General features: G+C 43.4%; 2 protein-coding genes across 4 annotated transcripts in view; both read right to left on the reverse strand.

Moving 5' to 3' along the window:
• Nucleotides 1-19,446: 19,446 nt before the first annotated feature.
• Nucleotides 19,447-27,145, reverse strand: AQP4 (aquaporin 4). Its single transcript, XM_024202685.2, has 4 exons — nt 26,693-27,145; nt 25,682-25,846; nt 24,283-24,363; nt 19,447-22,458 (listed from the first exon to the last, which is right to left on the reverse strand). The coding sequence occupies exons 1-4, from the start codon at nt 27,071-27,073 to the stop codon at nt 22,183-22,185; spliced, it is 903 nt and encodes a 300-aa protein (XP_024058453.1). The 5' UTR covers nt 27,074-27,145; the 3' UTR covers nt 19,447-22,182.
• A 39,364-nt stretch (nt 27,146-66,509) lies between these two features.
• The window catches only part of CHST9 (carbohydrate sulfotransferase 9), a 255,515-nt gene continuing 249,935 nt past the window's right edge, over nt 66,510-72,089 (reverse strand). For all 3 annotated transcript variants that reach the window (XM_026647334.2, XM_026647332.2, XM_026647333.2), the window contains one exon: nt 66,510-68,046. In XM_026647334.2, the coding sequence (XP_026503119.1) occupies nt 66,955-68,046 (1,092 nt within the window). In that variant the 3' untranslated portion in view covers nt 66,510-66,954. The remainder of the gene's footprint in view (nt 68,047-72,089) is intronic.

The raw sequence follows: 72,089 nt of genomic DNA on the forward strand, positions 1-72,089 counted from the left end.
GGGTAGTGTGGACGGAATTCGACGTTATTGGTCTCCGGGAGCTATCCCACAGTGCTTCATTGTGACCGCTCTGGACAGCACTCTCAACTCAGATGCACTGACCAGGTAGACAGGAAAAGCCCCACGAACTTTTGAATTTCATTTCCTGTTTGCCCAGCATGGAGAGCACAGATGACCATGCAGAGCTCATCAGCACAGGTAACCATGATGGAGTCCCAGGATCACAAAAGAGCTCCAGCATGGACAGAACGGGAGGTACGGGATCTGCTCGCCATATGGGGAGACGAATCAGTGCTAGCTGAACTCCGTAGCAGTAAATGAAATGGCAAAATATTAGAAAAAGTCTCAAAGGCCATGAAGGACAGAGGCCATAACAGGGACGCACAGCAGTGCCGTGTGAAAATTAAGGAGCTAAGGCAAGCCTACCACAAAGCCAGAGAGGCAAACGGAAGGTCCGGGGCAGAGCCGCAAACATGCCGCTTCTACGCTGAGCTGCATGCCATGCTAGGGGGTGCAGCCACCACTACCCCAACCGTGTGCTTTGACTCCATCAATGGAGAATCACGCAACAGGGAAGCGGGTTCAGGGTACGAGGAAGATGATGATGAAGACAATGAAGATAGCTCACAGCAAGGAAGCGGAGAAACCGGTTTCCCCAACAGCCAGGATATGTTTATCACCCTGGACCTGGAACTAGTAACCCCCGAACTCACCCAAGGCGTGCTCCCAGACTCTGAGGGCACACAAGGGACCTCTGGTGAGTGTACCTTTGTAAATATTACACATGGTTTAAAAGCAAGCATGTTTAATGATTAATGATTAATTTGCCCTGGCAATCACGGCCAGTACAGCTACTGGAAAAGTCTGTTAACGTGTATGGGGATGAAGTGGAAATCCTCCAGGGACATCTCCAGAAAGCTCTCCTTGATGTACTCCCAAAGCCTTTGCAAAAGGTTTCTGGGGAGGGCTGCCTTATCCCGTCCGTCATGGTAGGACACTTTACCACGCCAGGCCAGTAGCACGTAGTCTGGAATCATTGCATAACAAAGCATGGCAGCGTATGGTCCCGGTGTTTGCTGGCATGCAGACAACTTCCATTCCTTATCTCTCTTTGTTATCCTCAGGAGAGTGATATCATTCACGGTCAGCTGGTTGAAATGGGGTGATTTTATTAAGGGGACATTCAGAGGTGCTCGTTCCTGCTCGGCTGAACAGAAATGTTCCCCGCTGTTAGCCACGCGGTAGGGGGGAGGGGTGAAGTGATCATCCCGGAGAATTGGATGTGTGTGTGGGGGGGTAGTTGGGTTTGTGCTGCATGTTAACCCGGAAACTGCAGCCCCTCCTTTTACATTGCAAACCCATTTTAAATGGCCAACCCAATGGGTGCTTGATATGGGAAATGAGGGCGCTACTGTTTGAAACCATTCCCACATGTTAAGAAGGTTAAAAAAGCCAAAAGACTGTGGCTTACCATGGCTGCCTGCAAGCCGAAATCTGTTGCCTGGCAATGCGTGAGTGATCTCTCACACCAAACCAGCAGGCCCTCAATATAAGAGGAAAAATGCGACCTTGTAACGAAAGCACATGTGCTGTGTAATGTGAACAGCAAAATTTAACGTGAAAGACTGTACCCATTCTTCACTAAAATGTGTCTTTTTTTTTAAACCACCTCTCCTTTCTCCTCCACCAGCTGCAAATGTTTCTCTTTCACAGAGGCTAGTGAAGATTAGAAGGAGAAAACGGCGGACTCGGGATGATATGTTCTCGGAGCTCCAGATGTCCTCCCACGCTGACAGAGCACAGCAGAATGCGTGGAGGCAGACAATGTCAGAGTGCAAAAAAGCACAATATGAACAAGAGGAGAGGTGGTGGGCTGAATCGTGGGCTGAAGAGAGCAAGTGGCGGGCTGAAGAGGATAGGTGGCGTCAGCTTGCTGACAAAAGGCAAGAGTCGATGCTCAGGCTGCTGGAGCATCAAACTGATATGCTCCAGCGTATGGTTGAGCTGCAGGAAAGGCATCAGGAGCAGAGACAGCCGCTACAGCCCCTGTGTAACCAACAGCCCTCCTCCCCAAGTGCCATAGCCTCCTCACCCAGACGCCCAAGAACGCGGTGAGGGGGACCTCTGGCCACCCAGTCAGTCCACCCCAGATGATTGCCTGAGCATCAGAAGGCTGGCCTTCAATAAATGTTAAAGTTTTAAACTGCAGTGTGTCCTTTTCCCTCCCTCCTCCCCCACCCCTCCTGGGCTACCTTGGCAGTTATCCCCCTAGTTGTGTGATGAATTAATAAAGAATGCATGAATGTGAAGTAACAATGACTTTATTGCCTCTGCAAGTGGTGCTCGAAGGGGGGAGGGGAGGGTGGTTAGTTTACAGGGAAGTAGAGTGAACCGGGGGGGGGTGGAGGATTCATCAAGGAGAAACAAACAGAAGTTTCACACCGTAGCCTGGCCAGTCGCAAAACTGGTTTTCAAAGCTTCTCTGATGCGCACCATGCCCTGCTGTACTCTTCTAACCGCCCTGGTGTCTGGCTGCACGTAATCAGCAGCCAGGTGATTTGCCTCAACCTCCCACCCCGCCATAAATGTCTCCCCCTTACTGTCACAGATATTGTGGAGCACACAGCAAGCAGCAATAACAATTGGAATATTGGCTTCGCTGAGGTCTATCCAAGTCAGTAAACTGCGCCAGCGTGCTTTTAAACGTCCAAATGCACATTCCACCACCATTCGGCACTTGCTCAGCCTATAGTTGAACAGGTCCTGACTACTGTCCAGGCTGCCTGTGTACGGCTTCATGAGCCATGGCATTAAGGGGTAGGCTGGGTCCCCAAGGATAACTATAGGCATTTCAACATCCCCAACTGTTATTTTCTGGTCCAGGAAGAAAGTCCCTTCCTCCAGCTTTTGAAACAGACCAGAGTTCCTGAAGATGCAAGCATCATGTACCTTTCCCGGCCATCCCACGTTGATGTTAGTGAAACGCCCCTTGTGATCCACCAGGGCTTGCAGCAGCATTGAAGAGTATCCCTTGCGGTTTATGTACTCGGTGGCTTGGTGCTCCGGTGACAAGATCGGGATATGGGTTCCGTCTATGGCCCCACCACAGTTTGGGAATCCCATTGCAGCAAAGCCATTCACTATGACCTGCACATTTCCCAGTGTTGTTTCACAAACTTATACAGGATCGTTTTAGGGGTCAAGGCAAAGATGCCACATTTATTATTAATCTGTAACTATTAGCAAATACCTTAATGCTTATACACATACACTCACACACACACACACACACACACCAAAATGTTCTGCAGCTGCTGGATAGTTACCAGTCCTGATTGTAGTTTGAGTTCGCAGCTTGGGATCGTAGCTCGTGGCAGCTAACTGGCCAGGAAAGCTGAGCACGAGGAGGAGCCGGGTCTCTGTCGGGCGCGCACCGATGCTCCTTGATGTTGATAGCAGAACGTTACCCAAAGTCTCTCATCTCACCCTTCCTTTTTTATAGGAGTTTAGTTTGGATTCAAAGTTCCTAGGTCTCGCTGTGTCACGCCGCCTCTGGGTTTGCTTGATCACCCGTCAATTGCAGGCGTGACTGTCAGCCTGGGACCTGGCTTTGATCTTCCTTCTGTTGTTTCTTTTTAGGGTGGATGTTTCTTGCTTGAGTTAGGGCTGTTGTCTAGTTCTTCAGCTGTTGGTATTTGAACTTTATCTCATCAGGACTGGCTGGTGCTGGAGGTTGATTCTATCACCCATGCATCCCTCATTCACACATCTTAACTAGACTAATAAAATTACAGCAGGGTTTGCAACAATGAAGGTTGCAGCAAGCCCTTACAAAATGGAGTAAGCGTTTTAAAATGGGGTTTGAATTACAATATGGCACAGAAGTTACAATGTAGGCAAAATGGCAAGTGTTATGAAATGGTGAACAGAAGTTACAATGGTACAGGATAACTAAAAACAATTTTATTCATGAGTCCTACACCAGAGTCACTACCCTTGATATCAGCAGGTCTTTGATTGCGTTGGCTACTTGGATCACAGCAGCCCCCACAGTAGATTTGCCCACTCCAAATTGATTCCCGACTGACCAGTAGCTGTCTGGCATTGCAAGCTTCCACAGGGCTATCGCCACTCGCTTCTCAACTGTGAGGGCTGCTCTCATCCTGGTATTCTGGCGCTTCAGGGCAGGGGAAAGCAAGTAACAGAGTTCCATGAAAGTGCCCTTACGCATGCGAAAGTTTCGCAGCCACTGGGAATCGTCCCACACCTGCAACACGATGTGGTCCCACCAGTCTGTGCTTGTTTCCCGAGCCCAGAATCGGCGTTCCACAGCATGAACTTGCCCCAGTAACACCATGATTTGCACATTGCTGGGGCCCGTACTTTGTGAGAGGTCTATGTCCATGTCAATTTCCTCATCACTCTCGACGCCGCGCTGCAATTGCTGCAATCGCCTCCTCGTCTGGTTTTGCTTTGGCATGTTCTGGCTCTGCATATACTCCAGGACAATGCACGTGGTGTTCATAGTGCTCATAATTGCCGCGGTGATCTGAGCGGGCTCCATGATCCCAGTGCTGTGGCGTCTGGGCTGAAAAAAGGCGTGAAACTATTGTCTGATGGAGGGAGGGAGGGGCGAGTGACGACATGGCTTACAGGTACAGGGAATTAAAATCAACAAAGGTGGCTGTGCATCAGGGAGAAACACAAACAACTGTCACACAGAATGGCCCTCCCCAAAGATTGAACTCAAAACCCTGGGAAGCAAACGAATACAGAACAAATCTGGTCCATCTATTTTTTACATCTTAAGCTGGCAGCAGACGGTGCAGCATGACCGATAGCCATCGGCATCTTCTGGGTGCTTGGCAGAAGATGCTGTACTACGACTGCTAGCCATCATCGTCAAGATGGTTCAATAGGACTGCCAGCAGGACTGAGTCTCCAGGAAACAAAACATGTCTGCCCAGGTGCCTCTGATCGAACTCACTGAGGAATACGACGATGATGGATACCAGTCGTAATACACCATCTACTGCCAAAAGGCAAGGAGCTGCTGCTGTATAGCAATGCAGCCCCACGTCTGCCAGCACCCAGATAGCCGATGATGGCTACCAGTCATACTGCACCGTCTACTGCCAAAAGGCAATTAGCTGCTGCTGTGTAGCAATGCAGTACCATGTCTGCCGGCACCCAGATGACATATGGTGACGGCGAGCTGAGCGGGCTCCATGCTTGCCGTGGTATGTTGTCTGCACAGGTAACCCAGGTAAAAAGACGCGAATCGATTGTCTGCCATTGCTCTGACGGAGGGGGAGGGGCCTGACGACATGTACCCAGAACCCCCCGCAACACCGTTTTCGCATCATTCAGGCATTGGGATCTCAACCCAGAATTCCAATGGGCGGCGGAGACTGCGGGAACTGTGGGATAGCTACCCACAGTGCAACGCTCTGGAAGTCGACGCTAGCCTCGGTACTGTGGACGCGGTCCGCCGACTTAATGCACTTAGAGCATTTTATGTGGGGACACACACAATCGACTGTATAGAACAGATTTCTATAAAACCGGCTTCTATAAATTCAACCTAATTTCATAGTGTAGACATACCCTTAGAAAGGGTTTTGGTGAAAGAAACATGAAGGTCTTGAAGCTAATGACCCATGTAAACAGCATTTAATATATTTAGCAAATGATGCTAACAGTGAGCAAAACCAAAAAATTGAAGAGGGAGGAGGGGCAAATACATTCTTTGACCGGGAAGTTATTGAATATTTATAGTCAGAGTACAGATGGTTAAAGGGAGGAAAAAGGAGAAAAGTATTGTGGCAAATGTCCTGGCTCTGACACAAACATTGTTCACCTCATTACTCACGGTCACTACCATATTAGCCCAATCCTATTCCCTTTGAAGTAAACAAGAGAAGGATCAGACATTGTGAATGAAGAGTTGCATTCCACAAGCAGCAGGAACAACTAACCTATGGTACAGGAGAGGGCGTGCTCAGCTGCCACATTTCAGGTCAGATTTCTTTACAGACCTCTCCTGGAGGCACCCCCTCCCCCGTCCATCCCCAATGACAGTGTACCACCACACTGCCCCCGACTATCGACTCCACCTTAAAAGCATGATCTCTAGAGCTCGTTGAGCTATTTACAGTATATTAATCAGAGCTGGGGGGGGGGGTTGTTTAATTTTTAACAGTATGATCTTTCGATACACAAATACAAGGCATAAGAGAAATAAACAAACAAGTTGAACTAAATGACGTAGCATGTGACCTTCGGTGTAAGCTTAGTGAGGGCTACAGTCTGATACCCTGACTCCCATTGAGACACCCATTACTTGGATTCTGGGACAGCTTGTGGTGTAAAGCACTGCAATAAGGGTGGCAGAACTTGACCCAATTGCAATGTGCCCATTGTCTGTCTCAGGTCTTTTGATCCCTCCACTGCCAACCAAAATCAAGAAGTGCAAAGACAACTGAAGTCGTTTTAATTAATCTTATCAGAGATCTTTACAAATCTCACTAAAAGCCTAGGCTCAGTTAAAATTTGGTTCTTATTTTATCCAAACTAGTTTGCCTTTCTCTAGTGAAGATAATCTGTCTTTACATTACTAACCAGAGGTACTGGAACGGAATGCTTTTTACATCATTGGAATTAAGGACAGATTTGACTTAGACTGGAAATCAAAGATCAAAGCCCTGCGCCATTGCTGATGCTGCCATATCAACAGAAAAAAATATTAGCCTGTTTTGTTTGCTTTTTCAGTCAGATGACACAGGTGAGCAGGCCCAGTGGAGTGAATTTTGAAGGCTGTGTGCCAGAGGTAAAGTATATACACAAATGAATTCCAGTAAGAAATACCAGGGTGTGTGCTTCTGGGCACCATTACCCTAGTATGACAGGTCATTCTGGGAACAATCTATACTTGGAGTATGCAGCATATACTATCAAGACAATCTTGCCATCATTTAGTAATAGGTTTTATTTTGATAGTAACAGGTATAAAGGAGAGGAAGGGTATGTGAACTGCTGATCACTGCATTGTCGTCTTAGCTGTAGTTTATGACAAAGTTCTTCACCTCTACAAGTTCTGCCCCACTCTGGAACTGTAAATCTGGAGTACACAGAGGACATCAAATTTCCTGGGGGCAGGTAAAATATCTGGCATAGTGGAATATTGGGGACAGATGTGTCCAATTTAATGACGGAGGATGTCCCATAGAGTGCAAAGAGTTGAAATATCCAGTGAGAGCAAAAATAATGTGTGTCAAGTCACATGTGAAAAACTGTTGTAAACGGGGAAATAAAGAAGAAAAAAGTAAAAGGGAAGGAGAGGAGAGGAAATGAGAGACAATAGGTGAAGAGGGCTTGTGGAGAGAAGTGCTATGGGAATGTGTGTAAGCCTGAAAGCTTGTCTTTTTCACCATCAGAAATTGGTCCAGTAAAAGGTATTACCTCATTCACCTTGTCTCAGCTAAAACAAGTCATATGGGTGTCACTGGAAGGGTGTTTTCAATTGAAAGACTTATCTTTAAGTATACATAACAAGTCCCTAACTATAATATTTGACTGACTCCACTACTCTAAATACTATACTGCTGCAAGAGAATATGGAAGGGATGTATTCTGTAAAGGATTCAGGACATAAAGCATTAAATCCAGGTACATGCAATTTACTTGATGCAGTTGTTAAAAGGTGATTTATTTTTTTAAATAGATATAGAAACGGGGGAAGGGATAGCCCAGTGGTTTGAGCATTGGCCTGCTAAACCCAGGGTTATGAGTTCAATCCTTAAGGGGGCCACTTAGGGATCTGGGGCAAAAATCAGTACTTGGTCCTGCTAGTGCAGGCAAAGGGCTGGACTCAATGACCTTTCAGGGTCCCTTCCAGCTCTATGAGATAGGTATATCTCCATATATATATATATATAAACAAACAAGGTTGTTTAGGTGCGAGTGCCAGACAAGTCAGCAGTGTAGATCAAGTATGACAACATTTAGCCTATATTTTAAAATTTCTTCAACTCTTTCAGTGCATGTGACATGAGATTTATAGCCATGCCGCAGTTTCTTGGCACCTTAGAAAAGACGTTGGATTCTCTGTCTTAGTATATCATATTAAACAGAATTATTCTCTTTTCAAATCATTTTCAAAATAATGAAAGATAAAAAGCTTGCCTCATCACTGTATGAAGCTAAAGCTAAAAGAAACTGGTGTTACCATAAGGTGGCACAATGTGGCTGTAATTTAAAACAGAGCAGGCAAAGCTATCTCACCAATGAGAAGTGCTGAGTTCCTCCTATCCGAGATTGTACAATGTGCATGTAAAGAAGCAAGTGCAGAAGGCTCTGATGAAGCTTGACAAATGCTTCTTGTTTTTACCTTATGGTTGCACTGATTTTTTTCCCCCTCCTGCTTCTTGGCCATCTCATTGCTTCTGCTTGTTTCTTCCCTCTCCCATCTCACCAGTTCAGACCTCTTTGGTTGCTACAAAGTGAAAGTTTCAAAGCTGGCAGCTCTGTTGAAGAAAAGTTAATATTTTTGCCTATAGTTTTAATGACTCAGGGATGTTGGGATTTCCTAGGTTTGATGTATTCTAGTCAGGAACGATAGCAGGATATGACTGATAGTCTCTCACCAGCAGCAAGTAGGCGAGCCGAAAAACTGCCTGGCATGCCCTTTGCTTTTAGGATGCTGTTGGCTAGGTCAGGATGCCAGAAAGGTTTGTGACAAGTTCAATGAAATGTAGCAGGCAACCCTAACCAGCACCTGGATCAATCAGTTGGGGGCAAGCCACAGTACTTAGCTAGCAAATTGTGCTCCTTGTGGGAATGGTGCATGAGCTGGCAGGAGAGTTGAACCTCCCTAGCACCTAGAGCATTGACATGGATTCCTGCCCTGATGCAGAACAGAGGCAGGACAAAGGAGGAGGTAATGCTGGTCAGGATTAGGCTTGGTGCCTCGTTATGTTTGTGGAGTTTCAAATTGCCCCCACCCCAGCATTTTAAAATTGTAATTTTCATAGTCAGCGAGATTCAAATTGGAAAAACAATCTGAAAAATACAGTTAATCAATTGGAAGGAAAGAACCAGCAAATGGTAATGTTAAAAGAGCGCTAGAGGTGACTTTAGGCAGCAAAGTGGATATGATAAGCTACTTATGAGTGGAAGGCTAGGCCAATAGTTAGGGCACTAGCTTAGAATTTAGGACACCTGGAGTCAATTCCCTGCTCTGCCACAGACTTCCTCTGTGACTTTGGACAAGTCCCTTAACCTCTCTGTGCCTCAGGTCCTCATCTGGAAAAATGGAGAAAATAGCACTTCCCTACCGCACAAGGGTGCTGTGAGGATAAATACGTTAAAAAGATTGTGAAGCTCTTTGAGAGCTACTGAGGAAAAAGCATATTAACACCTCCTAGTCTGTCAATGGTGTGGAACTGCACAGGTAATAAATCAGAGCAGAACTTGGCCTGTTGAGTTTATAATGCAGCATGGCAGCAAGCAAAGGCAATTTTGAGTTTCATATTCAGAGGCATCCTAGAGCTGGGAGGTTTTAATCTTTCTCCCACATCAGTAATACTGCAATGAGTTCCAGGTGTCACACAACCACAAAGACATTGACAAATCCAGGGGAGTTCAGAGATGGGCAAGAAAAATGATCAGAGAGCTGGCAGGATTGATTTATAAAGAGAGTTCATGCATTAAGTACATGTAGTTTGCGTTACAGATTATCAAAGAAAGACATGGATGGTTGTTTCTTATCAGGCTCCAGCTTACTTAATAATTACAATACCAATAATAATAGCTAGCTCTTATATCACACTTTTCATCATTAGAGCTCAAAGTGCTTTACAAAGGAGACGATTATCATTGTTCCCACTTTACAGATGAGGAAACTGAGGCATGGGGCAGTAAAGTGACTTGCCCAAAGTCACCTAGCAGGTCAGTGGCACTGCTGGAAATAGAACCCAGGTCTCTGGAGTCCTAGTGCTGTATCCACTATGCAACCTGGCTTAGTTTCAGCTGCCATTATACAGTATGGTATGCTGGCTCTTAATTGTTATCCCAGCTAGGACAGAAGTGCTCTCCACAATAGTGTACATAAAGGGAAAATGTTTAAAACAAATCAGAAGTCCATGCATAAGTGCACACAATGTATTTGGACTTGCGTGCATATTTACCACAAGTGTGCATGCCGATCAGAAAAATGTGCCCACTGACAACTCTGTAGGTTCCTAAGAACCCATCTGAATGCTCATGGTCCCAGTTTTCAAGAGCAAAGATGCTAAGTGCATGCACATTTCTGGAACCAGACACTCTGATCTCTAGATTTAAAAGTACATCCCAAAGGGCTTAGCTTCTTTACTATTAATTAGGACACTTGTGCATTTCAGACTTGTAATTTTAATATATTTTTCTGGACAGTACTGAATTTTCCTTCTAATAGAAAATTAAAACTCTGTTACAGTGTATTGATACGAATGGCCATCATAAATCAGGTGACATTTTGCAGAGATGATAGCTCATTCCCCAAAGAGATTAGAACAAATAATATCTGCCCCTGAGACCATGAGCTCATCTTCAACTCAGACTTGCTAATTAACAGCACAAACACCTTCCCCACCAGGCTACACTTGCAACTGTATTTTGACAAAGCTTTGTAGATGACACAGAAAATATTTTGATGGAACACTGAGTTCGGTGAACAAGCAACACAACAATATATAGCAACTCTAATACTGTTACTCCAGTTGTTTGGACTCTCAAAAGAGTCAACTTCGAGGCCAGACAGGGTCTATGCAAGAAATCTGTAAAGAGAGTCTTTTGGTATCTATAGGTTTCTCCCAAATACTCTACCATACTTAACAGGGGTCAAAAATCTAGTATATGGCAACCTGGAAGGAAGTTTTGACCAATTGTAATTATGGTGAGGGCTCCTTCTCTGGTAGGTTTTACCAAACTCCCACCCCTTGCCTTGGGGTGAAGAACACTCCTACAGCCTTTGGGGTGACAGCATTTTGCCCAGGAATCATTCCAATGCACATCTCTTTAGTCCAGCACCTTTATCACAGAAGCCCAGTGTCACTGAAAGGGAGAGTTAATGCAAACAAGACAGTATTGCCAGCACTTGTGATTTTATCACCCACCAGTCTCACAACAGAAGGTGTATTTCCCAAACCCCAGATACGGGGGTCACATACATACGTGAGAATCCCACCTTTTATTTATTATTAAAAAATAAGTTTTCAGCCCTCATGATTGCAGAGGAAATTGTAAAACTATGACTTGACTGCACACAGGTTCAAAATCCAGAAGGTAAATAAAAAGAAGCCAACTTTTTTTTTTTTTTTTTTTTTTTAAATCTCATGACCTTAAAGCCAATTGTATGATTTTTGGGGGAGCCTAACTCATTAGTTTTGAATAGCTGGGTCTGGCCTTACTGGTCTAATGGAGCCAATACTTCAAAGGTAACTCAAATGCTACCAGTAAGCACACCGTTCAAACTGCCCCTCCACAGTTGTCCCACACTCAACAGTCAGGTCACCTCTGTTCCTTTTGATGATGACTGAATCTTGACTAATGCAAGCTCATAGTAGTCATGCATTCTAGCTTCTCCCTAGGCCTGCCTTCCAGCTCTGAGCTTACACTATGGGCCTGAAGCATGATAGACAGCAGCCCATGAAGTCGTTTCTCCAGTGGCATCCCTAACCTTCATTGGAAGAACTGGCAGCAAACAGTCGGGGTGGGATTTCCCGCCAGTTCTCTAACCAACCAGGGCTCTGGGTGGATGGAGAGGACCATCCCCTGAACAATTAGGGTAGCCCTTCCTGCTGCTGCTGCTATGTGGAGTGGGGTTCCACAGTAATCACGATACTCTTGAATAAGGTTTTCAAGATGACTTTGCCTTCCAGTTCGCTGGTGGGTTAGTTGGGGAAAAATACCTGCCTTAAAGGCTGTGGGGCCTGGAACATACGCTTCTGCTAGGCACCCACCCTCACCATGTATATCACCAATACTTGATATATTCTGAATAATTCTGGTTGTGTTGTTATAAAAATGGAGATTAACAATGTTCTCATTGTTATTTGCATTGTATTTTTAAGGGGGGGGGGGTGTGACACTACCAGGGAAATTTAGGAGTAAAAGAAATCCCTTTTTGGTTGATTTATTGTTGCTCTGAGCAAGAGTTATACCTAGGTTTTATTTCCATTCAAGGTCTGTTACTAACTTATTGGGACACAATGATAGATCACAACCTCCCTTGTACCTCGTGTTTAGCCATCTGTAAAACAACATAGCACTTAGCTACTTCACAACAGAGCTGTGGGATTCAGTGTTTTCAAGCTGCTTTCAGATTCTTCGATGAACAGTGTAGTATGTATTAAGAGATCATGAGCAGAAAGACATCAGACTTCAAGTACTTAGAGAGCAATCTTCTATCTAGAAGTCCCTACTTTATTAAGGTCCTCGTACAACTGGGGTGGGCAAACTTTTTGACCTGAGGGCCACATCTGGGTATGAAAATTGTATGGCGGGCCATGAATGCTCACAAAATTGGGGGTTGGGTTATGGGAGGGGGTGAGGGTTCCAGTTGGGGGTGCAGGCTCTGGGATGGGGCCAGAAATTAGGCATTCAGGGTGTGGGAGGAGGCTCCGGGCTGGGGGTGCAGGTTCTGGGTAGGGCTGGGGATGAGGGATTGGGGGTGCAGGAGGGTGCTCCAGACTGGGACCGAGGAATTTGGAGGGTGGGAGGGGGATCAGGGCTGGGGCAGGGGGTCGGGGCATGGGAGGGGGTCAGAGGTGCAGGCTCTGGGTGGCGCTTACCTCAAGCAGCTCCCGGAAGCAGGGCATGTCCCCCTTCCGGCTCCTACATGGAGGCATGGCCGGGCAGCTCTGCGCACTGTCCCATCTGCAGGCACTGCCCCTGCAGCTCCCATTGGCCTTGGTTCCCAGCCAATGGGAGCTGCAGAGGTAGTGCTTGGGGTGGGGGCAACATGCGGAGCCCCCTGGTTGCCCCTATGTGTAGGAGCCAGAGGGGGTACATGCCGCTGCTTCCAGGAGCCTTGCGGAGCTGCAGCACGCACAGAGCGGGGCAAGCCCCTGACCCCGCTCCCTGGCTGGAGCGGGGAAAGCCCTGGACCCTGGTCCCCAGCAGGAGCTCAAGGGCCGGATTAAGATGTCTAAAGGGCTGGATGCAGCCCCTGGGCCGTAGTTTGCCCACCCCTATCGTACATGTCCTGGTCCTTTCTGGGGTTTGGCAGATCAACAACTTTATGAATTCAACTCAACTACACAATCAATACTACATAAATACAAACCAATTATTATTAGTGCTCTAAGAATTCTGCATTTCTATGGCTGAGAAATAGGTCATGGAATCCACCCCTTGCTACCAAATTGACTCCGGAATCTAGGCTTTCATTAAGCCCTCATGTGAAATTTACGTTTGGTTCACATTTTCCAGGTTAACAAATGCAGTGTTATTTTCATTCATCTGCAGACAGCCTGAAACAATAACTTAGGGAGGTGTGAACTGCCGTATTCTTCTCAATGGGTTGTAAACTCTGAAACCTAAAGACAGGAGTTTCCCAATGTTAGCTATTTATTTGATCATCTTAGAACAAACATCTAGGGATACAAAATGACTGTGCTTATCTCAAATGTCTCCCATGCGCTCTCAGATGTCAAAAGACCCAACTATGTCTTCACCCCTGCTAAAACCTCCAGTTTGCCTCTACCTGACTCTGTCTATGATGGAGTTATGTGCTGGGGACAACATACACTAAATTGATTTTAGTACATAACAATGCAGGGCTTGTATTATTCTGCTTTCATGTTTGCTTTAAAAATGGAGGGGATTTTAATTTAAATTATGCTTCCACACAATTTCCAGTCTGCTACACCAAAGTCACAGAATCCCAGAACTTAAAGGCAAAATTTCAGTCCAGCTGGTAGTGAAGTTCATGGTGTCTTGATTATTAATATGGAAAATTATCAGCAAAATCAAAAACAAAGTTCAAAAGTTTCTATCAGAAACTCAGGCATTTGCAACTTCATTGTTAAATGCCAAGCTCTGCTCAAACCGCTTAGAAAGAACTTCTCTCTATGGAGGAAAGATGTAGAAATGGAGAACATATAGCAAAGGATGTAAACAGATACTGCAACATGAGGATACTAATCATTAAAAAAAAAAGTTCAAGCATCCTCAATCCATATTCCTGGGTGAATAAGGAGAGTAAGAGACATCACTGTGATAAACTGTAAACTAATTGTGCTGTTTCAGGGTATGTCTACACTACAGGATTAATCCGAATTTAGATAATTCGAATTTGGGAAACAGGTTGTATAAATTCGATTGTGCGCGGCCACACTAAGCACCTTAATTCGGTTTTAAACCACATTAATTCGGTGGTGTGCGGCCACACTACCCCATTAACTTAAACACAGTAATTCGGTGGTGTGCGTCCACACTAACCCTAATTCGAATTAACAAAATCGATTTAGGCTCTACTCCGTTCGTCGAGGTGGAGTACAGAAATCGATTTAAAGGGCCCTTTAATTCGAATTAACTGGCTCTGTAGTGTGGACGGGTGAAGGGTTAATTCGGATTAAGGCAGCTAAATCCGAATTAAAGTCCTAGTGTAGACCAGGCCTCAGTCTCTAAAGCATTTCAGGATGCAGCATGTTGGAAAGATGGTATATAAAATAAAGTTGTGATGTACAGAAAGGAAAATAGATATGTAAGAGGGAAAAAATCCTACATATACACAAAACCATGCTCCTCTGGCTGGAGAAAGAAAAAGATCATTTTGCTTTGGCCTTTTCTCCAGTACTCAGATAAAATGGCAATAGGTGTTATATTGAAAACCTTAGATGCTATAAATTTGTATCCAAGGATAAAGGAAAGTGGTATTAAATGAAGTTAGATGGAAGTTATTTACACTCAGTGTAATTAATCTATGAAATTTTCAAGAATAGCTCTAGGAGTGGACCTGGATGGCAGACAGATCCAGAGGGACTCTGACCCTCTATATTAAGACTGCCTATGTTTTATTTTCTAGGATTTTTCAAAGATAAAAGGTTGCAGGACACACAGCATTATACTCACATTTCACTCTTGAGGCTACAGGAGCTTCTGCATTGTACCCTAGCAATGTATGCCCTCCCCCCTGTAGACTTCAACTGCTCTGGACAGCTGTGAAAAGGGCAGGGGGTGGGGAAACTGCATTTGAAACATTTGTGTTTGATTGTGTGCAACCTACCCAGTGCAGCTGGTCTGAGTTAGCTCTGAGAGGATGCTGTGCAGCTGTTTCTCTGGAGCAACACCAGTGGGCAAACAACAGCACAGCCAAACATCTCTGTACATCTGCCTGGTCTTTGGAGTTCATTTTGTCCTTACTCTGTCATGTTTAATCATTACACGTTAGTCTTTATCTTACTATATATTCCTGGGTATATGCTCAGAAGGCACAGGGACAGCATACTGCTGTACTGGATTTCTCCTCAATTTTTCATTGTCAAATCAGAGCCCTGGAAGTTGCCACAGAAACACATTAGTCTTTTCAAAATGTATTATTGGACCTCTGGGCTATTGCTGATTCTATCCCCATTCTAAAAACACCAGGGCCAGATCTTCAGCTTGTTTAAATCAACATAGATCCAGTGAAATTGAAGAATTTGGCCCCTGATCATTGGCGAGCCCATTCAGTTAGAATTTATTTGCACAGAATAAATAACATGGCAGCATGTCAATCTAAAGAGATCCTTGTTAAGTAGCTAGGCTTACAGATACCATGGAGATGGGAGTGGTAATGAGAACCTGAATAGAATAGACTCATCCTCAGAATTACAAAGGCTCAGGCGTTTGGGGGGGGGGGAAGAAAGAAAGAAAAAAGAAAAACAAAAAAACAAATGAATGCTGAGTCAGCCTGACCCCACATTAACTAATGAGATGCAGTTACAAAGCAAATAATCAATTGACACAACATAACATACAGAATAGCTGGACTTAATCATGATGTAAAAGGGAACAGTCCCCGGTTGCCTAATATTGGGAGAGTAGTACAGTACTTTACAGTGCTAGAACCTCAAGTTCTCAAACACAGTAAACAACCACGTTGCCTTTAAATGGCTCAAGTGAAAAAAAATCTACATGACTCTTTAAAGGCAATAATGGACTTCAGCAACACAGAGAGGAACATGTCAAGGTTCTAGCACCTTAAGATACTGTACTACTGTACCATTTCCTTTTATGATGGTGGAAGCATGGGAAAGATTAAGTCCTGCAGCTATGTCCAGTTGTACATTCACACACACAAGCCTATTATGCTTTATATGATATAATCTTCTAAAAAAATGAATTGCATAGCTTTTTTGAGCATTCATAGCAAAAGAGAATTGGAGATGAAAAGTTTGACAGGCAGCTACCATATCTACTTACAGGATACAGGTTATGAACCATGTTTGCTATGAGTGGAATAGTGAGCCCCATAGAAGGTGCCTGTTTTTTTCTCTCTCATAAATGACAAGGTTAGAGATTAATAACAAAAGATTTGTTGCTCCATTCAAGAGTATCTTGTGATTTTAAGTGAGGTTATTTTTACAGTCTTTGTACTTGTATCAGTTGTTTTTCTAATTGGTAAAGGACAAAAAAGAAAGAAAAAGCATTAATAACCAAGATAGTCCTATCAGACTGATAAAAGTTAAGAGGGGTTAAAATACATGAAACACTCTACAATCTACTCTTGATAAGAGTCCAAAAGAAAGTTTGATTATGAGGAAGTTGATGTGAGGAGTATTTTGATTTTGAGGAAATGAGGTAATTTTTATCAGTAGACTCCCTGTATTACCATTGATGAGGATACAGTTGCCGTTGATCTGACACACTTTCCACATTTGCTGGCCTTTCTGTTAGCTCCTCAGCAAGTTTACCAATCATCTTCCAAGGTCTTGAGTAAAATTCTCAAAAGTGCGCATGTGACTTACGAGCCAAATTCTCATTTTCTGACATGTCTTAGGCACTTAGTGCTCAGGGAAAGACAGACAATATGACTTAGGCACTTAAGAGCCTATGTCACTTCTGACAAATAAAAATTTGAGAAATGTTACCCCTTGGCTCTACAAGAAAAGTGGAACTACTCTAACTCAATTTTAAATTGATTTACCTAAATGGGCGCAAACTCCTGATGTCGATGCACTTAAACCAGTTTAACCCCTTGCCTAAATTTGTTTAGCTTGTGTCAGTAAACTTGTGGAGTCTTTCCAGAAACACACCCATCTGTTCACTGATGGGAGACGCTCTCTCTCACACAGTCATTCATTCTTTACAGCACAAATTTGTTCATTTGAAGGTCTCAGACACCCGCTGTTTGTTTGTATTACTATGTACTTTAGCTATAGTTGTAAAATATTTTCCAGTGACCAAATATATTTTTTTAAACAGACAATAGTTTATTTACAATAGCTCAACACTATGAGATACAGCAATGAAGGGAAATGCACCAGACAAGCACCTATTTATTTTATAGCATATATTTAAGTAGATTATTCCAAATGTTACATGTTGGAAGTTTAAAATACTATTACATTAGCTTTGATATTGTGGTGACTAATGTTTCAATAATACATAACTTTGAGGAAACATCCCTGTATTCAGTTTGTTTTACACAATTTATCCTGAATTACAGTAACTTGTACAATTATGACTTGGTTCATACAAGAGAATAATAAATACTTGAGTGTATATTTTCATGCCTGTTTATTTAATGAGTCCTTGCACAACTCAGATGCACATGCCTTGATGGTGAGTTATATAAATTTGATAACTAGTTTGCATCTCTGATCTTAGAATAAAATATCCAGATTGTAATTTCTCTTATATAGTCAACATTGTCGAGTGTAAAATATCTGGCATACATTTTCATAAGCTGCAGACTAAACATTGCAAAGCACAAATGTTACATCTTTGTAACCAAACATTTAAAAGATGGAAATATGTAAGATTATTTTAAAGGATGTTTTTAACTAGCTGCTGTAGCAGAGTACTGATAACCAGAAACAAAATATATTGCAGCAAGTTTGTGTACTAACATATATACCAGATATAAGCACAGCATGCGATACGAGACTTTTGGCCTACTCCTACTCCCATCGTAGTCAATGATACAGCTTCTAGTACTTCAATGGGTTAAGAATTACAATATATCAGATGCTTCAGGAATCACATTTTTTGCTGAGATCAGTAATCATTTGGGTGATAGATTACTTAAGGTATTTGCAAACTGAAAGTATTTGCTTAAGTTCACCCCACCTTCAATGTTCATCTTTTTCTTTTGGTTTACAGTAGTTAAAAATAAATATTTTGAACACAGTAGCCATGATGTACATCTACTGTAAGAAACAATCCTATACTGACAGAGCGGATACAAGAAGTCTTCTCCATCTCTAGTTTCTGGGATTATGATGACACACCTGGTGTATTTATTGCAGTGACCATCTGCCATCATAAACAAAATAAGTTTTAAGCTTTAAACCTCCCACATATCACTTAATAGGTCATTGGTTACATTACCAGCTGCAACAAACTAATAGCTGAAAAAATGTAGAGCATAAGTGAACATGAAAGAATACTAAAATACAAATAAATATGTTTTAAAAATTAAGGCAATCACACATACAAACAGTTAAAAAGATCATGTAAGTCTATATTGTTTAACCCAAATATTGTATGTTAATGATACCACCATAAAACAATTTAGAAGCAACATAAAAATCAATACATCAGGCTAAATCAATTTCATAGAGAGATCAAACTGTGGCTTGGATAAATGGTGATCTCTCCTTGTGGTGCTGAAGAACAGATGATAAAGAGGAGTACGGCTGGAATTTATTTTAGGGTTGGGTCATAAAACTCAAATCCAATTCATCTACTTTCAAAATGAAACAGCATACCTGACGGCTCTCTTGACCTCTGATTTTGCAAAACAGATCATAGAATATCAGGGTTGGAAGGGACCTCAGGAGATCATTTAGTCCAGGGGTGGACAACCTACGTCACGCATGCCAAAGGTGGCATGCGAGCTGATTTTCAGTGGCACTCACACTGCCCAGGTCCTGGCCACCAGTCTGGGGGGCTCTGCATTTTAATTTAATTTTAAATGAAGCTTCTTAAACATTTTAAAAACCGTATTTACTTTACATACAACAATAGTTTAGTTATATATTATAGACTTATAGAAAGAGACCGTCTAAAAACGTTAAAATGTATTACTGGCACGCAAAACCTTCAATTAGAGTGAATAAATGAAGACTCGGCACACCACTTCTGAAAGGTTGCCGACCCCTGATCTAGTCCAACCCCCTGCTCAAAGTAGGACCAATCCCCAGACAGATTTTTGCCCCCAATCCCTAAATGGCCCCCTCAAGGATTGAACTCATAATCCTAGGTTTAGCAGACCAATGCTCAAACCGCTGAGCTATCCCTAGTGAAGTGTATTGTGTGGCAGAGAACAGGAGAAAGCCCTAAAAATGTACTCAATGAAAACATACTTAGGCCTTGATCCTGTTTCCATTGCAGTCAATGGCAAACTTGTTAATGATTCTAATTCATATGGAGTAGGAGCAGAGCCACTGTATCTCACTTTCTGACTCTTCCTTCCTAAGTCTATCGAGAGCAGGTGGCAATATTCTATATGTTTGTCCTATTTGTTCTGGCTGCCTCCTTTTTTCCCTTCTTTGTTGAACATTCTGTATCTTATGGTTGTTTCTTTCCTTGTGTGAGGCGCTCTCCTGGGACTGACCCTGAGTGTTTGCCACGCTTCATTAATAAAGAGTGTTACAAGGGGGAAAAAAGTCTCTGTATTGACTTGGCTGGTTTCATGCTCACCTCAGCCACAGAATCTGGCTTTTGTCTAGACAAGCCATGAGTGCAAAACCCACAGCCTTGTATTTAAAGAACGTGAGGCTGTACAAACTTCACAAGTGATGAGTCACTATATACTACGCTTCTTAAAACAGTGAAATGCAAGAAACAAAGTCTATCTAACAGTCCACGAATGTTGTACAACTTGTCCCTTTTAGTTAGCCTGTTGAAATCATGCATTTATTAAATGTTTAGCAAAATCTCTCTGGTAAGCATATGTAGCGATCTTGCACTGTTCTCTGCACAGAGATGGATTTCATCCTTAGCACATAACAACATTCATCAGTACAATTTGAAATTATCTTGCATGTTCTTATTTATGTTTGTATTCTTGAATTTTGATGCGGCACTTGTATCAGATATATACAATTCATGAAAAACATTCCCCTTTCCTACAGAGATAGGCGCTATCAAAGAGAGGAAGAAATCAGGAATATGAATATAACATGATAATGCCTGGACTACTGGTTGAAATAAGCTGGTGATAGACATGCCCTTATGCAATGATGCACAGATTTGAACTTAGCAGTGGTCTGTTATCCCATTACTATATATACATACATACACCCCCCCTTACTCATTTTAATGAGTTACACACTTGCACATATTGTAAATCAAAGGACAGACAAGTCTATTACATACAATCCACTTTTTTTTTTACTGTAGTTAAATAATCATGAACAGATTTCAAGTTTTAGATACAACCTATACAACTAGGGTGACAGAAAATGGTGTTCCAACGAGCACTGTAATAGCATATTGCCAAAATCACAAAAAAAAAAAAACCCTAAAAAACAAAAAATCCAACGCAACTAGTTAGGAACAAAGCCATGAGCTAGTTAAAAAGATTCTATAAAGGTTTTATGTTGGGTTAGCTACCTCTGTTGAAACACTTCTATAAAGGAAGGATTGGTCACTTAAGCACTTTTGCATGTAATATCATTGGGACATCCCTTTCCCTGTTTCTCTAAAAAGCATCACATGCTTGCATTTCTTATTGTCAAATTTAATTAACAGAGAAAACTTTGCCACAGAAATGACAGAATAAGATTATATGAACAGTGCCACAATCATTGATGCTGTTCAACTAACTAGAGACCAGTTTGCAAAAAAAATGTCAAAACCAAAAGCAATCATATCAATATAACCTGTTATTACAAATATTTTCCAGTCAGTGCTTCAATATAGTTAAACGTTTTTTAAAAATCCACCTTTCTTTTGCTAATAAATAAAAATAAGATTGTCAGCAAAGTGGGTAAGTAATTTAAATGTTTAGTTATATAAATTAGCACAGTGATATTTGTTTGAATAAGTGCACTGAAAACAGACAACACCTTCCTTTCTTCTGATACCTGAACATTTATTTCCTTTTGCTTGAGTTACTGAGTAACATGTGGGCCTTCAGGTTCCCTGCATAACCTATAGTCAGCTAATACTAAATGGTCAATAGCTGAATCTCAAGACAATGTTTCACCAGATAGACAACTATGCTAACCTGCACACAATACATTGAAAGGTTTTACAGCATTATTGCAGTAGATTAGAGCCTTTGGCTTCAATATTTTTAGTTGTGGGGAACGGGAGGAAGGCAGTATTTTTTACCAGAACATGGATATGTAATGGATGAAAATTGGTAGGATGACTGACAGGAACCAATTTTTGCCTATGAAAATATAGTTTTTTCAGAGTTTGTAAAGAAATAATGATAGGATATACAAGAACAAAAAATACTACCTTAAATTTGGATGAATCTGTTACATGCTGTACTTTGGCATTATTGTCACTGAACCTTGCAAAGAACACTTAATGGATAAGACATTCTAATCAGGGTTGACAACAGCCAATTAAGTGTCAGAAGAATAATCTGATAAATACGTCTGCATGCTATAGGCATTTGCAGATAAGTCTTAACTGTCAATCTGAATGTTAAACATCTCTATTTCCATCTTGCTTTTGATGGCCTTATTAAAAAGGGAATGCTATCAGCTCTTTCAAATTGACTTTGGGAATGCTCTCTCCCAAAAAAGGATATTTCTGAATTTGGAAGAATCTATGGGGACTCTTAAATATAGTAAATTTCTAATCAAACTGAGCAGGTGTATTGCTTGGTGAAGCAACTACATAGCTGCTGTCATCTCCATACATTTTCAGATATTGCAGGTGTCTGGTTTACAGTAGATCTGTCTCTTTAATGGGTGGAAGGATATCTGTGGACATTCTAATAGGCCGTTCTCTGCTTTCAGTGCTCCTTGCTAGTCATACAGAAGATAACACCTCATTGGTTGGATCACTCCCCTTCTTGTCTTCACTCTCAATGTCAATCACATGAACCATGCCAGGCTTCAGGATCAAGTCGTCAGTCTCTATTTGACTCCTGCTATCATCCACCTCCACGTATTTCCCTTTAGACTGATGGGTAGCCTTCCCGAAGACACCTTTAAAATGTCGCTTGAACTCAGTATCTGGGCAATATACATACTCATAAAGGGCACCTGCAAGGACTGCTCCTATTATTGGTCCCACCCAATAGACCTACAAGAGAGGGAAGAAACCCCACAAGGGTACATGATGGAAAGGAAAATGTTTCAGAGAAAAGCAATTTAGTGAAGACTTTAAATGGATGACTGTCCACAAAAGCCCCTTGAGTAGAGAGCTTAACCGACCTCTCTTGCTCAGAAGTGCACATGATCTGAGCAATGAGGCTGTGTCTGTCTAGGTACTCCTGTGGCCTCTAACGCCATAGTATCTGAACATTTCATAAACGCTGATGAATTTGTCCTCACAACACGCTTATGAGATGGGTAAGTGCTATCATCCCAGTTTTGTAGAAGGGAAATCTGAAGTACAGGGAGATTAACACCTCATTTTTTGGTGTATAAATGCAGAAAACAAATCAAAGTGCATAAACACATATTTCTACTTCTATTTTTAGGACCACATTTTCAAAAGAATCCAAACCTGGTCTCTGAAATTGCAGACAGCTCTGCATACCTGATTTCTGTTCACCCAGAAGAGGCAGTTAGACTTCTAATTATCCTATTTGCACACAAATCCATGGTGTGCCAATTTGCTTCAACATAATCCCCAATAGTCCTGCAATACTAGTTAGCCATGTACTGTTACAGGTTCCACCTGCCTTTGCTAAGGGCAGGTGACTGTCTCATATTTCAGGAGCAGAAGAGATCTTTCAAGCAGCTAGGACAGCAGTTCTGCTTCCTCTGGGCTGTTGTTACAATAAATACTATACACATATTTACAGCTTTGGTTATGTATTAGACGGCTTTAGATAATTAATTAATCTTGTGAATAATTACAGTTGTTTTAAAAGCTGAATAAACCATTTGGTGGTAAGAGTAAATCCACTTCTGTACGTTGACTAATGGAGGAAAAGTTACGCATGGTGTAAGCGTTTGCAGGATCAGAGCCTACGGGCCTGATCCTACTCCAGTTGAAGGCAATGAAAGTTTTGCTATGAACTGCAGGGGCAATAAGATGGGCCCATTGTTTCAAATTAGGAAATATAGATAAACACGAAAGTATGTGGCCTTCTTAAAAATAACATTGGAAGTGTCTCTAAAAATGCCTGTCATGGCTTTAATTAGAGGAAAGTAAGACATTACCCCTCTCGCCTATCACACGTGAATTTGTTTTTAACAATTATTTTATCCAGAACGCTTTAATAAACTATTGCATTGTCAGCACTGCAAAATCTATTAATCAAAAAAGCTTCCTACACATGTACTCTTAGTTGGGCTGATGCTTGCTCATCAAAGCAGGAAATATCTATGCTTTTAGCTACGGTCTTACTCTTACAAGGCCAGATACTGATCCCATTATCTCACATTGGTGAGAAGTTACTCATGTATGACCACTGACGCCAGATCAAAATGGAGAAATTCTCATGTTGTATATCTGGCCCGCTTTTTTTAGAAGCATTTAAAAAATGTGAAGCCAGTGGATTACCTGAGTAACTACTCACCAGCTTGACTGAGGGGTTTGCAGTCAAGCTCAAAGTATCTTTCTTTCCAATAACAACAATTCTTTTGATCACACTGCGTTTTTTGTTTTTAACATGTCCTGATTCTCTCTCCATGCTTGCAGCCTCCTCAAAAACCCAACCTCCAAATACACAATAGGCAATTATAATTCATCCCACACAGGACAGAGTATAACTTTAAGACTTGTACTTTAGGCAAAGAATAGATAAATATGGTAAAGTTTGTGGCAGGTCAGTGGCCATCTTTCTCAGTGATTGTCTTTATGGAACATTATGAAGAATAAGAAGAGCAAATGAAGAAAAAAATATAATTTGGTAGCTGGTCATTGCTATTGTAAATGAAGCATAAAAGCAGTTACCCAGTGGTTTTCCCATTTCCCCATGATAACTGCAGGTCCAAATGATCGAGCAGGGTTCATACTGGCACCAGTGTAGTTGATCTACAGTAAAAATAAAATGTTAACTATTGCTATTATTAGAACATTATTATTCAACCATTTACTATCACCATTTGCTGTAATGCAGTACAGTAACTCCTCACTTAAAGTCGTCCCAGTTAACGTTGTTTCATTGTTACGTTGCTGATCAATTAGGGAACATGCTCATTTAAAGTTGTGCAATGCTCCCTTCTAACATTGTTTGGCAGCCGCCTGCTTTGTCTACTGCTTGCAGGAAGAGCAGCCCGTTGCAGCTAGCTGGTGGGGGCTTGGAACCAGGGTGGACCGGCAGCCCCCTATCAGCTCCCGCTCCCCTAAGTTCCCTGTGCTGCAGCTTCCCAGCAGGCTAGCAATTGCAGCTGTCCCTCCCCCCACTGTCATGTGCTGCACCTGCCCTCTGCCTTGGAGCTGCTCCCCGAGACTCCTGCTTGCTGTGCAGGGGAGAGGGAAGGAAGAGGGGGGCTAATGTCAGGGTGTCCCCCTCCTTCCTGCACCCCGCTTACCCCATCTTCCATAGAGCAGGGGGGACACACCAGGGCTCAGGAGGGAGGGAGCTTGCAGCAGCTGCGGTCTCAGCAAGCTGATCTAATTAACAAGGCAGTGTACTTAAAGGGGAAATGCGCATATCTCCCACCATTCCTGCTGCCTTGTAGAGTGAGAGACTTAACCCTTGAGGGCTCAGCCAATTGCTAGTTCATCATTTAGCAGTAAGGGAAATATCCCACCCTCTGACTCCTCCACCTCAACCAAGCTTCACAATCATCATCACTGTGTACCAGTATTAAATTGTTTGTTTAAAACTTATACTGTGTGTGTGTGTGTGTGTGTGTATATATATATATATATATATATAGTCTTTTGTCTGGTGAAAATTTTTCCCCTGGAACCTAACCCCCTCATTTACATTAATTCTTATGGGGAAATTGGATTCGCTTAACATCGTTTCGCTTAAAGTTGCATTTTTCAGGAACATAACTACAACGTTAAGTGAGGAGTTACTGTACTGTCACCCAAACCACTTTGAGCCATTTCTGATTTTGTATTCCTGCCCACCTTTGTAGTATCAGACTATATTATCATTCTCCAGATCACCCTTCTAGTGACAGAATTAATAAAATTAACATCTACATAGACAGATAAAGGCCTGATCCAATGCCCTATAAATAGAAAGCCTCCCATTGACTTCAATGGGCTTTGCAATGGATCCCCAACAGGCTACTAAAGAATTACACCTCTAAAGGCTCCTGGAGCTCCCACCTAGTTCTGGAGTAGGGACAGTGGAAGAAGAGCTCTATTATTTAAACAGAAGTCATTAACTTACAGCAAATAAATGTCCAATTGCAACAGAAAATCCAATTGCTAAAGCCACTGAACCAGTGACATCACTTCGTTTTGAATCACAGCTGGCAAAAATAGTAAAAACCAGCTGGAATGTAATTATCAACTCCACCAGGAGTCCATGGCCAGCGGAAAGATCTCCGTGTACCTGGAAAAAGAAACAACCACCGAAGATGAAGCAAAGGTGAGTTTGCAGTTCAAAAAGCTACTACAAATGTTAATTGTTTTGTGATTTAAAATGTTTAGTCATGCACAGTGATGAAACGGCACTGTACTTTGGAAAGGTATGGATTCATTTCCTACCCTTTTTTTTTTTTGACAGCCATGGAAAATTACTGATGGACTGACAAAGAAAGTTCTTACTGGATTTTAATGTAGAACTTCAAAGCTAGACTGCATTTATTACATATCGAATTTGCAAATGCTGCACTTAAACTTGCACAACTTTTTTTCTTGGGAGCACTGTAATTTACTATTCAATTATAAATTCATTAATTAGCCCTGACTTAATTAATTGAAATTTCAATTAAAAATTAAGCAGCGTGTGGCTCAAGTGCATTTTTAATAAGTCCTGCAACAGGGCTAACTGATGGCATTCCTTATTAGTTTAGAACAAAGTGGAAATCTAAGGCACAATCTATTTCAGAAGTGTGTCATTTTAAATAGATGTTTTTTCAATCACCATCATAATGGCATAGAATTAATTTCAGAATTCTTCTTGAAATTGTATTTCATGCATGTATATTTAAACTGTGAACGTAGATTAGCATTACCTGCTGTTACCAGATTTGGGGGAATTCTAGAAGAGAAATCTTCTGTAAAAGAATTGCTGTAAATATTGCTCAGCATAAACCCATCCTAATGAGAGATCTAAGTCACATATAGGAGTTGTAAATAAACCAGCAATGCACTTAAACCATCACTTCTACTTTCTGGGTTTAAATCTGACACTAAAAAGTTATTCTACTTTAAGAGTAGGAGCAAAAGTTGTTACCGTAGTAACTCCCAAGCCTCCCACCAAACTTGGGGGTGTGACAAGGTAGAGAATTCCTGCCCCCACTATGGCACCCAGGCATTGGGCAACAATATAGAAGACAGACTTGGCAAGGCTGATCTTCCTAGTGCAGACCATAGCAACAGTCACAGCAGGATTAATATGGCCACCACTGATGTGTCCAAAGCACTGCACCATGGTTGCAATGCTCAGTCCAAAGCAGAGAGCGATAAGGACCATGTCTACAGGCAGAGGCTTTTCAGATCCACCCCAGTTGATTGTAGAGCCAAGGCTGAGGAGGACAAAAATTAGCATGGCCAAAAATTCTGCTGAAACAGCTTTCCAGAAAGGCTGAGTCCAGACGCCTTTAAATGCCACCATGATGGTCTCACACTTACACAGATGTCCACACTTACTGAAAAAGAAAACAAATCTGCATCAGAAGTCACCAAGTCAGCCTTAGATTTTGCTGTAGAGGATTATTATCTGGCTGACCTTCTGGGGATGGCAGCAACACTGGACACCCTATGGTGGGGCTAATAATAAAGATGTGCATTGCTAGAGAGACTAAAGAAACATCACTCATGCTCAGGAGGTCCTGTTCTTAGTATACCGCAGTCTAAAGGACACAGGGCAACTAGTCATTGTGTTTGCTAAGGAAAGTCTCTCTGAACAGATGGAGTTTCAGGTAAAGAAGCCTATAGTTTTTTAAAAATAAGTAGGTTTGTCCTTCTAGTTGCATCAAAATCTGCATTGAACTTGCATACTGTAAAACCCCATTAACTTCAGTGGCCCCTTTGTCCCTTGTGTTTATTCTATGGATAGCTTCCCTTTCTATGCAAATTTGTACTTTTATAGCACATATACAATATTTCAATAAAAGGCCAAGAGTCCAATCAAAATCATAATTTCCCAAACTGCAACACTGATGTTGCAGTTTTGGAAGTTGCCGTAGAAGGGTTTATAAGGGAGCCTCTTTTTGAAATATTATTTTGTGTCAATAAGAAACAACATATTTATGCATAGAGGACACATTCTTCAGGATGGACATTGGGTAAAATTAATTCAGCCAGGAGAATACAAGAAATCCTAAATTCTGTCCCCTGAATCAAACATTCAATTTCTTTTGGGCTATGTTTGTAGGATGAGGAGCGAATTGTAGTAATATTTATTGTATAAGTAGTGTGGAGAACTGTGGGTGGGGGGAGAAAGTACCACATTGGTTTCAATTGTGCACCAGCACCGATATTTACTAGGCTACATTGCCTTCATGATGAGTTACATTTTTGTTACATGTCCAGAGACCTATGAAAGTGGGTTACTGAAGAAGAGTTATTTGTAGTATTAATAAATTGAGAATAAACCAAAAAGGGAGCATTTTATGAGTTTCCAAGGAATGCAAACAAGATTTTCTTTTTCTTTATTTAAACAAAGGAAAATAAAAATGTCGAACTGCTACAACTCAGAGCAGAATTTCAAGTGGAAGGATGGAGGAATTTAATAACTGGTTACCTAAGGTAATTTGAGCCATAGTACATACCTAACAACACTTACACTTGAAAGAATGCATTATGTATCTTCATAAGCACTAGAGGCACACATGACCGTGAATTTCTCAGCAGTGCAATTTTGATGCTCTCAAGGGAGGTGTGGCAGGGCCCACTCACTTCACGTGAGCACCCGTACTGGCTGAGTGTGTGTCTATACCTGCACTCCCTCTGCGTTGCTCTGCTTGTGGTGATCCCTGCTGGCAGTTAAACTTCTTAGGCAGATTTCAGTGACTCAGCCCTTTGTTATTGTGAAACAACAAACAGATCCCTTCTGGACACAAGTCCAACAGGGCCTATCAAGTACCTACAGTTGGTCTGTTCCTGCAGCCCTCCTTGGGCTCAGTCTTAAACTGTCCTTGCTCTGGTACGGAGCAGTGCCCCCAGGGCTTCCTCCTTGGAGATTGTTCACCTATTGTCCCAGCTGAATCACTCTGTACAGTTCAGTCCCCTTTGGGGTGGGTATGGGTGTGTTGTAACAGAAGTCCCACAAATGCGGCCCCTCTTTCTAGGTCTTCAGCCCCTTCCCTGGGCCAGTTTAATCTCCCCTTCTTCAGGGAATTGGTGTGTGTGTGTGTACACGTACCCAGCATGCCCACTACTCCAAGTCCCAACCCAGGGACCTTATAAGTAGCAGCCACCTGCTGCTTCCCTTTAACTATTTACTGCTGCATTTCCCTGGAACAATTACCCACTGAAGCAATGAAGCAGATGAAGAGATGAAGCAAACCTGGAACCTTAAACCCCTTTAAAATGTTGGCTACACAGATATGAACCAGCACCTATAGTTTTGGTTTCAGTCAGGGCCCGAACAAGAATGGGACAAATTTTTTCTTTTTTTTGACCCAGAGGAGATTGTTTTCACAAGATTTCAACCACAGTGTGAAGAATTTACCTCTTGAGCACCTCCTTGGGGCTGGATGCAGTACTGCAGTCCTTCTCTCAGGTGCTTCCTGCAGACTGACTTTGGTGGGTGTTCAGTGGCTTAGCCCTCTATCCAAGTCACAAAGTCTGAGGCTAGGTCTACACTACAGCGGGGGGTCGACCTAAGATACGCAACTTCAGCTACGTGAATAGCATAGCTGAAGTGGCGTATTTTAGGTCGACTTACCTGGCTGTGAGGACGGCGGCGAGTCGATCGCTGCCGCGCCGCCGTCGACTCCGCTACCGCCTCTTGCTGCGGTGGATTTCCGGAGTCGACGGTAGAGCCATCAGGGATCGATTTTATCGCGTCTTCACTAGACGCGGTAAGTCGATCCCCGACAGACCGATCACTACCCGCCGATCCGGCGGGTAGCAAAGACGTAGCCTGAGTGAACCCCTCCCAGGGTATTAAAGAGTCCAATAAATAAACAATCTCTTGGCCCTCGCTAGGGACTTCAGCAGCGGCTCTGCGTCCTTTAAGTTCAGCCACTTGTTCAGGCTCCCAAACAAACTCCGTCCCCTTCTTGGGGTTTATGCCATGTTACCTGTGGGGGAACGCAGGCCTGCCCGCTACTCTGGGTTCCAACCCAGGTCAGGGACCCTACACACAGGAGCCACACACTGCTTGAGTCAATCAGTTGCTGCCTCTTCCCACCAGGCCTTTTAACTTCATCCTTATCCCAGGGTTAAGGTTCTTAGGTACTATCTCTCCTCGCAAACCCAGCTCTGCAAAATACTGCCAGAAAACAATCTTTGGCTATCCCACAAGCTCCTGTGGCAGCACCCTTCCTTTCCCCTCTGCTCCCAGCCAGGAACTGAACAGCTAAGGCCCTTGCAGTTCCTTTTATCTGGGTCACCAGGGCCTGACTGGCTGCTGCAGACCCCTCTAGCCCTTGGAGGACCTGGTCCCTGCGGTTTCCAAAACAGCTGTTCTAAAGACTCCTCTTTAGACAAGCTTGGAGGATCCATATTCGCTGTTCTTCTCCTCTCAGCTCGCTATTTCTTGGGTTGGGGTATAGTAGGACCGCGGGGCTCCCAGTCAGGGAGCTGCAAAGGCAGAATACACCTAGTCACACTAAGACTGTGGAAATCATGCAACAACAGCTAATCTTGCAACATTTCTATCATTCAAAATGGCCAAATGTTCACAAAAACAGCTTATGAAATTGACACTGAATTTGAACCCTAAACGAGATTGTCACTTAAACCCACCCTCTACCACTGGCCTAACTCTTAACACAGATCCAACCAAATACTACCTCCCTGCCAACAGTCAGGTGCATTGTGCATGGAGACAGGAACTCCTAGTCTTCACCTTGGATTTACTCTCGAGTCATTGTGCAATGTTGGCCAAGTCACAACCACTCTGTGTTTAATTTTCCTCCTCTGTAAAATTAGAATAAAAATACGTTCCTGTCAGATAGAGGGCACTGTGGCCTGTCCTGTAAGCTGGTGGAATGTAAGGGGGCCTGAAGTGCCTCCTTATTCCCTTGCACCAGTGTGTTGTACTATTGCTTCCCAGCATGCAGGGGCAGCAGGCGCTTCATTTCCCCACCCCTGCACAAGTAGGCAGAAAGGGGCAAAGCCTTGGCAAATGTACCTGTTGGCATAGCTACACTAGCACATCAGAGAGCATATAATGTGTCAGGTTTGCAGATGACACAAAAATTGGGGGCATGGTAAATAATGAAGAGGACAGGTCACTTAGTAAACTGGACTCAAGCAAACAGTATACATTTTAATATGGCTAAGTGTAAATACATACATCTAGGAACAAAGACAGTAGGCCATACTTACAAGATAGGGGACTTTATCCTGGGAAGTAGTGACTCTAAAAAGGATTTTGTGGTCGTGGTGGATAATCAGATGAAGATGAGCTTCCAGTGTGATGCTATGGCCAAAAGGCCTAATGTAACCCTTGGACACATAAACAAGGGAATCCTGAGTAGGAGTAGAGAGGTTATTTTACCTCTATATTTGGCACTGCAGCAGGAATACTGTGTCCACTTCTTACTCCTGGGGGAAATCTGTGCCACTGCATATGCACAGAGTTCATGTCCCCCACAGATTTCTTTGCTTCCCCACAGAAAAATGACTTTCTGACAGGGAAGCAAAGGGAAGCCACAAGACTGGTCATGTGCCATTCCCCTGCAGCGCGGATGCATTGTTTCAGGAGCCCAGAGCAGCCAGCGGAGTGGTAATCATTGGGGGGGTGGGCTAGGAACATCCTGGCCAGTGGCTCCTATCCTGTGCCAGGTTCAGCTACTAGTCCTGGCTGGCTGGGGAGGATGGGACTTCCTCTTCCTCTGCAAGAAGCAGCCAGAACTGCGTCAGACCCACTTCCAGAAACCTCCCCAGCTGCTGGATGCTCTGTACTCCCCCCCCCACCCCGCTTCTTGCTCCCATCACTCCTCAGCTGTGGGGGACAGGGGTCACTGTACGGGGAGCTATTTCCCCATTTGCCCAACCCCCGTACATCCAGACCCCCTCATACCCAGATTGCCCTGCCAAGCCTCATGCCCTGCACCCAGAACCCCCCACTGACTTCCTTGAACCCAAACCCACACCCCAACAAGCCTCACTCTCTGCATCCAGAGACCCCTGCACCCAGACCCCCACACCAAGCCCCACCTCTCTGCATCTGGACCCCACCCCTGCACCCAGACCAGCCCCTGCATTCGAACCCCCATCTCTGCAGCTGGACCACCCTGACTAGCCCCCCACACCCAGATTTCCACCCCACTGAACCCCACCAAGCCAGCACCTGGACCTGCACCCCACCAAGCCAGCAAATGGACCCCCCCGCTGAGCCCTCCACACCCATTCCCCCCTGCTGAGCCCCAACCACCTTCACCTGGACACCCCAGCAGAGACCCATTTTGTCTGCATCCAGAAACCACCCCCCAATGAGCCCCTGTTCATCCAGATCTCTCTCGCACCCGGACCCCCCACGAAGCCACCCGCATCCAGATTGCCCCACACAGAACCCTATCACCCCACACCTGGATCTCCCTACACTAAGCCCCTCCATACTTGGATCCTGCTGGGCTGAGCCTGCCTGCCTACATCTAGTGTGCTTGGCACAGAGGGGCAGGGCCCTGGAGTGTTTCTGGGACAGTCCTGGTCCTTGCACTATGTCAGGGTCAGCTGTAACTTTACCGCTGAGTCCATGTCTGGGGGAGGGGAGATGCAGGGTGATTTCCTACTTCTGTGTAGTCAGTGGCCTGTGCTCCCCACTGCCATGCTGGAGCCTCCACACTTATTTATTGACAAATAAAATTTGCAGAATTTTAAAATATTGTGTGCAGAATTTTAATTTTTTTGGCACAGAATTCCCTCAGGAGTAACTTCTGGTGTCCACAATTCAAGAAGGATGTTGATAAATTGGAGAGAGTTCAGAGACAAGCCATGAGACTGAGGAAAGAACATGCCTTATAGTGACAGACTCAAAGAGTTTGATCTATCTAGCTTAACAACGAGAAGAGTTAGGGGTGACTTGGTTACAGTCTATAAGTGTCTACATAGGGAACAAATATTTAATTAGGGGCTCTTCATTCTAGCAGACTAAGATATAACACTATCCAATGGCTGGAAATTGAAACTAGATGAATTAAGATTGGAAATAAGGAACACATTTTTAACTGTGAGAGTAATTAACCAGTGGAACAATTTACCAAGCGTCGTGGTGGATTCTTCATCACTAACAATTTTAAAATCAAGATTAGATGTTTTTCTAAAAGTTCTGCTCTAGGAATTCTTTTTGGGAAGTTCTATGGCCTATGTTATATCAGAAGTCAGACTAGATAATTACACTGGTCCCATCTGGCCTTGAAATCTATACATCTAGGACTCAACCTGATGCAGTTTACTCCCTCCCAGGGACAGCGGAGAGACTGGAAGGGAGACTAATTTGGGGAGTCACAGGGCATGTCTGCACTACAAAATTAAGTCCACCTATGTTAAGTCAACTTACAGCCACCGCAGTAATTACTGTGGTTTTTCATGTCCACACGGTTGATGGTCCTCATGCTCACCTTGAGCGCTTCCTCCAAGTTAAGAGCGGCAGTATGGGGCGGGGGGGCTGAGAGCCCGGGCTGTCAGCTCCCTGCGGGGCTCTCCATCCGGAGCCCAGCTGCCCCATGGGCTCCTGGCTCCCTGCTCTCTGCTGGGAGCCGAGCAGCAGCCCAGGCTCTGAGCATGGAGCTCCCCACATGGAGTGGGGAGCCCAGGTGGCAGCTGGGCTCCTAGTGACGAATGGGAAGCCAGGAGCCCAGGCTCCAGCGGTTAGCTATGTGGGGACCGGGTAGCTGAGAGCCCGGGCGGTAGCCGGGCTTACAGCTGGAGCCTTCCACCTACCCCGGAGTGACAGCCCCAGCTGTGAGCCGGGCACAAGGTTCACAGGAGGGTACCTACCCGCCTTCCTTGTCAATTTCAGGGCTTGTCAGGAGCTGTGAAATTGACAAGAATGACAGCCAACAGCCCATGAAAGTAATGCAGTTTCTACACAGCGTAGACACTGTGTCACCCTAACTGCACGGACATAAGCCCTCTGCCTCTCGTGGAGGTGGAGTTATTATGTCGGTGTAGTAGGGCACTTACATCGGCTGGAGCAAGGCTGTAGTGTAGACACTGATATAATCAGATGTTGCCTTACCTTGACCTAATTCTGTAGTGTAGACCAAGCCACAGTCTCTCCTAGGCTGCTCCAGGGTCAGTGCAACAACAGGTTGTTCCTTACAAAGGGCAGATTGTAAACTGGCAATCAGGGTAAGAGTGTTTATGGATTTTTCAGTTAATGTTTATTTAAGGTCTTGAAAATGTAAAGTGCTATTTAAGAGCCAAGTATTATATTAAGGCATTACACAAAAGAATAGTCAGGCTCTGTTTATCAAGAGAAGGTGAATTTCCATCCTGTTAAGCTTCGTGGAAAAACACAGTAGCCCTGTATTGTTTCATCTATATTTTTACAAGTATTATCTTAAGTGTTTGCTTTGTTTATGCACATGTAACCCGCTAATGAGTGTGTTTCTGGTTCCCCTCTGTGCTGATCCACAGAGGATATGAGTTGTTACAACCCTTAGTTACAGAGCTGTAACTCTTTACTCATGCTGGAGCTGCTCATGCTTTTGCTCTGGAGGACCTGGGTGTATCAGCCAGCATGACGGCCATCACACACATCTCTCCTTTAACATCCTATGGGCATGGATGTGCCAGTGTAGCTATGACACTGAAATGTGAACTGTGATTGCTAAGAAGATTGGCATTATGGCCTAGAGCAGGGGTAGGCAACCTATGGCACGCGTGCCAAAGGTGGAACGCAAGCTGATTTTCAGTGGCACTCACACTGCCCGGGTCTTGGCCACCAGTCCGGGGGTCTCTGCATTTTAATTTAATTTTAAATGAAGCTTCTTAAATACTTTAAAAACCTTATTACATACAACAATAGTTTAGTTATATATCATAGACTTATAGAAAGAGACCTTCTAAAAACGTTAAAATGTATGACCGGCACGCGAAACCTTAAATTAGAGTGAATAAAAGAAGACTCGGCACACCACTTCTGAAAGGTTGCCGACCCCTGGCCTAGAAGGTAGTGCAGTGGACTGGGAGTCAAGAGACATCAGTTCTATTTCTCACTCTGCCACTGATCTGCTGTGTGACCATAGGCAAGTCATTTCACACTCTCATGCCTCAGTTTCCCCTCATGTCCTTTGCCTGCCTTGTCTATTTAGAGTGTTAGCTCTTTGGGGCATGGACTGTCTCTTACTATATACCTACCTAGTGAAATAGGGCCCCAACCTGAATTACGGTCTCTACGCATTACTATAAGCAATACTACTAATAAAGATTGCACTAAGAAAGTTCACTTAAATTTTAAAAATTCATCCTTTTCTAACTAAAATTATGTCAGTGATTAGAAGTGAGCAGAGCAAACAAAGCGAATGCAGGATTATTACAAACAACACTCCACGTGTCCCTTGTTTCAATGTTTTGTGAATCTCACAAATATTTTAACAGTCATCTCAATAGCAAGCTGGAGCACCCTGAGCCCTGCTGTGACACAGCTACTTGCAGCTCAAACAGACATTGGATGTCTAAGGAGAACTCTGGATGGCTTGAAAGCTTGTCTCTCTTGCCACAGAAGTTGGTCCAATAAAAGATATTACGTCACCCACATTGTCTTTCTGATATCCTGGGACGGACGACGGACACATCTACAACTACCCTGCATACAACTTGTGAGATAGTCAGCTGCTGTAGCAATGCAATTATGCAAGCGCATGCTGTCCTAGGCTTTTCTCACCAATTTTGTTTTGGTTTCAAAATGTAATTCAACCCAATTTTGCAAGTTCTTCGGGGGAAAATAACCCATAACTTATAAGCCAAACCATACCTATGACTTGGTTGGATGGAAACGTCCAGTGCAGTGCTTCTCAATCTTTTCTAGACAGTAACTAGGGTTGCCAGGCAGTTGGTTTTCGACCGGAATGCCTGGTCAAAAAGGGCCTTGGTGGCTTCGGTCAGCACCACCAACCGGGCCGTTAAAAGTCTGGTCGGCGGCGCAGCGGGGCCCGGGGCTAGGACAGACTCCCTACCTACCCTGGCTCTGCACTGCTCCCGGAAGCAGCTGCCAGGTCCCTGTGGCCCCTAGGTGCTGAGGTGGTCAGGGAAGTGCCACACGCTGCCCCCGCCCCAAGTACTGGCTCCACAGCTCCCATTGGCCGGGAAGAGTGACCAATGGGAGCTGCGGGGAGGTGTGTGTGCCTGCTGAGGCACTGCACCTATAGGCTGCAGGGACCTGGCAGCCGCTTCCTTGGAGCCACAGTAAGTTGGGACCCCGCACCCTCTCCCACACCACATCCCCTGCCCCAGCCTTCTCATGCACCCCAAACCCCTCATCCCAGCCCCACCCACAACCAGAGCCCTCACCCCCCCTGCACCCCAGCTCCAATCCCTTGGCCCAGCCCAGAGTCCCCTCCTGCACCCTAAACCCCTCATCCCCGGCCCCACCCCCAGCCGGAGCCCTCATCCCCCCACACCCCAACCCTCTGCCCCAGCCCGGAGCTCCCTGCTGTACCCCAAACCCCTCATCCCTGTCCCCACCCCAGAGCCTGCACCCCTAGCCCAGAGCCCACACTCCCTCCTGCACCCCAACCCCCTGTCCCAGCCCAGTGTGAGTGAGTGAGGGTGGGGAAGAATGAGTGACTGAGAAAGGGGGATGGAGCAAATGGGAGCGGGGCCTCAGAGGAGGGGCGGGGCATGGGCAGGGCCTCAGAGAAGGCACAGGGCAGGGGCATTCCCTTTTGTGTGATTAGCAAGTTGGCAGCCCTAACAGTGACCCCATATTACAAGCGGAAGACAGTTTAAGAACATAAAGAAAAGGAGGGTGGTTGCAGCTCCCTGGCTTAAGAAGTCCTGGGACAGTGAATGAAACCCCCTCCTCTAGCCATTTCCTTTCTGGAGGAGAGGAAAAATGGATGAGTGCTGCCCTGGAGATGGGCCAGCAGGGGGTGGGCTATTTCCACCATAGTACTTGCAGCAATACAGTCCCCCAGCACCTGACTCGGGATCCCCAGTGATAACTGTCCAGGTTAAGAGCGCAGAAGCCTTATCTGTACACGCAGAAGAGAGTAATAATAAATACTGTAGTTCATGTGCAACAGCTGCACGGTGTTTTCACATGTCACCTGTTAAACTAAATGCTGCGGAAAATGTGGATGATTAGCACTTTGCTCCTACAACAACAGAAGGGGAATTTTAAAGAACATACCTCACTTTTGCTTAACAATACTATGTAACTCTCTTAGGGTTATTCAGAAGCAAAATCTGAAAGACAGCCACAAAAGGCAGTGACTTTCTGCAACCAGCCCTGTACCCTAAAATACCGACCGGCGTATTACGAGCTGCCTTTTAAAAGCACTTTACATACGCAGGTATTTTTGGACCCTGTCCAAACGGGTGAAAGACAACGCATCGCCTCTGACCGTTTAGTGACCATCTGCAGCCCCGTGTGGTTTCATGTTTCACGTTCTGCACACGGACAAACCCCCCCACCCCCTCCAGCAGACAGTGACGGGCTAACCCAGTTACTAGGGCAGCTTCACCCACCGCAACCCAAAACTTTCTTGGCCAAGATCACGCAACAAACATCCCTCCCCGCCCCTGCCTTGCTCTGGAAACCAACCACCGGCTGCCCGGGGAGCGGAAAACAAAAAGCACCGAGAGCGCAACTCACAAGCGAGCGGACCCGCCAGTCCAGCAGCCCCGAGCCAGCGGGGATGGTCGGGGACGGTGTTAAAGGCGCCGCTCGTGTGTTGCTCTTCGGGGACAGGGGGGGAGGTGGGGCTGCAGGGAGGGGTGGCTGCGAGTGAAAGCAGGGAGCGGGGCACGAGAACAAGAGCCGGGCTCCTGGGTGCAGGACCCTGGGAAGGGCAGACGAGGCGCCTCCACTTGCAGCGCCCCCACCGCCAGAGCCGCAGCTGCCTTGGCTTCACACTGGCAACAGGCGCGCCGAGAAATTTAACCCTCTCGGCGCTGCAGCCTCGGCCTGCGCTCCCCGCTCTGCCCCCTCCGCGCTCCGTGGGGGGCGGCCGATGGGCCTTTGGCTGCAGCTCGCACCCGCAGGCTGGACGGGGCCCAGCCCGGCGCCAGCACAAAGCGGGGTTTGTTGCTCTGAACGGCTTGTGCCGGCTCCTGCTAATTTCTTTCAAGTGGCGCTGGACAGCCAGCCCTTGCCGAGCCGAGTTGGAAAGCAGGGAAGCGCTTGGGTGAGTGCTCGCTTGGGTTTGGGGTCGGGCTGGGAGATGCTGAGTGCACTGGCTCGGGAGGAGAGCTATATTTTCCCCACCTTTCCCCTCTTCAGATTTCCTTCGTTGCTCTAAAAGTGGCAGGAAAAATACAGTCAGAATACTCTCTAATAAATACATCTAATTACAAAAGATCAGGAACAAACCCCCTCCCCTCCCCACACTACCCATGCCTGCCCGGGCTACCTTTGCACCTGGACATCTCAAGTCCACTGAACAAACTCAGGCTTAGTTCCTTAGTAAGAGCAAGACACTTACCCCCAGCTTCTTGCTGCTGGTCTGTCACTCATTCCTTCCCTGGATGGTGTGCAGAGAAGACAGAGCTCTAAGAGCCAGGAGCACAGCCCTGAGTGCACTGGGAGTCAGATTACGGCTACTTGTCTGATTGGGTTTTTGGAGTGGAGGGGTGGAAAGATTTTGAACCATGTGGCAAGTTATATTTGAACTCTAAACAATTTCCCCTTACCTGATCATCCTTTTAGACACTGTTTAGAAACTGTCATAGTTGTTAATGATGGAAACATTTATATCATGCATCTGGTTTGCTGCGTCTTATACATGAGAGTAAGAAACAAACAGCAGTAGAAACGACACCTTCCATTGCAGCAGAGGCTTTTAAGTAATTGGAATGAAGAAAAAATTGGAAACAAAATTATGCATTTGTTAGATGGTGACTGCTACTGTCAGAGTATAGGGCTTTAGTATAGTTTACTCCTATACAGTTGACGTCCAGTACTTTGTGATTTGCAATCTAAACTTTATTCTGCTGCTGACTACCAGGCAATATTATTGTTATAAAATAACTCTCGGTACATTATCAGAACTAGAATTACTGCAAAACATGGACACCAGCAAACACCTCTTCAGGTTGCTGAGTTCACTGAAGTTTGGCCCATGGTGGGATCATAATGAAGATGAAAAAAAATGGTAAAACTGGTGAATTCAGACCACTGAGCTACTGAGAAATTCAAACTGTTCCCACCTTGCGAAAGAACCATTGGAAACTACAGAAAAAGCCTTAAGGTAACACTAAGCACCAGGTCACTGTAGTGTTATTCTGCACAAGATTATTTTTGGAAGGAGATTAATGTGCATGTCTGTATAAACTGAGACTTCAAAAAAAAGCGGGGGTGGGGGGGAATGGATCAAAGCACCAAGAGAGTACTTTCTAGTGGCTTTTGGCCCTTGAGTGCATTATATATAGAATTTGCATGTTTATATTCTATAGGAGAGCTTTTAAAATATGAAATTGTATGGTTTTAAAAGCATGTTAAAAATGACATGCACACAGGAAATACATGTATTTGTTATCAAAGCTATAATAAGCTTCAAGATTAATTATGTGATTGCCAGCATGTTCCAGGCTGATTATAGTGTTTTGGGAAGTCTTTCTGACTACTGGAGAGCTACTGAGAGCTGAAGAGGCATTTGGGAAGGTACAGAAGCATGGATAGAGCCCTATCACCACCACTTTGGACCGCCTTATCTTTTGCTTGGAGATTTTGGGTCTGTAAAGGGATGGCACCCACCTCTCGCAAGCACCCCCTGATGGAGTGTGTGTGTGTGCCTGCAGGTTTTTTTTCTGCTTATGGTGCCCCTTGTGCTTGTCAGGTGAATGTGCGAATCAGCCAGAGGGCTGAGTCAATGAAGACTCACCTGACAAGCACAAGGGGCACCATGAGCAGAAAAAAAACTGCAGGCACAGAAAAATCCCTTCCTGGGTACACAATCCACAGAGTCCCCAATGTTCTGCAGCCCTCCCTGGGCTCAGTCTTCTAAAACAGTCCTACAGGCCCCATTGTGGTACCCTCGCTTGCTCCAGCTAGGTTGCAAGGTTCCTCCTACTCTGGAATTGAGCAGCACCCCAAGGGCTTCTTCCCTGGAGACTCCTTGCCTCTACTTGAGTCCTCAGTGACCCCAGCCTTCCTGCTGAGCCACCCCTCTTGGACTCAATTCGCTGACCGCAGCTCCTTGCGGAGTCAGTCCCAGTGCAGCGCCCTTCCCTGAAGTGCCACAGTTCTAATTTCCTTCCTTAGGGCATAGTCACTTTCTCCAGTGGCTGGTGTTGGGGGAATGGGACCCAGTCCCACCCACTCCTCCAGGTCCCAACCCAGGGACCCTTTAAGTATAACAGCTTTGTGCTGCATCTCTTTACTAACTGCTGCTCTACATTTCCCTGGGCCACTTCCCTGTAGCACATCTTAGTTGAATCCCAGCAGCCAGCCAGAAGCTCCTTCCTCACTCCCCCTTAGTTGAGTCCCAGCAGCAAGCCAGGTGCTATTCTTGAGCTCCCCCATTCTCTGCCAGTAACTGATCTGTCCAGCCCTTTTAGCCCCTGCAGCTAGCCAAGAGCACCTCTTACTACCCTGGTCGCTGCCAGCAAACTGAACTCATGTTGACCCTGCAGCTCTTGTTATATGAACGTGCTGGGCCCTGATTGGTTGTATCCCACGCTGCTTCTCTAGACCAGCTTGGAAGACCCTTTCCACTGCCCTTTTCTGGGGCAGGGTCAAGTCCATCCTGTCACAGGGTCCCTATTATGCTGCACCATGTGTAGATTTTTATACCAGTGCAAAGTGGGTGTAATTTAAAACACTACCAAATCAAACAGTACTTGTGTAAATGACTACGCATGGTGTATGGTAAAAGAAGATCAGGCCCACATATTTAATAGTAGTTAGAGATTGTAGTACGCACAAGATGATAAAATGCTAGCATACTTGTGTTTTATCATGTGTGTGTACCTACCTACAGCCAAGTGGCCAGGGGTATCAAATCAGGAAGTGCAAGAGGTGTTTGTGATCAGAAACCAAAGTAAAACAACTGATTTAGTGCCTGAATGTCTTGTTCTCAGGGTTTCATTTGATTATATCCAACATCAGTCAGCAAGCAACACAGCTGTAACTGCACAGTTCTGCTTTTATGCTCAGTCCATTGGGTAAGGGTTTTTCAGGTCATACCATTCACAATCTGATACAGTCAGTGATTCCAGAAACTTAACCTCCTCATAGCATCACATTAACACATAATCCCATTTTACATTCACCACACTATTTTTTTTAAATATCAGAGCTGCAAGTAGCTCCTGCATCTCCTCTTACATGAAGGGGATTGGGACGGGGGTTCCTCCACACAGAGCTTTATCCATGTAGCCCTGGTCCTGTGTCCCCCCGTCCCATCGACAAACCTCTCTCGGCACTAGCAGACAAGGGAGCCGCTCAGAAGTAGATCCTCTGCATGGACTTTCCTTCCCCATCTGTATAATTCCCCTGCACCAGTTCTGCTGTATTCAGTACCTTCTGCACCCGCTGAAGGGAAGCAGAGGGGGAGAGAGAGGAAGGGTAGAGAGTTTGTTTCACTACATTTCTACACAACTCTGTCGCTGCAATTCCTCGAACCTTTCTTTTTCCATTAACACACACAAGTAATTTTCTGGCTGCTTCAGTCCACCACATACAAATGGACACCTACATCACAAAACCCATCATCATGACTGACATTCTTGATCACACTCTTGGTAGAGAGGCCAAGGAAGGAATGGGCATGGAGACTGATTTATCCTTTCATTCCCAAAGGTCATTCCATATCCGAGTTGAGGTGGTGTGAGGTAGCTTGCACAGTCTCTCCACATAATGCACCTGTTTTGTGGCTAAATTGAGGAATTTCCTTCTAATGGCTGTCAAACTAGCAATTTTGACACCCCCTAAATTAATTTAGCAAAACAAAAGACCATGCTCCCTTTTCTTGTATGTGTCCTGTGTCTGATCTGAGTGATCTGCCATATGCCACTTGATCAGCATAAAGATGAATATTAAACGTAATCAAAAAATGGGAGACTCACAAGAGAGAACATTAATAGCCTGTGTCACCACTATTACTCAGGCAGGGTTTATGGGACATTAGCCAACACTCAGAGAGAGATGTTCCTGCTGCTTCTATGTCCAGCACAGCTAAAACATAATCTAGTAAAAGAACATATGAGAAATCCCAAAGTGATGTTTATCCTGAATCCACATCTGAGAAAACTAGTAATATAGTTGAACTTCTTCCTTCTCCTCTAACTGTTAAAATGCCTCATTTTTAGAAGTATTACAAATTAAAGATCTTGCAGGTGTCATTGCATATTAAGATTAGACACGTCCACTTGGAAAAATTCAGATCCAGCTTCAGGGATGCTTGTATGTGGGGGTTTGGTTTGGACCATTATGGATGAAGAGGCAAACCACAAAGTTTGGAAAGGGATTGGGATTTCCTCAAATTTATGATATTTTTTACACAGCTAATTCCAGCCAAAATAATCTTGCATAGTTATGGAGAAAGGCTGAAAATCTCATAGGATCAGATTCTGACACTGGACATTGAGTAGCAATCTGGATAGTCCCATTAATTTCAGTGGAAATACTTGTGGAATAAGATGCTACTTGGCTTGGGTAAGTGTGCCAGATATGGCCGATAGGGTTTCTGAGATAAATACAGGGTGGTTGGGAGGATAGAGAATAGACAACATAACTAGGAAGCAACTTGTGTTTTCTTCTTGGTGCTCTCAACTCCCCTCATCTTCCTTGTACTTCAAGTGTTCTTAATTTTATCTCCCTTATAATCTTGTTATTAGAATCACAGAGTCATAAGATTAGAAGGAATAACAAGGGTCATCTAGTGTAACCCCTGCCAAGATGCAGGATTTGTTATGTCTAAACCATCCAAGACTGATGGCTATCCAGCCTCCTTTCGAAAACCTCTAGTGAAGGAACGTCCACAACCTCCCTACACAAATGTATTCTGGACAAATTGAGAGAAGGAAGGCAACTGCTTTCAGGCTCTCTGCACGGGTCTACTGCTGAGAATGCCTTGGAAGAGTCATCTGAGGAAAGGGATCGGGAGACCCTGTCGACCGGAAGGCATGGGATGCATTGTCCTAGGGATAGGGGATCCATGACCACCACTCCCAAGAGGAGGGGAAGCCTGATGGTGGTCAGGAATTCCCTCCTACGGGGGACAGAGTCATCCATCTGCCCTCCAGCCAGGGAATCCCAAGAAGTGTGCTGCTTGTCTAGAACTGGAATTCAGGATGTTACTGAGAGTCTGCTGAGACTCATTAAGCCCTCGGACCACTACCCCTTCCTACTTATCCATGTGGGAACCAGCGATTCTGCCAAGACTGACCTGGAGTGGATCACTGCAGACTATGTGGCTCTGGGAAGAAGGATAAAAGAGTTTGGGGTGCACAGGGCCGGCTTTAGGCCGATTCACCCGATTCCCCGGAATCGGACCCCGCGTCTCAGGCGCCTTTTTAATTTTTTTTAAATTTAATTTTTTTTTAAAATTTAAATCTTCAGCGGCCCCGCTCCCTTGCCCAGAGCACCGGCCGGAGCACAACAGCCCCGCGGCCCCGCAACCCTGGCCGGAGTGCGGCAAGCCCCGTGGCCCCACGACCCTGGCCGGAGCACGGCTGCCCCATGGCCCCGCAACCCTGGCCGGAGCGCGGCAAGCCCCGCGACCCCCCTCCCCCGGCCGGCAATCCGAAGTGCCGCTGAAGACTGGGAGCGCTGCCCGGTGCGTACAAGGCCCAGGAATCGGGCCCTACACTTGCTAAAGCTGGCCCTGGGGGTGCAAGTGGTGTTCTTGTCCATCCTCCCTGTTGAAGGAAAAGGCCTGTCTAGGGACTATCAAATCACGGAAGTAAATGTGTGGTTACACAGGTGGTGTCAGTGAGAGAGACCTTTGGCTTCTTTGACAATGAGCTGATGTTCCAGGAAAGAGGATTACTGTGCTGGGAGGGGCTCCATCTATCAAATACTAGGAAGAGCATCTTTGGTCAATGTCTAGCTAACTTGATAAGGAGAGCTTATGAAGAAAATTATGATTTACTGAATTGGCATTACAGAGACTTGGTGGGACAACTCCCATTATTGGAGTACTAGCATTGAGGGGGTCCAGCTTGTTCCAAAAGGATAGGTATGGGAAAAAAAGGAGAATGTATACACTTGCTCCGAGGTCCAACGGGAAGTGAGCTGACTTGTGGGTTGGACTAGATGAGATCCCTTCCAACCTTAATATTCTATGATGATTCTATGACTTTAAGCTCCCCAGATACCCTAGTTCTCACACAATTCTTTTAGAATTTATAATTTTTTACATATCACATCAAAAATGGAAGCTTGTTTTAATCACAACTTTCTCCACTTCTTGAGCACCTTACGGGGAGTAGCTAAGGAGTCACTGTTTTAAGTGCAGTTTGGATACAATTTTTAAAAGCGCCTAAGTGATGTTGCCTAAGTCCCTTTTGAAAAAAGTAGGATCATAAGTCCCATTGACTTTCAATGAGACTCAGGCTCTTAAGTCCAAGGTTTTTTTGAAACTGAGATGTAGCCACTTCTGATTATCTATTGTTCTTTTAGAAACACAATTCCACTTGCAGAAACTCTGTGTCCTTTTAAAATCAGATTGAAGACCATGTTCCCTCATAAAAATAGTATCAACTGTTCTACCAATCTTAAGTACTTACATGAGTTTCATTACCAGAGTCTCTCAGCACCTCATGAACTGTCATGTATATATCTGTATATAGTTGTTGTTACATAAATATTAGAAAAATTCTCTATTAGTTTTCCCAGTTTAACTTTGAGTATACGATAGCACTTTGTTTGTTTAGAACAATCAGTTTCACTGTTTTGTTGATGGTCAGTTGTACTTCCAGTCTCATAGATTCGTAGAAACGTAGGATTGGAAGGAACCTTGAGAAGTCATCAAATCCAGCCCACAGTGCTGAGGCAGGACCAAGTAAACCTAGACCATCCCTGACAGGTATTTGTCCAACCTGTTCTTATAAACCTCCAGTGATGGGGGTTCCATAACCTCCCTTGGAAACTTATTCCGGAGCTTAACTATCCTTAGTTAGAAAGTTTTTCCGGATATCTAACCTAAATCTCCCTTCCTGTAGATTAAGCCCATTACTTCTTGTCCTACCTTCAGTGGACATGGAGAACAATTCATCACTGTTCTCTCTATAACAGCCCTTAACATATTTGAAGAATGTTATCAGATCCCCCTGAGGCTTCTTTCTTCAAGGCTAAACATGCCCTGTTTGTTTTAACCATCCCTCACAGGTCAGAATTTCTAAACCTTTTATCATTTTTGTTGCTCTCCTCTGGACACTGTCCAATTTATTCACATCTTTCTTAAAGTGTGGCGCCCAAATCTGGACACAGTACTCCAGCTGATGCCTCACTAGTGCCAAGTATAGGGGGACAAACACCTGCATCTTACATATGACACTCCTGTTAATACATCCCAGAATATTAGCCTTTTTTGCAGTTGCATCACATTGTTGACTCATATTCAACTTGTGATTCACCACAACTCCCAGATCCTTTTCAGCAGTACTACCAGGCTAGCACAAGTGTCAAGCACAGCAGTGCTCACGCGGTAGCCTGACACCCCCATATGCAGTGCTCTGGGTGAAGATCACCTAACCTCTCCACAAGGGTGTTTACCACTGATAGCAGCAGCAAAGCTGAAATGGAAACCAAAGAAGCAGCAGGCATGTATGAGCAGAGCAAGAGGTAGGGGATGCTGGGGGAGAGGTCGTCCTGAGGCATATTTGGTGCTCATCTGTGGCACACCCAAAAGATGCTTCTAAATTTCAACGAAACAGGAGAAAACCTGTATTTTTTAAAAGGAATTAAATAAAATCAGATCATACCATTTAAAAAATGCTCTACCAGAATTTTTTAAAATTAGCAATTGTACAACACTCAAGTTGACAACATCCCAATAACAAGTAGCTCAATTAACAGTTAAAAATATCTATATCCAAATTAAGCTTGTCCTGCTTAACATATGTACAGTTTTCCTACAGTTGTTTATTATGGTAGAGACAGATGCATCTGATTACAAATGTCGATCGAGTAAAATGAAAGATCTCAATCAAACCCCAAGGAAATGTCTTAAGATCGCAAATATGCTTAGACTTCAGCTTTGCCAACTAAAAAGATCTTAAAACCATTCTACCCTTCATGTAAATCTAATCTTTGCATATTTGTAAAGTTTAAATTACTATAGTTACACAAAAGTGTAATCTTTTCACATAGGTAGCTCAGTTTGTCATGCCTAGGTATCAGCCTCGTCCTGATTTGGCTGCAGGGATGTGCACTCCTGACATTTAGAACAAGAATTCCCTGGGAAATCAGTCAAGAGATTTTGACATTGCTGCTGGCCATCCTCCAGAGGGTTTAGTTTTACTCTCCTTCTCCATTTTCTGTGGACTCTGTACCTACAGTGGATGTACACAGAGTCCTATGCTAGGTAAAGAGAAGTGAGAGAAAGGGACAAAATGACTATTCATTACAGTGATTCATTCAAGATTTTGTTAGAGGCTTTACAAGAAATCAGTAATGTGGATGGATGACTGGCTAGCTTCTTTAGGCCTTATCCATTACCTATCTAATGTGACAGCTTGGAAACTGGTTGTTTTTCCAACTCAGTAAGAGCAAACCACAGTAGAAACAAACAAAATTGAAAACTTGGTAGGCTGGGAAACAGTTTGAGAGATGCGGGGTTTGGACTACCATGTTCCTCTGTTAAACATTATTTGAAAAACAAAAGTGCAAAATAAACACAATGTACGGTGCGCAGACATGGCTAGAAACTGCTGTGATTATGCGGCGGTAACTACAGCATCTTTGGGTATGCAGTGGGAACACAAGAGAAACTCCACTGCACACCCAAAGCTGCTGCAGTTACTGCTGCAAAGTGGTGTGGGGGAGACGGGTCGGTGGGATTTTAGTGGTGTATCAGCCTTGTGATAGGAGTAAAAGTGAAATTCATTTATGCAATCACAAATTTTATCAGACATATGCAAATTAGTTTTCCACTTCATATACACCACCACCTTTTTCCATTCTGCAAGGTTCACCTACAGTTTCCTCAGTAAAAGTAAAAGTGTTGCACTTAATGTGCTCCATTTCTCTATGCGGATGGCTGCATTTGTTTGCAAAAAAGAGAGTATCAACCTGTGCAAAAATTCCTGATTTTTTTTATGACACTTAGGAGCCAATTTTCAAAACAAGGATGCCTAAGGCTCACGTGTAAACAAGTACATACAATTATGAACTTAGATTTAAAGTGCAAATGTTCTAGTTGCATGCACAAAGCAGATGGTTGATCAAGCAAAAGGTGATTTAGCTCCTTCACTACCCATTTGTTCCTACATTTGTTCAATTTTCATTGGTTCTTTCAGTAACTGGGTGAACAGTTGCTGACACATGATTTTCATAGTGTTTAAGGCCATAAGGAACCATTAGATCATCTAGTCTGAGCTCCTCTGTATCACAGGCCCATAAATTTCACCCAGTTACCCTGTATTGAGCCGAATACATTGTTTTTAACTAAAGCATAATTGTGTTTGGCTAAAGAGCATGTTCCGTAAAAGCATCCAGTCTCCATTTGAAGACATCAAAAGATGAAGAATCCATCACTTCCCTTGGTAGATTGTTCCATTGGTTAATTACTTTCACTGTTAAAAATGTGTGCCTTATTTCTAATCTGAATTTGTCTGGCTTCAGCTTCCAATCATTGGTTCCTGTTATGCCTTTAACTTCCGGATTAAAGGGCTTCTCTAGTACCCAGTATTTTCTCCCCAGAAAGATATTTATCCATTGTAATCTAGTCAACTCTCAATCTTCTTTTTGATAAACTAAACAGAGTGAGCTCTCTAAGTTTCTCACTGTAAGGCATTTTCCCAGTTGTTTCAAATCAATCATTTTTGTGGCCCTTTTCTGCACCCCCTCCAATTTTTTAATATCCCTTTTAAAATGCGGACGCCAGAACTGGACTCAGTATTCCACTATCAGTCTCACCTATGCCATATGCAGAGGTAAAATCATCTCCCTACTCCTACTCACTACTCCCCTGATTATAAATCCAAGGGTCGCATTAGCCATTGTTACCCCAGCATCACGGTAGGAACTCATGTTCAGTTGCTTGTCCACTACGACCCCTAAATCCTTTTCAGAATCACTGCTTTTCAGGATACAGTCCTCCATTATGTAGTCATGGCCTGCGTGCTTTGTTCCTAAACCTATAACTTTGCATTTGGCTGTATTAAAACGTATTTTGATTGAACAGGCCAGTTTACCAAATGATCCATATCACTCTGTAGGACTGCCCTGGCTTCATTGTTTTTTACTACTCCACCAATCTTTAGAGCCCTGCAAATCTGCGGATGTCTGCAGATGATTTTTGTGGATTGCAGATCGGATACGGATACAAATTTTGTATCCGTGCAGGGCTCTACCAATCTTTGTGTCACCTGAAATTTTTATCAGAAATGATTTTATGTTGACTTCAAGGTATTAATGAAAATGTTGCCTAGCATCAGGCCTACTACTGATTCCTGTGGAACCTCTCTAGAAACACCCTCATTCAATGTTGATTCCCCAATGACAATTACTTTTTGAGATCTGCCAGCCAGTTCTTAATCCATGTGCTCTATTGATATTGTATAGTGCTAATCATAATGTCATACAGTGCTCAATCAAATGCATTCCAAAAGTCTCTTATTTCTATGCAGCACCAGACTTGTAATCTCAACAAATGAAATCAGGTTTGTTTGACAGGCTCTATTTGTACCAAGATGAACATGAACCTTGGACTTCCCTTTCTGAAAACTGTCCCTTGCTCTATGCCCACAAGAATCAATTTCCACACAGTATTAGGAATATCTACTTTTGAGCTGTCCAAATCCATGTAGAAAATATGTCACAAATTTTACCTGGCACCCAGAATCTCCTGACTGTCAGCTCTCTGTTGTAATCACAAAATAATCTTTTTTGATGAAATAAAATATAAAAAATCACCATAAAGATAGGTTTTACTTAGCTGCACTAAAAACTTACATCATGCAAAGTTTATGCTGTCTATACTTGGAAAAGTCAGTTCTGCTTCAGATATTTTAGACTGTCCTTGTGGTTTATAAAATAGTAACTGTCCTCTTAATAATTGGGACTAATTATTTATTTTATATTTTCTCCCTTGATGCTAAGACCTTCTAAAAACGACAGCCAATGCCTTTAAAGGTGTTATTGCTCATTTTTATAATAAGGTCCAGTTTCCACAGAACTAACTGAAAAGTAGAATCTGATGACGAATGTTTGTTTACAAGACTAGCTATTTTGCTGTGCAAGGTTATAAAGAAAAACTGACTGCATGTTTTTCCTCAAATACTTTGGGGAACAATGTTTTCATTTCTGACAGTATTTAATTTTTCATCATGTGATCCTAATAGATTGTAGCATAGATGCTGCAGTTACATAAAGCAAGTATATTTAATAGATTTGATAGATTTTTTAAGGTGAGAAGAGACCATTATGATCAGTCTTGTCTCCATCATAACACAGGGCATCGAATTTCATGCAGTGATTCCTGTCTCTAGCCCAACAATTTGTGGTTGAGAAGAGATACAGTGTGCATTTTATCAAGACATACAGTCTTGATTTAAAGACTCCAGCTGATGGAGAATTTGCCACAGCTGTTGATAAGCTGTTCCAAAGCTACACTGTTAAAAAGTTGAATCTTATTTCCTACTTGGCCACTGGATCTTGTTATGCCTTTGTCTGCTAGGTTTAAAGACCTCTCTCTTAGTCCATTACCTATGCATGTCCTGGAACTACCCATTGTTGGACAGTAGGGGAGAGAGGCAGTAGAGTGAGAAACCAGACATGTCAAGGATCGTATCATGTTTTAGTCACTTCTCATAGGTTGGTTTGTTTTTGTTTTTGCTACTGACATTTTGCTAGGACACACTAGAACATGCAGGCTGTTGCTCTATAAAGCTGATTTAAATATTTTTGTGGTGAATGAACAGATACGAAATAATTTAAAAAAAATTCTCTCCAAAATGCCTGAAGTTGACACTATTCTGGAGGTCTTTGGGAGTAATTTTTCATATACTTGTTTGCAAATTAGACAAGTCGTGTTTAATGTGCCATAGACCAATTTTGAGGCAGTTTTCCATAGCATGTAGCTTTAGAATCAGCAAGTTTCTCTTTCTCTTAACTCCCATTTTTGGATAGGTGTGTCCAGAGTCCTGTTCAAAGTGAGTTTCCTTGGTGAAGGCAGGTAGTGCCTTAGAGGTAAAAAAGGATTCAGATATTGCTAATCCTACCCATACCTCCAGGCAGGGCCGGTGCTACCATTTAGGCCAACTAGGCGGTTGCCTAGGGCACCAAGATTTGGGGGCGCCAAAAAGCGGCTCCCCCAATTTTTTTTTTTTTTTTTTTTTTTTAACAGCGGCCCCTGTGTTGGGAGGGAGAGGGAGTCTGAGCCGCCGGCAGGCAGCCCAGGGGTTCCCCTGGGTCAGCGCGCCGCCGGCAGCCCAGGGGAACCCCTGGGTCAGCGCGCCGCTGGCAGCCCAGGGGAACCCCTGGGTCAGAGCTGCCGCACGGATCCCCGGGCTGGGGGGTGGGGAGCTGCGGGGGGGGGGGGCCCCTCGGGGCAGGGGGGGAGCTGCCCCCGGGGGGGGGCGCCTCAGGGTCTAGGGGGGGCGGGGAGCTGCCGCAGGGTTGCGGGGGGAGCGCAAGGTGGAAGTTTCGCCTAGGGCGCGAAACTTCCTTGCACCGGCCCTGCCTCCAGGCCATATTCTAGAAAAGCTTGATCCCTGAATAAATAGATCCACAGGGATGAAAATTTCCCAGGGATTTTTCCCTTGCACATGGATTTTCCACACTTTTATAAACTAAATGCCTGCTGTACCCAATGCCTTCCAGTTTAAACCATATGCCAGCTTACTCGACTGACAAAAACAAGTTTTTACTACTGTTAGTAATGCAAAGCCAGCACATTTATGGAAGAGTGAGCTAGATTCTTTTCAGCTACACGCATCATCAACACGATTATCAGTGAGGCTCTGATTGTGGAATCTTTATTCCTGGAAGTGTAAGAAGAGGCAGAAAAATACACAGCCTGTTTTTCAGATCCAGGGGGAGTTTGCAGAGCTGGTAGTCCGCTCTTTTTGACTTGTAAAATGAACACATTTGATGTGGAAGTCATTGAGAGGGACTGAATATGCAACTGCACCATATTATTTTTGCAGTCACTTTTCTGATTGTGACTGAGCTTTAATTGAGGTCCTGATAGTTCTGTCTCTTGGAATAAAGGATTCTCTCTCGTATAATGATTCTTCAGGAGTTTAGCAAATTTTGTACCTAACCGTGGAGTCAGTCTCAAGCAGCCCATTAACTTCTTCAGACATTAATGGTGAATCTCATCTTAGATTTATCTGGGATCTTAGAAGGTTTTAGGACAAAATAATGGTGAGGAAATAAACATATTAACACACAAGAATAAAACAATACAATGAAAACCTCCTCATTCTTGATGACATGATTTGACAGCTTGGTTTCATTTGTAACAGGTAGACCAATAAGTAGGTGAGGCTTACAGATCAAGCTGGGTCCAGCTGTGACACATAATTTGCTGAATTAGTGGGTCAGATTCTTGCCCCCCCCCCCACTCTCTTTCTGCACTCAGGCAGTGCAAAGGAAGCAGAGACTGGCCACAGTCTCCCTGCTGAGGATACCCACCACGTGAAGCCCAAGAGCTGACTCATATGCTTTCCTCTCCCCACAATCTCTGGCACAAAGGGCATTTCAGGGGTAGAGCAGGGTGGGGGAGTAGCTGTACTGTGATGAGCTGTAGCTATTTTCAGCTGGTTGGCAATTCCTAGGGGACCATGGCCAATGGGTTCAGCCCCTAGGCTGGCTAATCTGTGCCTTGTGCCAGGGCAGGCAGAAAATCAGATAGCCATAACTGGCTCCCTGACAGCACCCTCTTGTACTGCACTCAGCAGATGCTGCGTTCACTGGAAAAATCAGGCCCATTGGGAGGAGTCAGGGAATAAGCCGCGCTTAGTGAAATGAGTTATCTGGTAATCTCATGTAGCTCTGATTTGCTTATTATTCAAGTAAGTGTCAGTGTGGATCTCTTTATGTGCTCGTGCTCTATGGGAACATGAGACGGCACAGAGCACTTGTGTGGCCCTAATAGGCACTGCTAGTCAAATAACCTCCGGTCTCCTCTGCATGCTAACCTACACTGGGATCCCCACTGATTACACCATCTTGTAGAACCAGTGTTTACTGTAGGGTAACTGACTGTTCTTTTCTGGCACTGAACAGAGTCCTGTCCCCTTTACTTTACAGTGTGCATTTTCTGGGAGGGTTCACAGGGGAGAGATTATGGAAGTTTATGAGACCCAATTTGGGTGGAAAACAAATTAAATTTTATTCATCGTTCAAGTGAGAAGGCTGCAAAAACAGGGGAAAAACAAACACTTGACTTTCAGGCAAGTGCAATTTGCTTGGAAAGTGAAGAATTTAAGCCACATATAGAAAGTGAAGGGAATCTAAGCCTTTGGGGACACCCCAGAGATTTCTTAGAATTACAAGAGTTATTGGAGACTTTTTATGCATTTCAATGGAAAGTGTCCTGTAGGCACTGGAATGTTCTGGTTAAAAGAACAGAGCCCTTTTCTACATTGCTTCCCTTGTATGTGAGTGATTTTGAAAGGCCTGAAGCATTTCAGAGGTTTGGGAACACAGACAATTGCAAGGGTCTGTGACAAGCTCCCCCCCCCATCCTATAATTGTCCAATCACTGTGGTTTTGCTCCTGAGCCAAAACAAGGGGTAAGGCATAATAATAATAGAAAGTCCAGAAACTGTAGATTTTACATGACAAATACCCTGCTTCTCTCATTCAGCAAGTGCACAGCTCTGCAACCAGAGAGAAAAATAGCAGTTTCTAGCCTAAAAAAAGCTGTCACTGGGACAGCTTGTTTTCCTTTGGCAGATTAGAATAAACTAGAGGAATGCATCTATGCTCATAAAGAAGAGATGTCCTGAAAATGATAAAGAGAAGCCTTGGGGTGTCATGAAAGTTTCTCTCCCCCTTTTTTAATCAGCTTGTTAATAAAGGAAGTGGCTTAAAGCTTTAAGATAGCCTTAAACATTGCCTTGAAGAATGTTTCTACGCCCCGTCACAAAAGAACAAATGAGGGATAGTGGTTGCATTTGGTTTTTTAAAAGAACTTTGCCAGCATTTTTAAAGCTGGATGCCTAAATTCAGGCTCCAAAATCCAGTAGAAGTGGGCTGATTTTCAAAGGCGCTGAGCACCAGGGCCAACGGAGGCGGGGAGAGAGGGAGGTTTGACAAATTACCAGGGCCTGGCGGTCCGGAAGGGAGCCCGGGGCCCGGCTTCTCCCCCATCTCCTCGGCCCTGTTTAGCCGGTCCGCCTTTGCTGGGGGGCCTGAAATTTTTTTTTCACCGGGGCCCGAACCCGCTCTCGGCAGCCCTGCTGAGCACTTCATATTGATTTCAATGGCAGTAGCAGGGAATTTTCAGCAGCTGTGAAAACGAGCCATTTATTTTAGGTGCTGATTTAGGAGCCTAATCTTAGACACCCAAATTTGGGCCTTATTCTCTATTAACTTTTTTAATGAAGAGAAGATGGGAAACAAAATGTGGGCCTTATCCTGCCTTTCTTTGCCCACCCAAAACTCCCATTAAGTCAGTGGAGTTTGTGTGTACAAAAGGATCTGTTCACATTATAGCAAATAGTCTGAAGACAGCAGCTGAGAAGATTTGTGAGAGGGATTTGCAATAGCAGTGGGTGGGAGAGGGACTAATTTTGTCTAACAGATTTTATAAACGTTGCTGTTTTGCCCTGCCTTCCATACAAGGAGCTTGTAAGAGTCATTACCCTCCCCTGCCCCGGGAGCTGAGAGTGCTTCCCAGAGCCAGTCTTATGACATGTTGATTCGAGAGGCACCATTCCTTAGAATGTGTCATCTCCTCCAGCTGCAATTGAGCCTCCCTGCCTCTCACTAGGGGCTATCTTCTACCCTCTCTATTCCTACCTCCCTCTTTTTAGAAAAATGGCAAAAGTCAATGGAAAAGGGGACAGTTTCCATTTGTAGACATAAGATGACCAGAGTGACCAGGGCATTAGTTATGACTTCACACTTCACACATCCTTAGTATTGGCCCCAACACTTCCCCTATATCACCTCAACCTGGACAACCGAAAAAGAAGGCCACTAATGATGCAAACTTGAAATTCCTGTACTACAACCCGGATTCATTTGGGATGACTGGACTAACTCACAGGTGGCTTCAAAACATGTGAGACTCATAAGAACAGAAGAATGGCCATACTGGGTCAGACCAAAGGTCCATCAAGCCCAGTATCCTGTCCTCTGACAGTAGCCAATGGCAGGTGCCCCAAAGGGAATGAACAGACAGGTTATCATCAAGTGATCCATCCCCTGACACCCAATCCCAGTTTCTGGCAAACAGAGGCTAGGGCCACCATTCCTGCCCATCCTGGCTAATAGCCATTGATGGACCTATCTTCCATGAATTTATCTAGCTCCCTTTTGAACCCTGTTATAGTATTGGTCTTCACAACATCCTCTGGCAAGGAGTTCCAGAGGTTGACAGTGCGTTGCGTGAAAAAATACTTTCTTGTGTTTGTTTTAAACCTGCTACCTATTAATTTCATTTGGTGTCCCCTTGTTCTTGTATTATGAGAAGGAGTAAATAACACTTCCTTATTTACTTTCTCTATGCAACTCATGCTGATAAAACACACAATATATGTTACATACATACAACATATATTCACCACTCTCTCTTCATTATATCTAATTATTCTAATCTCTGTAAGTGCAAAGAGCATACAGATAAAATGGTGCCTATTTTAATATGTATGTCTAAAATATATATAATAGAGATTTTCAAAGCCAACTACAGAATTTAGCCACAACACCCATTGAATGGATACATGTGGCTAAATCCCCAAGCCCATATCACAGATCTTAATCATATATGTTGGGTGTGTGTATATGTAAAATCTATACACACAGACACATGAGAATGAGTGAATTGGCAAGAGAGGGGTGAGTTCAGTTGTATGAGCAGAAATTGGTTTTCTAAACGGGTTAGAATTTTCCCCTCGTAGTCTTTAAAAACATTGACAATGTGTATATGTTTATTTTTATATAAAGAGAAATTGTTTCACAGGTTGAATGCTAATCTATCTGGATCCAATCTTTTGTAGCTAAGTAATTAGCTTGAGAAAAAGCACATATTTCTTGTGCTGATATTTTTAACAGTAATGTCTCAATGTGCTGCTATAGTCCATTTTAAAACAGTTTTCAAATGTCACCCAGTGACTGGTTTTATCATCTATGGCTAGAGATGGGACTGCCTAATGTATTTCTCTCATTTGCTGCAGCACCTTCTTCAAATGGACATCTGAAAGTTCTGCTCTGCAAGCCATTTTGGATAAGGATCTAAGATAGTAGGAAGCTGGGTGGGGAAGAAGGAGAAATGTTAGCAACAGAAGAATGTTGACAAGAAGGAACTACTTGGGAAACAAGATGCAAAATGGCCTTTCCAGAAGAGAGAGACTTGGAGAACTGGCTTTAATATTTTGTGATCTCCCAAATGAATGTACTCTTATGAATTCCCTAAAGTCAGCTCACTTCCATTGACCGCTGGGTCAAGTCTTTCGGATGAACATGAATGAATACTAACAACATATGCACCAATTTCATACCTTGATATGTCATTGGTGTCTTCAAAAGGCTTGTGAGTGTCACGAGGAACTTTAGAGGCATCCAGGAGATCCTCCTCCTGATTTATATATGCTGGTATGCATCTCTAAGATAATGCAACCCTAAGATAATCTTAAATGCTTTTGTCACACGTGCTCAGAACACCAAGTCCAGTTCGTCAGGTTCGTGTTATTTGGCTGCAGTTACAGTGGGTACATAGACATTTGCAACTTTTTAAGAATAGTTCCCATTCACTCAGGGTAAGGACAGTCAGTCATTTGTGACTTGATAGCGGCGAGGACCAATTTGAGTGGCAGGAAAACCTGAGTTTTAAAAATATATATATATATTGAGTCCGTCAGTGTGCTTGGCACTGTGAAAATGTGGAAGAACTCATGGTCCCGCTCTCTAGCAGCTTACAGGGCTGCCCAGAGCTGCCCAGAACTCTATGTAAGTGGATCTCTGTACCTGTACTGGAAACATTGCAGAATAGGCACCCTTGCACCATATTTACATAGTTATTTAGGTGCTGAAAAATGCCAATAGGTGCCTTTTGGATTTTACAAAAGTATGTGAGTAGGTTATGTGCCTAAATACCTTTGAGGAGATGGGCCCTGTTCCTGTGCTCAATGGGCGTTAGGTGCCTACCCTCTTATGCGGCTTTTGTAAATCTCAGCCAGGCACTTTTGTGAATCCCACCTCCCTCTTTATGTGCCTACATACCTTTGTAAATCTGGGCCCTAGTTCTGACACACAGTACTGTTCAGATACAAACTCTCTGGATGATGTTTCCAATGTGCAGCACAGCAGATCTTGGGGAGCGAGCAATGCTGAAAGCAAGGCTTTGTGGAAGAAGTATGTGTTTGAGGAGGAAATTGAAAGACAAATTGGCATGGGAGACATTTGTAAATGTAAGGGACATGAGAAAGGAAGAAGATGAAAATGCAAAGATAAAAGGGAGTGATCGAGGGCTATTACAGAAGAAAAGTTATGGTAGCCGACGTGGGATTTTCTCTTTATTTTTGAAATGCAGGTGACTATTTCCCCTCCTTCTAATCATTATCGTAATCACTTTCTAAGAGTGAAAAGTACCCAGGATAATATTTCAATATGTTCTGCAGTTTTCCAGTAGTTCCCTGTAGCGGGGTGGTCACCCGCTCCTGCCCTGAAAGGGCTTGAAGCCAGCCCTGGAAGAGGGCTGGGGTTGCGAGCTAAAGGCTCGCTGATTGGGGAAGCAGCTGCAGCTGGGCCACGCCCCAATCAGACTGCAGCTGGCCCTATCAAAGCCAGTGAAGCCAGGAGCCGAGAGGAGTCTCTCTCTGGCTGCTTGGGAACAGAGCAAAGTACCTAGAGTGGAGCAGGGCTGGGGGAAGGCTAGAGGAGCGGGGGGAGCTCCAGCCTGGAAAACCCCCAGGCTGCAGGCCTTTGATGAAAGGCCAGGAAGGGTACTGGGGTTGCAGAGGTGCAGCCCAGGGTAGGCCAAGGCAGCAGATCCAAACCCCCCTTGCCGGTGATGAGTGGCACTTACACTGCAGTCTGCCCCAGGGAACGGGGGCTAGGTGATGACTGGCAGTGGCCATAGACTGAGGTGAGGATAGAGGGTCGGGGTTCCCTGGGGAGGGGAGACCTAAATCTGTGGGGATTCTGCCAGGCGGCAGCACCCCGGCCTGAAAAGGGCATCGGGGTCCAGGAGGGACTCGGGCCCAGTGGCAAGCGGGACACCGGCCTGCAGAGGGTTCTCTGGAGGCTGGAAACGCTAATTCCCTGGACAACCAGCAGGAGGCGCTGCAGGGTGAGTCGCTGCCCCGTGACATCCCCAATGAGTGTAGCTACATGGGTGGGCTTCAGTGCACTCAAAGCTTAGGTCTGTAGAACAGTACAGCTGAGTATCATTTTATTTTGGGATATTATATTGAAATGAAATGAATTAGTCTAATGATCATAATAAAAATTAGGACAAGATTGTCTCTCCTATTCCAGCTGCTTTATGTTGGATTAAAGGGCTGGAACAGTGTAATGGGACCGTTCCTCCAGGTTAGACAACTTGGCTGTAGTTTTATTTCAGGTCAGTGCTTGGTGAAACCTTAATAATTCTCGGTGTTTTGACACAGAGCTGAAACAGAAGCTCTGATTCTTGAGACTAACAACTGCACAAAATGGAGCTGAAACAATTCAGTGAATTATTTGAACATAACTGAAAAGTCCTCAATTTTCTCTGACATCTTCAGAATAAGATATGAAGCAAGGTTGCGTACCTGAGTACGAAAGCCCAATGAAATTCAAAAGCAATAAATAGAAGTCTGATGTACTCTTTTACATAATGCAAAATAAATCATGGAACTCACAGTTGTGGGAAATTATGCAGGGGGGGGACACAGTTACTTATTTAATGACAGTAGACAGATTCAAAAAGTTAAAGCTTTTTAAATCATTCACACAAATTGTCAACAGCACGTCAAAATATACAAAGTAAATATCCTTAAATCAACAAATGATATCTGTTTTTACTCATCATTCACTAGTTCATTTGTAACAAGCTGAATACGAAAGTCTACTCTAAATCATTGGATTTTTACTCTACTAAGTTCTCAAGAAGCATTTTTCTTACTTTGTCTATCTGTGTATTTAGATTGTTGTCAATGGAAATATTTGTTCATTAATTTGTGTGTACAGTGAAATCGATGTTTACTGACATTTACCAATAAAAATATAATCCTCCCAAACCTATATATAAGTGTTACACACACACACACACACACACACACACACACACAGAGTTTCTTGGAGTTCTATTAAGATAATTTCCTCTCCAATTTTGTAAACGTGTAATTTTGTAATTTTCACTACATTTAAAATTAAATTGGTGATTTCCAAGTTAAAAGCAGCCACCTAACACTAATATATGGGGCCCAAATAGCTCCAGTAAGTTTGGTCTTTTGGGGAAGTTCTCCCAGTGAGTGCTTTGGTGTACATTTTTTTTTTAAATTGGCCTCTAGTTTTTATGGACATACAAATCAGTGTATTTTAATTTGATTTGAAGTATTAATTTTGATGCCTTAAAAAAAGGGAAGTATAGGAAATTTTTACTTTCCTCATTTTGCCTAAAGTAAATAACTGTTAGCTGTTTGTTCCAGGAGGGAGGCAGTGCAGTCTAATGATTAGAACAGAATGAACATTGGAACACGTAGGTTCCATTCCAGCACTTCTACTGACTCATTATAATGCTTTTGCCAAGCTATTCAACTTCTCTGTGCCTAAGTGGTGTGACACTTAACTGACTTATGTCTGAAAAACATTTTGAGATCCTCAGAACAAAGGTCGTACAACACTACTACGTATTATTACAGCAAAACCTGTATCAAGTGACCAAATATTACTTACATAGCACAGTAAGCTTAAAAGGTCAAACAAAAATTGAACTGGAAGACGTGTGGATACCTTAACGTAGTTCCCAGGACAGGCATTGCTTATTGCAGTTGATCCTTATAGTAGGCCTAAAGATACTATTGCCTACTATACTGCAATGTGCATTTTTGTACTTCAGCCAAAAACACGTCATATAATTTTGAGTACAACAAACATTGGTGGGTTTTTATATAGATTATATTGGACGACCTTCAATTTATGATTTTGCTTACTGATCTTTCTAAACATCAGCTGATTTACAACCCAGACTCCCTGTGACCTTTTAAAATTTACTTTTAAAAATAGAGGTTATCTGCAAATTAGTCCTTTATCTATTGTAATCCCACAAGTCAAATATCACAGTCCCAATTCAATTATACTAAACTCTTATGTTAATTTTAAATCATGTAACTTAATTCCTGGCAAAGCAGGATGGTGAGTTTCAAAATGTGGTTAATGAGGCAAAGTACAATCTAGAGTCTGCTACTGAGATCATCCTAATCCCTCAGGTTGCTGAAGAGGACCGGGGAGAGCCTTTTCCTTATAACAGTCAGGATTAGATTTTCAAAAAAATGAATTTTAAGTGCAGTTAGGGGCTATGACATCTGACGTTGAGCACACACTGAAGTTAAATTACTTTCACAAGTGCGATTGAATAACAGTGCAACTAAAACAAATATGGTTTTGTGCATACACACTTAGCTTGTACCCTCCCACCGCAAATCGTAGATGCAAAATGTATTAGACTTGCGAAATCCAGGGAGATGATGTGTGCCCATTAATCAGTGCTCTTTGTTCATTTTTGCTCTCATTAGCACAAGTTCAACACTTTTTAACACCACCTCTCCCCTCTTACCTGTTCTGTTCGTTCCCTCTGGGGCACCTGGCAGTGGCCACTGTCGAAAGACAGGATACTGGGCTAGATGGACTTTTGGTCTGACCCAGTAGGGCCATTCTTATGTTCTTATGTTCTCTTGATTCAAACAGTTTTTAACTAATAAGAATTAGTTGGTGAAATCTTATTTTTCATGATGTGAGACCATGCTGCTTGTCCAACAGAAATATAAATACATATTTTCCAAAATCACTTTCAGGCCCCAATCCTGCACTACTGAGGACAATGGAAGTTTTATCATTCATTTAGTGGGAACAAGTTTAAGGTTTGGTTCTCATTCAGTGACTTTGTAGTTTATCATTCTATCTATATCACTGAAATAATTATTTTCTACAAAACTCAAGCACATCCTTGGCCTGTATACCTTATTAGTGGAATCAAAACCCATCTCTCTTTCATGCATGGTGGAAACATACAAAATCTTTGAGACTCATTAGTACACAAAAACACTATGTTGTATGAGAGTTAAAATTGCGGTAGATACAGATACAGAAAACCACAAAAAGGCAAAAGAAAAGTTTAAGGGTGTCAGAGGAATCAGTGTTGGGTCATCTATTATTTAAAATCTTTAACAATCTGGAAGAGGTCTAAACAGCACCTCAAAGGAATTCACAGATGATTTGAACTGGGAGTGAACACTCATCAGGACAGAGAAATAACAGAGTAGAACGCAGAGGTTTTGCCTTCACTAGGGAAAAATGTGCATTTGAGTTAACTAAAGAGGTAAAATCCTAGTAAAGCCTAGGCAGTTAATAGTTTTCATATGACTTAGCCAGTAGATCTGCATAGGGGCAATACTTGAAGATCAAAAGTTCCTTGTGAGCAATCTTCCATTCTTTTTTGAAGGCCGGTGTGCATACCCACTCATAGGAAATTAGCAAGCCATGCCTCTTGGATAAAAGGGGGGTAAAGTGGTCTTGAACTGTAGCAGTGCTCTTTCAAATTGGGTGTCAGAGTAGGATACCAAGTCTAAGGAACAGTACTTGGTAAAAATATGCATTGAATTTCATGTTACTACTTTGCATATCTGCATAATAGGAATATGTCAGACACGCTACAGGTGCAGCAATGGCTCTGGTGGAATACCTCTGTAGAACCGCAGTCTCTACAGGGTTCCCTAAGATATGTCTTTTTATTCAATGTGACTGTCTCTGCTTGGAAATAGGTTCTCCCTGGTATCTTTCCCCATAGACTATGAATAGTCTGTTGGGTTTTTTAAAAGGGTTTGATTTTCTCCAGGTAAAAGCAGTGTCATTTTAACATCTAGAGTGTGCAGAGGTGTTTCCTGGCAGTGGAAGTGGGGGTGTAGAGAGAACTCCAGAAGGGAGATGTATTGGATAAGGTGAAGTCTGACATCACCTTGGGCATAAAATTAGGGTGTGGCCTCAGGGTCACCTTGTCCCTATGAGCTATGGTATAGTGTGGTGTGGCCACGAGTGGGTGGAGTTCACTAGCCCTTCTTGTGGAATTGATGGCTATAAGGAAGGCTGCCTTTATAGGGAGATGCTCTAAAATACTTTCCAAAGAGGCTCAAAGACAGAGCCTATGAGTTTGGTCAGTACGAGTTTAAATCCAAGGACAGAGGAGGCTCCTTTGTAGAAAGAATGGTTTTCAGAGACCTAAAAGCAGAGCATGTAGGCCCGTCTTTAATATGCCTCCGGTGGGCTCAAATGGCAGCTAAACACACCTTGAGGGAAGCTGAGGCTAGTCCTTGTGATTTCAGGTATAATAAGTAGGCCTGGATTGCAGGGACCCTGACTTGAGATACGGTTAGGCTTTGTTTTTGTTTTGTTTGAACTGGCCCACATGGAGAACCAACTTCATTTTTATTTGTAGCACTTGAGAGTGGAGCTTTTCCTAGATTGCAGTGGGATGATCTGGATTCCCTGTGAGCAGAAACAGTCTGCAGTTACCAGAATATCCCCCACACTGCTAGATGGAATGTATCTGGATTAGAATGTAAACTCCTCCCTTGCTGTGTACACAGGAGGTTTAGAGAGAGAGGCAGAGGGTAGGTGGTTCTCCAGACAGGTGTAAGGAGATCTAGGTACCACATTGGCTGTGTCTGCCTTGATTTTTCTTATGGGCCCTGGGGGTCAGGGCCTGGGAGGTGATGGTATCCTTTCTGGGCCCATTCTTGACCCATGTCCAAGACACTTCTCAGTTGTCTTTCTTGGATCTCCTATAACAATGTTATTTCTTTCCCTAACCATTTTCTCATCACTTCATTTCTTACTTTTTAAAGTCTTCAAACTCTCAGTAGTCCCCCCAGCTAGTTCATTTTCACAGTCAAAATCTTTTATTTGTTGGCTTTCATCAGACTTCAACATTCCGGCCCATACGGCAGTATCAGCATGATAACTGTTTCACACATACTGATTTGACTTTAGCCTTCCAGCTCTTACAGAGTGTTCTGAATGCAATAGCGGCTATTCTGATTCCTCTTTTTGTGTCATCTTCAATACTAGTCCTCCAAGGTGCACAATTTGTTCCACTTGTTCCAGTTCTTTGTCTCCAAGTTTGATCTTTACCTCTTTCTCTCATCTCCCAATTGCCATGATTTTGTCTTCTCTGTGCTGATCTTCCGTCCAAATTTTCTGCTTTCCCAATTTACCTTCTCATTTATTTTCTGTAAATCCTCCTTGGTCAACACTATGAGGTCAACACTATCTGTAAGTCTAAGTTTATGCACACTCCTCCCACATAATAGGACTCCTCTTGTTTCATCTCAGAGCGCTACAGCCATTACTGATTTCAAAACAAAGGTGCACAAATCTGACGATAACAAATCTGCATCCTTGTCTCCTCCTATGGTCATGCTGAACCATTCCGTCATTTTCTTGTCTACTCTCATTGCACTCATCCAGCTTGATCAATTTCTCAGGGATGCCATACATTATCAAGACTTGCCATAACCCTTTCTGCAACATGATATCAAATGCCTGTTTAAAGTCTATACAGTTGTTGTAAAACAGGTTCAGTTGTGTTCTATGTACTTCTCCAATATCTGTCTTATCACAAATAGCTGATCTACTGTACTTTGTCTGAATCCGGCCTGTTCCTCTGCAAGTGCTGCTTCCATACTTCTTCATTCTCCTCTGCAATGTCTTGGTGAATGCTTTTCCTGGCATGCTCAATAAGATGATTCCTCTTATCTTCTTTTTTATAGATTGGTACTATTATCACTTTCCCCCATTTGCTCAGCACTTGCTGTTGTTTGTAAAGCTGCATGATTGTTGTCACTTCCTGGCACCTTTTTCTTTTTCAGACTTTCCATTGAGGTCTTTACTTCTAAGAATTCCAGCATCTGCTCTCCCTTGTTTGTACTGGCAAGCTTCTCCAGGCCCGTTTCATTTACTGTGTTCTGCATGTTGTACAGCTCTTCAAAATACTCTTTCATCACTTCATTTCTTGTTTGTCCTCAATTATTTGCCCATGCTTGTATCTCACCACTGACATCTTCAACTCGTATGTCGCAGTCAGTTTTCTTATCATGTGATACAGCCCGTGCCATATTTGTCTTTGTGTATTCTTCTGCTTCATTACGTAGTTCACATAGCCAGTTGTTTCTGTCTCTCTGTATTTTCTCTTTCCAGTCAAACTGTTGAACTTATGTCTTCCTTTTTATTTCCTTCAGCTTCATGTGCTTGTCACTCAATTGCAGCACTCCATCAGTATCCACTTTGGGTTCTTCATTTTGGCTTTGTAGCCCAGCCTCTCTCATAATCCCATTTTTTTACATTGTTCCATGTCTTTCAACATTCATTTCTTCTTTCACCAGAGATGTGATGTTTCTCTGCACGGCTTCTTTGTATTCTTTCCGGATATCTGGCTCTTTCAATTTGTCCCTGTCATACATTTTATTTCTTGGCACATTTTCAATTGCTGGTAGCCAACTTCATTGATGTCAGCACTAATTGATGATCCAATTCAATATCGGCCACAAATGATCTGCACAACCACATTTGATTTCCATCTGTGATTCACAAATACAGAGCCTATCATTTTCTTCATTTGCCCATCAGGTGATATCCAAGTACACTTGCTCACAGCTTTCTTTGTTGAAGTAGTGTGTTCATTATCACCTGGTTGTTACTTAGGCTACTAAATTTCTGCTTTTCTCCTCTTGCATTTTCTTCACCCAGTCTGAATCTGCCTATTGCTCTGGCACAGGAATTCCAGTCCTATCCTACTTTTGCATTAAAATCTCCCATCATCAATAACATGTCTTGTCTTGAAGCGTCTTGTATTGCTTTCTGTAGATTGCTATAAAATTCATCATTTTTTTCCTTGGGCACTACTGTGTTCGGTACATATATTTTTATACGATTCAGATTTGATTCTAAATCTCACCTTCAATATATGAGGAGACATTAGGTTAAATACCATTAGAACCTGGCTTGCCTTCGGCTTTAGCACTAATGCAACTCCATCCTGATGTCCACCATCTTCTCTTCCCAGTATCGATATCCTGTGTTCATTGTGGTAGCATTCTTATTTGCCTTCCCAGCTAATTTCAGATAGACCGATGATTTCCCACAAATATCTTTTCAACTTGTATATCATTACCGTAAGTGCTCCTGCCTGGTATAATGTTCTTACATTCCATGTTCCGGTAAATGTCTTATCCTTTGGGTTCATCATACAATTCCCTGTTCTGCATATTGTTATGTTTGTTCTGTTCACATACTTTTTTCCCCATCTTGGTTTCTGAGCAGTGAATGTGGCTTTTGTTTGTGTGGGAAATGACCAAGCAAGTGCAGCTAGCAGGGGGGAAGGTAGGCTCTACCCTCTAATGGCTCAGTGTGGAACTTCTCTGCCTTCAGCTTTGAGTGGTGCTCTTACCTGTGCTCATCAGCTGTTCAACAGTTCTACTGGTGAGGGAACCGGCTGTGGGCAGCAGCACTTTTGGGGTTGGAACTGGCCTCCCCTCTCCTCTGCCACAGGCTGAAAGTTGAGAGTAGAAAAAGGCATTGAGGTCCCCCTATTCCTCAGAGTATGTATGTGGTGGGTAAATAGCTCTCCTACCTCCTCACCTCAACGACTGCCTTTGGCAAGATCAGGGCCATACAATCATTGGGCACAAGGAACCTGGGAAGCAGTAAATCTGATAGTGAAGAAGGGGGAGTAACTTACTTATGACAGTTTCCTGTAGAACGGTCTCCTCATTCTACAAGTCCTCATATTCTGAGACTGGAAGCAATTGTTCAAAACTACAAAAAATGTAGGGGTTTCTTCCCCTTCTGGGACATTCCGAGCATCTATTCCATAATGCTTCAGAAGAAACTGTCTGCATCAGGGATGATAGTGTCACAGTTTCGGAATAACTGCACCTTTAACCCCACCTCCGTGATCTGCTCAGATCCCAGGCCTTTACCTCTCTCTGGGCAGAGACCCATGTCCCACTCCCTTCTGACCCGAGGTTTTAGCCTGCAGTCCCCCTGGCACTTCACTGTGATTATCCCAAGCAGGTCTGACAAATGTCCAACCCCTGCTCTTTAGTTTCTCTCTCAGAACAATTAGAGTGTTTTTACCAATGACCACGTAGCACGTAGGTTTATTCACGGATAAAAATGAAAACACACAAAACAAAACCAGAATCTAAATGCTTTACCAGTAACTCCCCATCTGTCCTATGGAGACCCTGGCAGGTCCCAGTCTTTCCAACCCTTCAGCAGGGTTGGGTGCTCCCTTGAACAAAAGGCCATGTCCATTTACTGAATCAAAAAGGCAACCTCCGAGTCTGTTATACCTCCAAAAAGCTTTGTGTCTCAGCCTCCTAAAACCAGGTAAAACCAGTCATTTCCCCTTTCCCCCAGGAAGCCCAAGCCTCAAAGGGCTGGGTAGCTCCATAACCAGCCTTGGGATTTTGCATTAATCATCCCCCAGTGATTTTAGTTCCTCATGGAGCTTGACAACTCTCCCCAACCAGCCAGCATACAATCCCTGGCTCACAGAGATATAGATAATAGTTATAAAGTTAAATACAATAGTCTCAAGATATACCTGGCTTCATTCTATCTGTCACAGACAGGCCATTCCACCCTCTTGCCCCCAGGTTCCACTCCTTTATAACCAGGATGATGGGATTTTGTACTCAAATTCCATAAATCTGCCTCAGGGATTACAGTGGCCATTTCCCTTCCTGTCACTTCAGAATGCTGCATCCTCCATCTTTCTAAGGTTTGCTGCTTGATGGCCCAAACTCAGCAAAGGAGAGAAAAGGTAACAGAATACAGAGCACTACCAATGGCATTCTGCTGGAAGTGTCTGTTGCAATAGAGCAATTCCTACTGAACTGTGATCATGGTTACCAATGGTCCTGAAATAATGGGTCCATACCTCACGTGCAACAGTTAGCAGGAGGCATGGCTGGAGGATTTACCACTGTCTGTGGAGGTGGATAATAGCCATTGCACTGATGTTATCTCCACAGAAACCTCTGCAGATGTTCCACACCTCCACCCTATGATTCTGCCCAGACACTGAGGATGGCCACTAAGTTCAGGATTTGGATCATAGTGTACATCACATGATGGATTTCTATTTAAAAATTAAAATGCCAAGAGAGTGGGTAGGTGACAAATGGGTACACATCACTGCAACTGATAACACTACATATGCCTTACAGAATTAGCCAATGATTTTTATTAATATGCCACAGACAGCAAAAAATATACATTCAAAACACTCAACACATTATTCCTATATAGACACACACACACACAAATCCATGCTATTTTGAATGTTTTTCAACCATTACAAGAACATTAGCTGAGCTAATGAAACAGCTGGCTGGATTACTGCTTCCACAGTATAATCCATACTCAAAAGCAGCTTTTTTCAGACCTTTTAGTGCAAATTAGATAGTTTATAGGTCTCTTTTGTGCGTTGCTCCTATAATTTTGTGTCAATTGGTGTCACTTTCATTTATAAAATCTCAACTAAGTCAAGACAATTATACTTAGCAGTTATATTTCTTCCACTCAGAGCTGTATGGTAATATTACAGTTGCTGGTTTGAGGCCAAAATCGTTAAATGTCTGATAGAATTTTAAAATCATTCAGAGCTATACAATTGGCATTGTATAATTAAACATTAAATAATCCAAGTAATAAAAATCATAGGTCAACTGTCTCTCTGTATCTGACAGCTCCTTTAAGTATTGTCTCACTACTTCCATATTTGTTCTTTCATCGGAGGAATGTCTGTCTTTGAAATTAGGAAACTTCAGCTCTGCTGGAGCACCTATCAATTGCAAAAAGTAATTGGCATCTTCCTCTAGAGTTTCAAATTTTCCTATGAAATCATAGTTGATGAGGCAGGGATAGCAGAGTCTACTAATCTGCTCCCAGTGTATGTCCATTCCTACTGGGCGCTGGGAATCTAACAAATACCGTACAAATTCTTTGAACTTCACGCCTGATCCGGTTTTCAGTGCCTCTTCATGTGCATTAAGTCTATATTTCTTAATAATTGCCTTTCCAAACACTGGGTGGTAGTAGCTGTTTGGATGTTCAAATTTATCCCTGAATGCAGACACCAATCTTTCCATGGGGTCACGTACAAATATGGTCTTGGTGTAGGTATTTAAACGTGTCTGTATCCCTTTTAAGTCATAACTGTCCAATTTCTTTAGATGCTTTCCGTAGTGCACGGCATCATGGCTAATACTGTATGCCGAAGAGGCAAGTCCATTGAGCACCATCAGAATCCTTTTCCAGTTGGAACAGCCTGCTTTAGGCACTTCACAGTATAAGATTTTGTGTCTATCCTCCACGTATATTCTGGATACCATACGCACTAGATGGGTTCTGAGCCGGTTCTCACTACTGTATTTTTTACAGAAGTCATAAAGAAAATATCTGCGTTTCTCTTGAGCTTCATCTATGTTTTTCCATCTGTCATCTTTGATTAAACTTTTATTTAAAGGGCGCATCACTGGTGGTAAATTCACTTGTTGTTTTAGAAAGGCTTTAGTCATCTTCTGCTGTTCAGATAATCGGCTCACCAAGGAGCTGGCTATCTCACCAAGAGGACTGGCTTTCTCCTGTGAATGTCTGCCCATGATTACAGTTGTCTGTCGCTTGTTGAGGTTAGCAGCAGCAATCTGATTTTCTGGTGCTGTGGCAAGCTCCTCTGGGTGCGGGAGCTTGGAATCCTGTAAACATTAAAAGAATGAAAATTTAAAGCATATTTCACCATTCACTTAAAGCATTATTATTGTGGCAAAAGCGGCAGAGGTATGAAAAATACATTTTGTGCTAGCAGCTCTATTTGAGATGGGGAAGGAAACTCACAGAATAGGTTTACAGCCACTCTTAGATACATCTAATTTAGTTATCAGTTGGGTTAACTGATGAGAGCAATATATGCTTTTAAACTGAGCTTGTTAACACCAGATCCTCTTAACCACATGGGCTCCAGTAAGTCAATCGAAATGAGTATCTTTTTGAGATTCAGAACAGCTGTACATAGGGAGGTTGATGCACCTGCCCAGCCCTGCTGGCTTTAACCATTAGGCCCCTTTCTGGTGTTAGCAACGTTGAGAGCCCTAGTGTAGACAAGCTTATAGTCACTGAAGCCACTTTAAACATTGGGTTTATTAGAGCTGCCCAGAGCAAGACTCGTCAGCACAGTGCTTAAAACAGTGTTAGCAGGTGGTGGGCTGACTACACAAGGGTACCTGAAGTTCCAAACACCGTTGGAATGGAACTCTGTGTAGCAGTGGTGACAAATGTTTAGAACATTTCCTAGCGCAGACAGGATTTAAGTGGCTGTGAGCAGTGACTCAGTGAAAGCTTAGGCAGATACTCTGAAAGGATTAGTGCAGCGGTTTCCAAACATTGTGCCTGAATTTTCAGCTTTATTGCTTCCCACGACCGCAGACAGCAGAAAGAGTGTCAATACAAAATGGCATCTTCCACACTGTGTGAATGGTGATACCACAGTGAATGGTGGCGAAACAATGGAATTTCTCAATAGAAGAGAACCACAACCATTGTGGAATATAGTGTTCTCTCAGAATACAGAGAAAGTAAATGCTTTTGGTCACAGTGGAAAAGTCCGTAATTTAAAAGATGCAATTTTGTATTGGAAATAGGGAAACACATCTAGCATGAGGTGCAGGTAGATGAATCTATATAACTATTATTAAAGTTATGCAGTGATGCTAAAATAACTGGACACTGTGGGGTTACAAAACCCTTAACCAACCTCTGGGAGAATTTTATTTGATAAAACACAGAAACAACATAAAAATATGGTGCTTTTGGTGAAAGGAGTGTCCCCACTAAGGCAGTGAGGGGACTAACATCTTGGGGGAGAGGGTATCTCCAATGGGGAGCATGGTTATTGACGTTCTTGCTCATGCTTTTGCCTAAGATAAAGTCTGACTGACTAACAGTACCCAATGATTTCAGTGTTTTTCAAAACTCAATAAAGAGAGAAATCAAGAGTGTGATGGTATCTCATGACTCCTCGTATTTGATCAGCAGCTGAGGAGCTAATGCTTTGGAAGAGGAACAAAGGAATTCGGATCATTTGGACTATATATACATATACAAAAATATGTTTGACAGCAAATTTGAATACCCTTAGATAAAGTATAAGAGTTTTAAGTAGTATGATGGAAAATCATATAGGGAAACTTTTTACAACTGGAGAACTGGCTTGTTTCCATCAAATCAAGAGAAAGGATAGACTTCCTGAGGTGACTATAACCTTGCTATGGACTCTATTCAGTTCTGACTCAAGAAATGGCCCATTTGGGACCCAGAAACAAGATCAAAGTTATTCTTGAGGACACTCAAAGGAGCTACAAGAAGAGGACAGGATTTCAACCTGGTTACCTCAGAAATTGAGAACACAAATGTAGGGACCAATGCTGAAGCGTTTGTGACAGGAGTGAATACTCCATTGGAGCAGGATGGGCTGAGCCATTCAGAGGAGCCTCAGGTAACACTTCACAAGAACAACTTACATGCAGCAGGAGTCACTTGAAAGTGGTCCCCTCTTAGTAAGCTGAGAAGAAGAAAAAGGCTCCAAACAGATATGGCGGTGAACAAAGACGTGGGGGAAAATGATGACATTGGAAGTTCCGAGAACAAGAAAAGTGTTGTGTAAATATGTAAGCTTCTTTTTAAAGCTTTGTTAATTTCATTTTCTTTTCCTGTTGTGTTCCATAGTGGATTATATTGTAGAGGTCAATAAATACTACTGTAAGCGTCACGAATAATGAGTGGTTGCAGTGTTTGTTGCTATAAACTCAGGGTAGTCAATAGGCAGACCATTGGCCAAATCTGAACTGCCAGATGCTTTTGAAAGGACCCCAAAATGTTTTAATTTATTTATTGTAATTATTGTCATTTATTTTTTATTATTTTCTCTGGAGTCTGGACCTTGACTATACCTGGGCCAAGAAAATTGGACCTTGACAAAAAATAATTGACTCTCCCTGCTATAAACTATATTTAAGAATGGGAATAGAGGGTGGGTGACTTTTAAAGGCACAAATGGCAGTTAAGCATCTAATTCCCAAGAAACTCTCCCCTGGAACTCACAGAAGAGATTAACAACCTCTGCATGTGTGATAAATGAAGTCGGGGGGGGGGGATAGCTCCCTTTTATGAACACCCAGCCAGACACTAAGCTATAAAGTCCCTCTTGGTCGCTGTTCTCTGCTTGCTTTACGTGTAAAGGGTTAACAAAGTCCCACAGGTAAAAAAAGGGGCACCTGACCAAAAGAGCCAATGGGAAGGCTAGAACTCTTTAAAATTGGGAAAGAAGCTTTCCCTTTGTGTCTGTGATTGTTCTGCAGAGAATGGAGACCCAGAGCAGCCATGCTGTAAGCAGCTTTAAGCCAGGTATGCTCGTAAGTCATCAGATCATACCTAAAACTACTTATCTGGAACTCCCAAATGTGTAAGTAGATTAGGAATGTTTAAAAAGACACGATTAGGGTTATTTCTGTTTATTTCTTATGGCTAATGGACTCCTCTGTGCTAACCCCAGATGCTTTTGTTTGCTTGTAACCTTTAAGCTGACCCCCCAAGAAAGCTATTTTGGGTGCTTAAGTTTTGGAATTGCTCTTTTAAAATCTAGCAAAAGCCTAAATTCCAAATGTATTTTTTTCCTTTTTGTTTTTAATAAAATTTACCTTTTTTAAGAACAGGATTGGATTTTTGGTGTCCTAAGAGGTTTGTGCATGTTGTTTGATTAGCTGGTAGCAACAGCTAATTTCCTTTGTTTTCTTTCTCAGCTCTTCCCCAGCGGGTGGGGGTGAAAGGGCTTGAGGGTACCCCACAGGAGGAATTCCCAAGTGTGCCTTCCTGTGTCCAAGGGTTTTTTTTTGCATTTGGATGGTGGCAGTGTTTACCAAGCCAAGGTCAGAGAAAAGCTGTAACCTTGGGAGTTTAATACAAGCCTGGAGTGGCCAGTATTAATTTTTAAAATTCTTGTGGGCCCCCACCTTCTGCACTCAAAGTGCCAGAGTGGGGATTCAGCCTTGACAGCATGTACACATAATTGAGTAATAAGGTGGGTTAATTGGTGAGAACAATAGATGCTTTTCAATTGGATGAACTGTGCTTAAGAGGGAAGTTACATCAAATGCTTTTTTTTAAAATTGCAAAATAGTAGTATACATGAAAGAGCTTCAAGCCACACGTGCTCCTCTTACCCTCTTCTCCCCTACCCTGTCCCTCTCATCTCCCTTCCCTTTTCTTTTCATGTAGCTTATCCCCATCTAACTAAACTTATCTTTAAAAAAATTGTGAAACTAACATGAAATTTGCAGCCATTACACTGTTCACTCTACATATGTGTTATACTCCTTCATCCACAATGTGCCTGTCTTGTCTATTTCGATTGTAATCTCTTTGGGGCAGGGACCATTCACTACTCTGTGTTTGTACAGGACCTAGTACAATAGGGTCCCCTGTTGGTTTGCCCTTAGGTACTACTGTAGTATACATGATTAATAATAATACGATAATATTACCCATGCAACACTGGCAAATCTAGCTATTGTGGCTCTCATGGGGCTGGGAACATTGACTGAATGACAGTCCAGCCACATGCTCTTAAAGAACTTTTATGTTTTTGGGGCAGAGTTAGATCCATGTGAAATGGGATAGTGTTTGTGTGAGAAACCATTAGCTAGCTGGAGGTCAGAAAACTGCCACTTTCTGGAGTTCTGGGAGC

This window comes from Terrapene carolina, unplaced genomic scaffold (genome assembly GCF_002925995.2).
Source record: "Terrapene carolina triunguis isolate 2854851 unplaced genomic scaffold, T_m_triunguis-2.0 Scaffold58, whole genome shotgun sequence".
Classification (NCBI taxonomy): Eukaryota; Metazoa; Chordata; order Testudines; family Emydidae; genus Terrapene; species Terrapene triunguis.

Bases quoted from the DNA above. Each gene is read 5' to 3' on its own strand.
- AQP4 (XM_024202685.2), bottom strand. From the start codon at position 27,073: ATGGTGGCATTTAAAGGCGTCTGGACTCAGCCTTTCTGGAAAGCTGTT. The intron at 25,847-26,692 runs GTAACAACTTTT...TTCTTTTTCCAG, and splicing joins GAGGCTTGGGAGTTACTACG to GTACACGGAGATCTTTCCGC. The intron at 24,364-25,681 runs GTAAGTTAATGA...TTTTTACTGTAG, and splicing joins CAATTGGACATTTATTTGCT to ATCAACTACACTGGTGCCAG.